Source organism: Capricornis sumatraensis, chromosome 9, assembly GCF_032405125.1.
Source record: "Capricornis sumatraensis isolate serow.1 chromosome 9, serow.2, whole genome shotgun sequence".
Classification (NCBI taxonomy): domain Eukaryota; kingdom Metazoa; phylum Chordata; class Mammalia; order Artiodactyla; family Bovidae; genus Capricornis; species Capricornis sumatraensis.
In genome coordinates, this window is record NC_091077.1 from 83,731,434 (window position 1) to 83,803,522 (window position 72,089).

Consider the following 72,089-nt stretch of genomic DNA (forward strand, 5'->3'; position numbering starts at 1 on the left):
AAATATATAAATATTTTTCATGTTAAAGCTTATTTTGGAAAGAATTGAAATTTCAGTAAAGAAAATAAGATTTAAAAGAAATGGCCAACATTTTAGCTAAAATTCAATGAACAATTATTTTGCTCAAAGGTTACAGTTCTAAAACAGGAAATCCATACATAATTTGCTATCAAGTTTGAAAGGACCCTATCAATGTATCATTTGTCTACTAAGAAGAGGTGAGGGTGTTTCTTTTCATCCTGAAAGGATCCACAGTAGTTTTTAAGGGTTGCATTTTTATGCACAGAATAGCTTGCTCCTCTGTGTAAGTGAATAGACTTGCAACACCCACGATAGGGTGACCACATTTTAAATTGCTTTAAAAGAGATAATAATTTGTATGCCACAACTTTGGCATTTCAACAGGTAGCTAAGGTTTGGCTGAATTATAAACTTTAAGTTGAGTTATTTACATTTTTCATTAACACGGATAGACATCTGAAATTGATATACAAATTTGAACTCTACCATTCATTAACAATGTATTGAGTGTGTTTATTCTGTTCTACTGCCAGGTTCCAGAGAGCTAAAAACAGATAAAGTGCTGTGCAGTAGAAAACATATATAGGAATAATTAGTAATGAAAAACTAAGGGATAGGCATAGATAACCTGAATCTTTAAAACAGAATAACTTGTAGAAATTATTTTACAAGGTGAAGAGTGGGGTAAGAGCATTCTCATAATAAGAAATTTAATTTTAAGATCCATTGTTGGAGATTACGAGTGAAATGACACAAAACAAGACACACACACACACAAGAGACAGACGATACACACACTCCGGCCAGAGGAACAGAACTGCGCAAACTATTTGCACTTTATTATTATAAAGCCCCCCTAGGCAGAATTCCAGACTGCATGAATAAGCCTTTTCAGCGCAGGTGCATACATGTTATCGTACAGCAAGAGGCAGTGAAATTCCGGCCTACTGCAGAGTCTGTCCAGAGCCCTTATCACAAGAAGGAAATGTTCCCTCGTTTGCGAGGGACCATTAGTCTCAAGGCTGTGTCCATCTCCTTGGCAGAACATCTTGTTTGTAAGCAGCACATCTCCACTTTCCCTATTGTGGCCGCATTAACCCTTCATCCATGAAGACAGAAAACAAGGTCATGTCTGCGGAGAACTACAAGCAGCTCAGTGTTGCTGGATCATAAAGTTCAAGCAGAGAAGAGTGAAGATATGTCTGGAGAGTTGAAATGGTACAGGTCAAGGTAAGTTAGCTGTGGCATACAAGGTGGTCTGAATTTCATCCTATAGAAATTAGAAATCCATTGAAGAGTTTAAGTGAGAGCTTCTGTTTTAAATGAGGGCATCTGGCAGTGGCTTCCCTAGTGACTCAGACAGGAAAGAGTCTGCCTGCAATGCAGGAGACCCAGGTTCGATCCTTGGGTCAGGAAAATTCCCTGGAGAAGGAAATGGCAAACCACTCCAGTATTCTCGCCTGGAAAATCTCATGGACAGAAGAGCCTGGTGGTCTACAGTCTATGGGGCCGCAAAGAGTCAGACACCCCTGAAGTGACTTACCAAGCACGCACCCTGGCAGCGGGATGGAGAACAGAGTTGATAGTTTAAGATTAGAAGCAGGAAAAGATAGTTAAGAGAATGTTAAAGCGGTGCAGGAGAGGGATGTTTTGAACATCAACAAGGGCAGTGATAGTAATGGAAAAGAGGTAGGAAAACTTTAAAGACATATTTAGGAGACAAAACTGCAGAGACAGGGGGGCAAACTGCCAATACTAGCAGATTGTGGGGCAGAGAGACAGAAGAATCAAGAGTAATTATTCTTGGGTTTTTCACTTGAGTGACTGCTAGATGGTGTAGTATCAACTTAATTAGATAATAATAATAATAATAAGATGACATTCAAGAGAAGAAAGGGGAAATGAGAGGGAAAGAATAGGGAATCTTTCTACTGATCACTGCACTTGCAGGCAAATTTACTCATTTTCCATTAGTAGATACTGAATGTTACTGTAGTGACATCAGAAGGTGTTCATTATCTTTGAAGAATTTTAATACAGAACGTGCATTCTCAACTACATTAGCATATTTATTATTTTGATTTTCACTGTGGAATACTATAGCATTTTATTAGAATTTCATCTATTCAGTTTTTCTTTGTAAATGAAAATAGGATAAGCTTGAACATTTGTAGAGGAAAAAAATAGTGAATAAGACTCATTTTTGAGACATTCCTTCATTCTGTCCCACGGTTAACCTTTAAGACGTAATTTTTAAAGTTTCAGGATATTTATCATGGATCCTTAAACTTATTAAAGAGTTAAAGATTTGTCAGCTGTAATTCATTTTATCTATAGAATTATGGATGAAATAGATAGCTCAACCTGCCCAGCTGGTTCATGCTCACTCTGAGATTAATGTTTATACTTCTTAGACTTGGTCATTACTTCATCAGCAAGAGGCAGTGGTAAAACCCAACCCAAACAAAATCAAGCAAAAGAAAAAAGTCATCTAACAAAAAAAGTACCTCATAATGACCTTCATTTCATCTTCAAGTAGCAAAGACTTGATGGTGTGTTACACTATGAAAAGGATTTCAAAGTCTGCCTACATGAAAATAAGAAAGACCTGTGTCCTATTAACTGATCCTGAAAACATATAGTTTGGAATGCAAGGAGATCCAACCAATCCATCCTAAAGGAGATCAGTCCTGGGTATTCTTTGGAAGGATTGATGCTAAAGCTGAAACTCCAATACTTTGGCCACCTCATGCGAAGAGTTGACTCATTGGAAAACATTCTGATGCTGGGAGAGATTGGGGGCAGGAAGAGAAGGGGACAAAAGAGGACGAGATGGCTGGATGGCATCACCGACTCGATGGACATGAGTTTGGGTAAACTCCAGGAACTGGTGATGGACAGGGAGGCCTTGCGTGCTGCGGTTCATGGGGTCGCAAAGAGTCAGACATGACTGAGTGACTGAACTGAACTGAACTGAAAACATATACACTTTTTTTGCATTTTTCCTTCATTAAAATAATATTAAAAGATTTATAAATATTATATCACATAATGCTAGAAAGATATGATGACAAAAAATTTCCAACACTAAAATAAAATACCTCTAGATTTCTCACATTTCTGGGTCTCCAAAAACTAAGAAATCCTTAATATACATTTATAACACTATACTCTGTAGAATTATACTTGCAGGACAAATGTTAGGAAGTAATTTATACCATGATTTGTTACATATATAATGCCCATGATTTTCAGTGTTTATTTTCACTAAAAGGAATTACCTATAGGCTGGCACAAAGGTAGACCTTAGGAACAAAGACCTTTTAAACTTTCAGGTTATTTTATTTCTTCATAAATTATTATGACTACAATGTATTAGATGATACCCAAGTGACCTAAAAGATGTGCTTCCCTAAGCACTTAGAGAGTACTATACTTTGGCAGTGGGAATAACTGACATTTTATGTTTAATCAATTACAACAAAGAGTGCTTTTTATATTCACTGCTGATTTTGCTAAATATTCTTAGGATACTACTTAAATCTCAAAGGAATGAATGCCACCCACCGGAAATCATTAAACTACTTAATCTAAAAGGATTTAACACCACTGAGTAATTAGAAACATGATCTATCTACACAAGTACACCTTGTCAAGGCAGTTTAGTGGAAGACTGGTTTAACTTCTTAGTATATTCCAAGTTGGTACTTGGTCACGAATATCAGAGTGATGTTTGAAATTCAGTCTAGAAACATGTAACCTCCAGTTATTTCTTATAAAGTTGTTGTTGTTCAGTTGCTAAGTTGTGTCTGATTCTGTATGACACCATGTACTGCAGCACACCAGGCTTCACTATCTCCCAGAATTGGCTCAAATTCATGTCCATGAAGTTGGTGATGCCATCCAACTATCTCATCCTCCATCACCCCCTTATACTCCTGCCTTCAATCTTTCCTAACATCAGGGTCTTTTCCAGTGAGTCAGGCTTTTGTGTAACATGGCCTAAGTATTGCAGCTTCAGCTTCAGCATCAGTTGTTTCAATGAATATTCAGAGTTGATTTCCTTTAGGATGGACTGGTTTGATATCCTTGCTATCCAAGGGACTTTCAAGTGTCTTCTCCAGCACCACTCTTTGAAAGCATCAATTTTTCAGTGCTCAGCCTTATTTATGGTCCAACTCTCACATCAATACATGACTACTGGAAAAACCATAGCTTTGACTAGAACTTTTGCCAGCAAAGTGATATCTTTGCTTTTTAATATGCTGTCAAGGTTTGTCATAGCTTTTCTACCAAGAAGCAAGCATCTTTTAATTTCATGGCAGAAGTCACCATCCACGATGATTTTGGAGCCCAAGAAAAGAAAATCTGTCACTGCTTCCACTTTCCCTTTCTATTTGCCATGAAATGATGGAACCAGATGCCATAATGTTAGTTTTTTGAATGTTGAATTTCAAGTCAGCTTTTTCACTCTTCTCTTTTACCCTCATCTAGAGGCTCTTTAGTTCCTCTTCTCTTTCTGCCATTAGAGCATATCATCTGCATATCTGAGGTTGTTGATGTTTCTCCCGGAAAGCTTGATTTTATAAAGTAGGTCATAATTTTTTTTTTCAGATTTTTTAGCCAGCTATTACTTTGTCTTTGAAATAATTTTATTCAACATTGTTGGTTTTTTCCCCCTGAACTGGTTTTAACATGTTATTCCATAGCTGTTTCAAAGCAGTTAAACTAAAATTTTCCCCAGGAATGAGTGATAACAATTTTAATACTACGATGAGAGGAGAAGGGGATGACAGAGGATGAGATGGCTGGATGGCATTGCTGACTCGATAGACATGAGTCTGAGTGAACTCCGGGAGTTGGTGATGGACAGGGAAGCCTGGCGTGCTGCGATTCATGGGGTCTCAAAGAGTCGGACACGACAGAGCGATTGAACTGAACTGAGAAGATATAATGATTCCAGGGTATCACTCAACAAGGCCAACCTCCCTCTAATTCTACTATAAGAATGAAGTTCATTTAAATGACTGTCTTCTGGGAAAAACTTGGTAGAATCATTCTAAAATACTTTTAGCATAAGAAAGAACATATACTTGTCAATTTCCTAGTTACCAAAGGGCCAGATTAAAAATATTTGTTTCAGTTGAGGGATTTTTCAAGGTTATGATATTGCCCACCAAACATCAAAGCATGAGATGCATAAGACTGTGGAAAAAATTCAGTAACTTTCATTTCTACATTCAGTAGTGAGTTCCTGGGAAATAAGTGAATGTCCTTGATACCGTACTATGGTCATTTTCTGCTGCTCGAGGCATTTTGCTGAACACTGTTTTTGCCTGTATGGGCATGCAGTCATAAACAGTGCCAGGGAATGGTGAAATATGTACATGAACTTATTTGGTCTTATTTACAGTAAGAATTCAGAAAACATAGGACTCATGATTCAGATGCAAGCTCATTGCTTTTTATGTGTTTACATAATTGAATGTGGTCGTTTTAAAAATTAGAGTGGAATAAATTTGGAGCAAAAACATTTTTGACTTGTGAGTAATGCTTGATTTTACTTGAAACTAAATTATTAGATTTGAAATACAGTGTATTATGGAATTCCAGTTCATTTTTTCTTCAGAGAAATATATTTCCATTTTAATAAGAAAATCAATGCATTTGCGTCATGGAATTTTAACATCATTAAAGTAAAAAATGTATTATGGTTCATAATCCCAGTTTTCACATATGAATCTAAAATAATTATAAAAAATATACAAATATTCAGTGAAAGGACAAGATCCTCGTGATGGAAACGTGCTATGTTATGATTCATTACTGGGAGACAACACAAAATGTAAAACATACCTCATCAATTGAGTCTTTAATACATATATTATTAGAAAAAGTTAAGAATCTTTTTGTCACATTCATTTCATAGCCATAAGTCTGATTTCAGCAGACACACAAAATGGTCTCACATGAGGTCCCAAAGTTCATGCTGAGAACAACACTTATGAAAACCTTTATTTGGCTGTTCAAATTGTTCCTGAGCCTGTTATTCACAAACTGAAGTGAATATTTTATATTAAAGAGGAATGCTAATGCTTTAAAGGACTATGTCATCTGACTATACATCCTTCATCTGTCACATAGTAGGATCTCTATAAATGCTCACCAGATCAATAGCTGATTTTATGGATGTGTCCTTAAGTATTTACTATTCATATTCTTACATTATCTTATTAGCTATGTAAAATGCCTTGGCACATTATGCATTAGATAAAAAACTAGAATTGTGAAAATTCTTTTATGTAATAAATTTGGTCATTTTTATATCTATAACTTAGCTAATATAATTTGACAAGACATAAAGAATTGGACATGGAACAACAGACTGGTTCCAAATAGGAAAAGGAGTACATCAAGGCTGTATATTGTCACCCTGCTTATTTAACTTCTATGCAGAGTACATCATGAGGATCACTGGCCTGGAAGAAACACAAGCTGGAATCAAGATTGCCAGGAGAAATATCAATAACCTCAGATATGCAGATAACACCACCCTTATGGCAGAAAGTGAAGAGGAACTAAAAAGCCTCTTGATGAAAGTCAAAGAGGAGAGTGAAAAAGTTGGCTCAAAGCTCAACATTCAGAAAATGAAGATCATGGTATCTGATCCCATCACTTCATGGCAAATAGATGGGGAAACAGTGGAAACAGTGTCAGACTTTATTTTTTGGGGCTCCAAAATCACTGCAGATGGTGACTGCAGCCATGAAATTAAAAGACGCTTACTCCTTGGAAGGAAAGTTATGACCAACCTAGGTAGCATATTCAAAAGCAGAGACATTACTTTGCCAACAAAGGTCCGTCTTGTCAAGGCTATGGTTTTTTCAGTGGTCATGTATGGATGTGAGAGTTGGACTGTGAAGAAGGCTGAGCGCCGAGGAATTGATGCTTTTGAACTGTGGTGTTGGAGAAGACTCTTGAGAGTCCCCTGGACTGCAAGGAGATCCAACCAGTCCATTCTGAAGGAGATCAGCCCTGGGTGTTCTTTGGAAGGAATGATGCTAAAGTGAAACCCTAGTACTTTAGCCACCTCATATGAAGAGTTCCTCATTGGAAAAGACTCTGATGCTGGGAGGGATTGGGGGCAGGAGGAGAAGGGGACGACAGAGGATGAGACGGCTAGATGGCATCACCGACTCGATGGACATGAGTTTGAGTGAACTCTGGGAGATGGTGATGGACAGGGAGGCCTGGAGTGCTGGGATTCATGGGGTCGCAAAGAGTCGGACACAACTGAGCGACTGAACTGAACTGAAACATATATCCCTGCCATGTACAGCTAGCCAGAGGTTTTGACAGCCATATTGTCATCCCCACATATACATTAGGAGAAACTATGTTAATGACTTGTTTTTCCACTGCTGCTGCTGCTGCTGCTAAGTTGCTTCAGTTGTCTGACTCTCTGAGACCCTAGAGATGGCAGCCACCAGGCTCCCACATCCCTGGGATTCTCCAGGCAAGAACACTGGAGTGGGTGTTTTCCAACTGATGGGCAGTAATTCCTATAAACCAAAGTAATTTATAAATAGGCTAGGTGTTTATTAGGTAACACAGTAATGGAAAATATAAGTAGGTTTAGGGTTTTTAAGACTCAAATCCTTGGTGATGAGAACTCAATACAAATACAGAGTGAAACTTATTAAACTCCTAAAATTTAAACATGAAATAAACTGACATATTATCTTGCTTGATTTGTATTTATCATCATTTTAGTAAAGACGTATAATACTTTTAGTGTTTTGACATTTTGCCACTATTACATTCCTCACAGGGTTTTGTTTCTCATATAATATGGTCATTGTAACTCAACACAATAAAATGTAGTCACTAAGGTGGGGACAAAAGATTACACAATTTTTACCATAACTGTAAGTAACAGTATCCTGAAATTTAGAAAGAGAGCTAAGAAAGTGTCAACCTCAGACTCTATGTCAGCAAGAGAGTAAATTAACCTTGTTAGCCTCAATTCCATTATGTACTGAGAAGGATTAGGAAAGATATTTCTAATATTTATACTCTAAACATCTCTGGCATAACACATTAATTATGATTACCATTATCACTATTTTCATCATTTTTTTAAACTAAAAGCTCTAAGAATTTATATACATATATATACATATATATATACACACACACACACGTACATTTTCTCTGATCTAATCTGGTATTTAGTAATATGTTGTACATGCTAAAATGTGCCACACTACAAGACCAAAAATGTTAGAACCTAGTAGGTAGGTAAACTTCCAAGTTTTTTTTCTAAAACCTTTGTACTTTTAAAAACAATTTTTACACCCTTGAAGTAACATAGAATGAAAGTTGTGTTACATGTTGGTTCTCAAACATTTCAGCAGCATACCTCTTTTCTAAAAAGTAAAAAGTAGAGGTGGAACATCATTTTAGAAGCATTATCTTTTATGTTATGCACGTGTGTGTGTTACAATAAAGGCCTAGCCAGTTACTAACTGAAAGATTGGATAATTCAGTTCCGGAAACTCAGATTCTTCATTTGTAAAATGACGTAAATAATGGTTTACTCGTGGTGTAGCTGTGAAGATTAAATGAGACAATGCTTGTGTAGGTTTTATTATTCAACATAACAGCAATAATTACAAATGAAATAGGTGATTCGCTCTGGTGAAACATACATTGTGGGTGTTAGTCACTCAGTCGAGTCTGAATCTCTGTGACCCTATGGACTGTAGCCTGCCAGGCTCCTCTGTCCATGGGATTCTCCAGCCAAGAATACTGGAGTGGGTTGCCATTTCCTCCTCCAGGGGTTCTTTCTGACCCAGAGAATGAAGCTGGGTCCACCACATTGAGGGCAGATTCTCTACCATCTGAGCCACCAGGGAAACCTAAAACATCCACTGAAGTGACCAAAGTCCTGCTCTCTTAAGCTTTATTCTTGCTCCCTTCTGGGCATCATTAATGGTTCAGAAGACACATTCTAAATACTTTCTCCTCCTCATTCCTGCATTAAATAGAGGTTTTATCTACAATCAGGAAACAGTGGTTCAGATAAATGGTAAGTATTTTCCTTATGATATGCAAGATTTTCCCCTACTGTCTCATTAAGACAAAGAATCAGGATCATTTCCTTGATTACAAAAGCCCACATTAGAGCAGCTTGAGGTTACAGCTCAACACTCAAAATGACTCCTGTCTCATCGGTAACGACTGATAATGATGGGTGGTATTTTAACTCTAAATCCTAACAAGTACTAAGGGGTGGAGGCTAACATTTGCTGTGGGACTCCATGGAGCATCAGAAAGCCCAGGATTGTCTGCTCCCATTTTTCAAGTTTAGGAAGTAACCCAAGTTTCATTACGGCAAAAAGAAATCTGGGTTTGGGATAGCTGACAAGTTCCTATTCTTCATTATCTGAAAGCATTCCTCCTTGTTATCAGAAAGACTAACAACCAGAATCATATCCAGGATTAAAGTGCTCACATGTTAATTGAGGGAATAAAACATGGGAATGTTTTATGTGACAACCTGGGCATTACACTAGGCAAATGAAAATTACTGTGTCTAGCGTTGTGGATGAAGCTGTAGGTCATCCACAAAGCTAGACATAGAGGCTGGGATGGATATAGCTTGATTCCATCAAGATGGTCCACAGGTGAGCGAGGAAACTGTCTTTCTGGAATGGCAGAGGTGACTGAGTCATATATACCTCTCATCTTCCAAATAGGCTACTCTGGACCTAATCCCATCTTTTCCAAAACTGACACATGCTACTGTCATTCCAATATCCCAGAAAATCTCAACCAATTATGGCTCCAGGCTCAAACCTTGAAATGTTCAATCTATATCCATTTTAGATGCAGCTATTTGAATATGCCTCATTTTGCTCCAGAGATGTATGAAAGATGAGCTGTCTTTCTCCTAGACCCCAACAGATAATTGAGAAGCAGGAATAAACAAATTACAAAAATACTCCCATCTGGGGAGAGAGGTGGACAAGAGAATATTGTATCACTGGTCTACGCCGTTCAGAAATCCAGTGAGACAAATATCAGCCCTACCCACTCTAAGAACAAGAAATATTTTGTGGTAAGGATCTAGTTCTGATCCCTGGAAATCACTTCTCCAGTTCAATATTTTGAATGATTTCAGCTCTAAATTTTTTATTTCTCTATTGTCTCCAGAATCTCCCCCTTCCCAACTGGCAGATAATTGCTTTACAATTTTGTGTTGGTTTCTTCCATAAAACAACGTGAATCAGCCTTAAGTATACATATGTCTGCTCCCTCTTGAACCTCCCTTACACCCTCCAAACCCATCCTACTCCTCTAGATTGTCACAGAACTTCGGGTTGAAATTTCCACCTTTTGATAACCTCTCGCTTTTACTAGGTCTGAGGATTTTTCCTAGTCTAGTTCTTGATAAGGGAAACATAGGGGCCCAAAGGTCTCTTCTCCTTTAACTGCCTCAGTCAGTCCCCTTTCTTCTATGCAGGCAGTGCTTTTGCTAGTATAACTCTGTTAAAAACTTGTGATTTCCAATAATTATTTTTGTACAGATTTTGTTCACCAAAAGCAACACTCTCAATCCCATCTACTTTGATGAGGCATTGTCAGGCCACTGGAATGGTCTTAGAAACTCTTAGAAACACTTTTTTCTAGTTGAGAAGGTCAATAAACACTATCTGAATTCTTTCAGATGTCTTTAAAAAGGGGTCTCGCAGTCATATCCCTGATTTAGTGACTGCCCCAGATCTTGTTTATCTGAAGAGTATTTTATCATTTGAAGAAGATATACATATATATATATAAAACAGTTTTTATTTTCCAACCCAGCTTCAGGCAAGTTGGGCAATATTCTTTTGTCCACTGCACACTCCAAATGAGAGTCCTTATGTAGTTTGCCTGTTCTTGTTTGGTTAGCTGTTGACGGAAGTAAGGGGGACAACTGTGCAAGAGTTTCACATGCTCCAGTAAGCTAATTCTGGCCTTGTTCACATGGTGATATCACGGTTCCAAGAGAGAAGAGAAAGGAGCAAGGTGTCAGAACTGGTACCTGGTCACTTCTTCCACATTCTAATGGAAGGAATATCATATTATTACATAATCCTCTTTTTACTTTTATGATATAAATATTTAATCATAATTGCAAGAGCTGACTCATTGGAAAAGACCCTGATGCTGGGAAAGTTTGGGGGCAGGAGGAGAAGGGGACAACAGAGGATGAGATGGCTGGATGGCATCACCACCTCAATGCACATGGGTTTGGGTGGACTCTGGGAGTTGGCAATGGACAGGGAGGCCTGGCTTGCTGCGGTTCATGGAGTCGCAAAGCGTCGGACATGACTGAGCGATTGAACTGAACCGAACTGAGGCATTAGAAATGGCAAAAGCAAAATATCACTTGCAGAAAAATAGTTAAAATTAGACCCTTCCACGATACTAATAACTGTGACTTTTAGATTACTAGAGTCAAAAGAAATTTTCAGAGCAAAAATAATTTTTAAAAAATCTCCAAAGAAATATTATTATCAGAATGGATTCAGATTTTGATATCTGAAGCACATCTTGATACTGAATGAGCTTCAGAAAACATTTTCAAGAGATAACAGCAATGTGTAGAACAGTATTATGTCAAAAAAATACACAGTCACATCTGCATATATGCATGAAGACAAATATGCATACATATATATGCATACACATGTTATACACACATGCATATACATTTCTGTTTATTTTCTATATCTCCAAAATAATTTTTAAAATCTTGGTAAAACTGGTCACCTCTGAGGAAAAATATGGGTGCATGTGGACTAAAGACGGAAGGAGCATATTTTTAACTATAAACATTTTATACTCTTTGCTCTAGTACCATGTCTAATTGCTAACTCAAAAATTAATATAAAAATAAATAACTTCCAGCAAAATAAGAAAATTATACAAAATTGTAACTCTGCTGGAGAACTGAGTCCTCACTCTGTTCTGCAGTTTGTCTGCTGGTTTAGCTGCAGTTAAAAAGACATGACCACTTTATGGGCCTCAGTTTTCTCCTCTGAGGTCCAATAATATTTTACCTAATAATTATGTCTCCTACACTAGCAAATAGGTTCTTTACCACTCCAGACACTAAACAGAGGTGTATAGAGTGAATGATTGAATGGAAATTGTCTCAATTATTACTAGAAAAAAATTCGCAGGGGTCTGACATTTTAGGCAGAGTTTGTAGCTCGTTAAGCTGTTAATATACAACTGTGCTCTCATTAGAAGTGCAGTATATCAAAGAGCTCACCCTGTTTGAACAGTCAGGAAAGTAAGGTTCTCACTTAGACAGAAGCTGTTATTTGTACGTCTCATCTCTCCCTCAGTGGCTGTGGCGATACATATTTAGTCCTGAACTTATTTGTGATTAGATTCCAGACATCATTATTCCAATTAGCATCCTTATCTCCAGAGAATAAGGGACAGGCTGACTCACATTGTTACAATTTACAACCTGAAAACTTTCAGATTCTGAAGAGAAAACCTAAACCAATTTGTCAAAAGAAAATCTGATTTGTTTGTTAGAGCTGGAAATCATTATCTTATATATTTATAACAGACATCTGTTTCTGACTCAAACTGAAAACATATAACCCACCAGAATTTGATTGTGTGAAGGTTTAAGAAACATTTACCACTTTTAACTGATTAATCAATAAAAAATATATATATTTCAAGAAATAGATCAAAAACTAATTAAATGCTCATATGCTCTGTAACAGCTTTTCTGTGGGTGACATTTGTGATAATTAGTTTTTCATTTCATATAATTATGAAAGCTACATTCAAAAGTTATAGTTTTACAGGGGAATAAACTTGAAATTGAAAAATGTCATTAATTCTAAGGTTGAAAAAGTTTTGTATAGTTGGTCTTAAACCATCTCAAGTTTTCTATATATTTCAGTAGAGGAGAAATCCATACTATAAACTTTCCCAAGCTGACATTAAAACATAAGAAGAACTAAAAATGTACGTGCACATTCATTCATTTATTCAAAAGCTCCTTAGTTAAGTACAGGCACTATATTCGGTATGTGGGATTTTAAAATAAGGATTACACATTAATTTTTATTCAGTCTTGATATATCTATATATATATATGAACTGAAATAAATATAAGCCAAATTTTTAGCTTTAAAAAATGTTCTTTTTTAAATCATGCAAATCTAAACTGCATATCTAAGATAAGTCAACAAATTTGCTTAGGGAAAAAACTATAGAACACCACTACTGTATATATTGCTCATTAGACTGGTAAAATTCAAATCCATTCCTTAGTCTCCCTATTTTCCAGCAAGTCATTCAGTAAAACCTTCATTTCAGAACTGTTTTAGACACTGGACATACAGCAGTAAGCAAAATGAACACAAGTTGCCATCTTCATCTAATTTCCTATCAAACTTCAAAACAGAGTCAAGTAATTAAATTGAAAACACAGGGCTTCCTTGGCTGGGTGAACTTGCACATTGCCCAGAACTAAGAGGAGGATAAATAAAAGGTCAGTGTGCTTTGTCTGGGCTATCAGTAAGCTGCAGGTTACAATTAAGCAATGGCTATGATCATCAGAGGCCCCCCAGGTGGCTCCTTGGTAAAGAATCTGCCTACAGAGCAGGAGACGCGGGTTTGATCACCGGGTTGAGAAGGTCCCCTGGAGAAGGAAATGACAAACCAGTTCAGTGTTCTTGCCAGGAGAATTCCATGGACAGAGGATCTGGGCAGGCTACAGTCCATGAGGTCACACAAGAGTCAGACAGCACTTAGTGACTAAAAAACATGATCACCAAAACTTCATACCATTGTCACCTCACTCATTCTCAACTCTCCAAATCACTTTATCTGAAGCAGTACTGTTCATCCCCACCACTCATCCCTGCTTTGCCCCACCTGTTGTCCTTCATTGTTCAGTTGCTCAGGCATGTCCGACGCTGAGACCCCATGGACTGCAGCACACCAGTCTCCCCTGTCCTTCACCATCTCCCAGAGCTTGCTCAAACTCATGTCCATTAAGTCGGTGATGCCATCCAATCATCCCATCCTCTGTCATCCCTTTCTCCTCCTGCCTTCAATCTTTCCCAGCATCAGTCTTTTCTAATTATTCTGTTCTTTCCATCAGGTGGCCAAAGTATTGGAGCTTCAGCTTCATCATCAGTCCTTCCAATGAACATTCAAGATTGATCTCCTTTAGGATTGCCTGGTTTGATCTCTATGCAGTCCAAGGAACTCAGGACTCTTCAAAACCACAGTTCAAAAGTGTCAATTCTTCAGTGCTCAACCTTCCTTATGGTCCAACTCTCACAACCATACATGAGGACTGGAAAAACCACAGCTTTGACTACAGGGGCCTTTGCTCCACCTAGGTCCTCTTTTAATCACAAGCCCCTGTTTACATCCTTTACTGGATATAAACTTTCACAATCCATCCTTATCTTTTTGTTGTTTTTGTTCAGTTGTTCAGTTCTGTCAGACTATCCTTATCTTGAATCCTTAGTTAATCTCCATCTCTCCCAAAGAGAAGGCAAACTCTATGAGGTCAAGGTCCTTATCTCTCTCGTTCACTGTTGCCAAGCACATTCCCTGACATATAAAAGAATCTCAGTAAACGATGAATGAAACAAACTATGAAACATTTAAGAGATATACATAATAGATTGTGTAGAGGCCTGGAGGTAGTGAGGGAACTCAGCTGACATACAGAGAATAGATAAATCTGGTTAATGTTAATGCAATGGAAAGGGAGATTATAATCTTTTGCCAAGAAAACATTTTGAACTCATAATAGTTTCTGCATAAGACCCAACCTGATTAGGCATCCTACACTTAATTTCTGTGAGATTCTGCCTTTCTTGCTCCATATAGATCTCTACATTAAATTTCTTATCTTTAGCAATCTGGATAAGTCTCTCTCTGAGTAGAATCTTCTCACCAATCTACTGGCAATATACCTTAGTTGATTCATGCATTGCTCCTTGACAGACCAATGTCACATCTGTGACACAAGTTAACTTTCAAAAATCCTCCCTTCAGAGAACTGGCATCATTTTCTTAACAGTATTAAACCAGTAAGAAATGAAATTATTCTAGTTATGTGAAAAAAGTCTATCCTAGCTTAGTAATTCAAAATCAGTTCAGGTTATGTTGATTATCTTGTGTGTGATCTGGAGACATCAGAATATTTCCTGATAGTAATGTATATCAACATCATAAAACCACAATATCCAAGATGGGCTGCAGTCATCAGCAAGAGAAAGCAATTTAATGACATATAAAAAGATTTTTGGCTGAACTGAGTTATTCTCATCTGACAGCCAGTTCCAGTTATGAGGTTTAAACTCTAAGGAATTTGAAGACTTATTATTTTAGAGATTACCTGCACTCTGAGTGGCCACAGAGTAGCTGGAGATTACTCCGTTTTAGAGATAACATGTTCTAATTTTTATATTCAGCCACTAGAAATGGAGTATTTTATCAAGTGCTCTACATTCTAGTGGAACTTCTTAGCATCTACTGTACTGAGGGCTAAACATTCCACTCACAAAACAGTGAAGCTATTTTTGGATTTACATACACTTCAGAAAAACTTGCCCTAAGTTCATTTCTTAAGAATGATTGGAGGATTTGTGAAACTTGTAACTTGCATATAATTTCACAGATTAATTTTTATAAGCAAGTAGTGTAGATAAATAAAATTGGGTAAGTATTTTCATTTCTAAAACTTACAAACCTTTCATAAGTAACTAAAAAACTCAATTGAACAGTCTTTATTTCTGGAGACCCAGCATCATGCAAAAATAAATGGTAAGCTGTTGGACATGTTGATTCTAATTGGAGCAGAAGTGGAGGCTGTAACTGGGTGAAATGAGACTTCTTTTTCAAATGTGGATTTGCCAGGAGGATCTTCTCCTTCTGGCAGGACAAGAAGCAATGTCTTGATCATCTCCCACACTGGTACTTGCACTGGTCCTTCCTAAAGTCACTATTGATGCCTCTTATCTAACTCAGACTAATTTTTCTCTTGGGTTCTGGAGTCAATCCACTCTTGTCTTCTTAGGAACATTGATTTTGTAATAATATTCTCCTCTATGAAATTTTCCTCTCAAAAACCTCATCCTTAAAGAACTTATATTTGATCTTAACAGAATTAAACCAGTAACATCTTGAATTATTTTAGAAATGTAAAATGACTTAACTATAAGTATCTTTGTATAAATAACCAGCAGTATCTTCCATCCTGTTGCTGCTGCTGCTAAATATGAACAAAACCCCTACTGGTCTAGGATATACAATAGTATACACTAGAAAATGGTTAATAACCAATTTTCCAGGGGGTTGGGGAAGCGGATGTTAGCTTATAACATTTTACAAAATTCATGATATAAATGCTGTCACTCTGGTTGATTTCAAGGTATCACTAAACATGGAATTTGAATGAAATGCACAAGAGCACACTGTTAGATTTTCTACTATATAAACATTGTAGATATAAATAATCTGAAGGGTATATATTATAGAAGAATTGTGTTCCCCCAAAATCATATATTGAAGTCTTAATCCCTAAAAAGATGGTAAGATAAGTACATGCACCTGATCTTTTAAGAGAGGCCACCATTACCTTCATTACCTCCACCAGAGTTTGGCCCAGGACTGAGCAACTGAACTGAACTGAAATAGCAGGGAGGGAACACAGCTCCACCCATCAACAGAAAATTGGATTAAAGATATACTGAGCATGGCCCCGCCCATCAGAACTGACCCAGTTTCCCCCTAAGTCTGCCTTTCCCATCAGGAAGCTTCCATAAGCCTCTTATCCTTCTCCATCAGAGGGCAGACAGACTGAAAACCACAATCACAGAAAACTAACCAATCAGATCACATAGACCACAGCCTTGTCTAATTCAATGAAACTATGAGCCATGCCCTGTCGGGGCACCCAAGACAGATGGGTCATGGTGGAGAGTTCTGACAAAATGTGGTCCACTGGAGATGAGAATGACAAACCACTTCAGTATTCCTGCCTTAAGATCCTATGAACAGTATGAAAAGGCAAAAAGATAGGACACTGAAAGATGAACTCCCCAGGCCAATAGGTGCCCAATATGCGCCAATATGCCCATTTCTCCAGATCAGTGGAGAAATAACTCCAGAAAAAATGAAGAGATGGAGCCAAAGCAAAAACAATACCCAGTTGTGGCTGTGACTGGTGATGGAAGCAAGGTCTGATGCAGTAAAGAGCAATACTGCATAGGAACATAGAATGCTAGGTCCATGAATCAAAGCAAATTGGAAGTGGTGAAACAGGAGATGGCAAGAGTGAACGTTGACATTTTAGGAATCAGCAAACTAAAATAGACTGGAAAGGGTGAATTCAACTCAGATGACCATTATATCTATGACTATGGTCAGGAATCCCTTGGAAGAAATGGAGTAGCCTTCATAGTCAACAAGAGAGTCTGAAATGCAGTACTTGGATGTAATCTCAAAAATGACAGAATGATCTTTGTTCATCTCCAAGGCAAACCATTAAATATCACGGTAATCCAAGTCTATGCCTCAACCAGTAACAGTGAAGAAGCTGAAGTTGAATGGTTCTATGAAGACCTACAAGACCTTCTGGAACTAACACCCAAAAAGATGTCCTTTTCATTATAGGGGACTGAAATGCAAAAGTGAGAAGTCAAGAAACACCTGGAATAACAGGCAAATTTGGCCTTGGAATATGGAATGAAGCAGGACAAATGCTAATAGAGTTTTGCCAAGAGAACACACTGGTCATAGCAAACACCTTCTTCCAACAACACAAGAGAAGACTCTACACATGGACATAACCAGATGGTCAACACCAAAATCAGATTGCTTATATTCTTTGCAGCCAAAGATGGAGAAGCTCTATATAGTCAGCAAAAACAAGACCAGGAGCTGACTGTGGCCCGTTTCATGAACTCCCTTATTGCCAAATTCAGACTTAAATTGAAGAAAGTAGGGAAAACCTATGGACCATTCAGGTGTGACTTAAATCAAATCTTAATGATTATACAGTAGAAGTGAGAAATAGATTTAAGGGACTAGATCTGATAGACAGAGTGCCTGATAAACTATTGGTGGAGGTTCGTGACATTGTACAGAAGACAGGGATCAAGACCATCCCCAAGAAAAAGAAGTGCAAAAAGGCAAAATGGCTGTCTGAGGAGGCCTTATGTAAGGCCTATTTGAAAAGCTATTTGAATAGCTGTAAAAGAAGAGAAGCCAAAGGCAAAGGAGAAAAGGAAATATATACTCATTTGAATGCAGAGTTCCAAAGAAGAGCAAGGAAAGATAAGAAAGTCTTCCTTAGTGATCAGTGCAAAGAAACAAAGAGGAAAGAGGAAAACAATAGAATGGAAAAGACTAGAGATGTCTTCAAGAAAATTAGAGATATCAAGGGAACATTTCATGCAAAGATGGGCTCAATAAAGGACAGAAATGGTATGGACATAACCGAAGCAGAAGATATTAAGAAGAGGTGGCAAGAATACACAGAACAGTACAAAAAGATCTTCATGACCCAGATAATCATGATGGTGTGATCACTCAGCTAGAGCCAGATATCCTGAAATGTGAAGTCAAGTGGGCCTTAGGAAGCATCACTATGAACAAAGCTAGTAGAGGTGATAGAATTCCAGCTGAGCTATTTCAAATCCTAAAAGATGATGATGTAATAGTGCTGCACTCAAAATGCTAGCAAATCTGGAAAACTCAGCAGTGACCATGGGACTGGAAAAGTTCAGTTTTCATTCCAATCCCAAAGAAAGGCAATGCTAAAGATTGCTCAAACTACTGCACAATTGCACTCATCTCACATGCTAGTGAAGTAATGCTCAAAATTCTCCAAGCCGGGCTTCAACAATACGTGAACCATGAACTTCCAGATGTTCAAGCTGGTTTTAGAAAATGCAAAGGAATCAGAGATCAAATTGCCAACATCCATTGGATCATCAAAAAGCAAGAGAGTTCCAGAAAAAAATCTATTTCTGCTTTACTGACTATGCCAAAGACTTTGACTGTGTGGATTACAATAAACTGTGGAAAATTCTGAAAGAGATGGGAATACCAGACCACCTAACCTGCCTCTTGAGAAATCTGTATGCAGGTCAGGAAGCAACAGTTAGAACTGGACATGGAACAACAGACTGTTTCCAAATAGGAAAAGGAGTACGTCAAGCCTGTATATTGTCACTCTGCTTATTTAATTTATATGCAGAGTACATCATGAAGAATGCTGGCTTGGATGAAGCACAAGCTGGAATCAAGATTGCCGGGAGAAATATCAATCACCTCAGATATGCAGATGATACCACCCTTATGGCAGAAAGCGAAGAAGAACTAAAGAGCCTCTTGTTGAAAGTGAAAGAGGAGAATGAAAAAGGTGGCTTAAAGCTCAACATTCAGAAAACAAAGATCATGGCATCTTGTCCCATCACTTCACGGTAAATAGATGGAGAAACATTGGAAAAGGTGGCAGAATTTTTTTTTTTTTTTTGGTCTCCAAATCACTGCATATGGTGACCACAGCCATGAAATTAAAAGACACTTACTCCTTGGAAGGAAAGTTATGACCAACCTAGATAGCATATTAAAAAGCAGAGACATTACTTTGCCAACAAAGGTCCGTCTAGTCAAGTCTATGGTTTTTCCAGTGGTCACGTATGGATGTGAGAGTTGGACTATAAAGAAAGCTGAGTGGTGAAGAATTGATGCTTTTGAATTGCGGTGTTGGAAAAGACTCTTGAAAGTCCTTTGGACTGCAAGGAGATCCAACCAGTCCATCCTAAAGGAGATCAGTCCTGGGTGTTCATTGGTAGGACTGATGTTGAAGCTGAAACTCTAATACGTTGGCCATCTGATGCAAAGAGCTGACTCATTTGAAAAGACTCTGATGGTGGGAAAGATTGAGGACAGGAGGAGAAGGGGATGACAGAGGATGAGATGATTGCATGGCTTCACTGACTCGATGGACATGAGTTTGAGTAAATTCCAGGAGTTAGTAATGGACAGGGAGGCCTGGCGTGCTGTGGTCCATGGGGTTGCAAAGAGTCGGACATGACTGAGTGACTGAAATGAACTGAACTGAACAGAACCTAGACAGCATATTAAAAAGCAGAGACATTACTTTGTCAACAAAGGTCCGTCTAGTCAAGGCTATGGTTTTTCCAGTAGTCATGTATGGATGTGAGATTTGGACCATAAAGAAAGCTGAGCACTAAAGAATTGAACTGTGGTGTTGGAGAAGACTGTTGAGAGTCTCTTGGACTGCAAGGAGATGAAACCAGTCAATCCTAAAGGGAATCAGTCCTGAATATTCATTGGAAGAACTGATGTCAAAGCTGAAACTCCAATACTTTTGCCACATTATGCAAAGATCTGAGTCTTTTGAAAATACCCTGATGCTGGGAAAGATTGAAGGTGGGAGGAGAAGGGGACAACAGAGGATGAGATGGTTGAATGGCATCACCAACTCAGTTGGCATGAGTTTGAGTGAACTCCGGAAGTTGGTGATGGACAGGGAGGCCTGGCATGCTGCAGTTTATGGGAGCAAAAGGTCAGACATGACTGAGCTGAAGATGGTATTAGGAGGCAGGGCCTTTGGAAGGTAATTAGCTTTAGATGAGACAATGCGGGTTGGGCTGCCATGATAGGATTAGTGTGCTTTGTAAGGAAGAAAAGAGAAGAGAACTTCTTCTGTTTACCCAGTAAAGATACAATAAGAAGACAAGCTTGGATAGGGATCTCAGTGAAGATTTCAGAACTTCAATGATCCTTGAGGCCCTCTTCAAACCCCACCCTTTCATTCTCTATAAAAAACCTCACACATCTGCATGGAATCACTAAGTCAACCAAGAATAAAGGTGTACTAGGCATCTTTTTCACAGTGCCTAGTACAGTGCCCTGGAGAGTAAATGACTCTGAAAACAATGTGTACATTGTCTCCAAAGAATTTACAGGGAAATAACTCATAAGCATGTGAATTAACCTAAACAAATCATTAGCTTTCTGAGAATCAGCATCCTCATTCATCCTAGTGAGGTCTACTTCAGGGATGAACTAGGGATACTGTTAGGAAATGGAGCAGACAGGGTTGCAGAAGCTGATCAGTATAACCATTAAACATACTTTTTGAAGCCTGTATGATTATATTTGATAAAATATGGTTGATCATTTTGCTCAGCAGATAGAAAGAGATTATTAATTGTAGCTTTCACATCTGTAGATGAATGTTTCTTCAAGATTTTTATGGAAACACCAACAAATGAAAAATTAATAAGAATATAATACTATCATGTATACTATCATGTAAGAATTGAATCGCCAGTCCATGTCTGACGCAGGATACAGCATGCTTGGGGTTGGTGCATGGGGATGACCCACTGAGATGTTATGGGGAGGGAGGTGGGAGGGGGGTTCATGTTTGGGAACCCATGGAGGAATTAAAGATTTTAAAATTAAAAAAAAAGAATATAATATGATATCCTTGGCAATCAAACTATGCTCTTGCTAAATAAAAAGAAAACTCAAAAAAAAAAAAAGCAGTATAGAAGGACCACTGCAAAATTCTGGGAAATACCAATGACTATTTTCAAGAACTCATTAACTAATTATCTAAAAGCTATTGACTCAGTTTGGAACTGTTCAGGCATTCAGAAAATTAAAAAGGTTTCATTATTCTATGAAAAGCTATTAAAGAAAATAAAGACTAAAAGTGAAAGTTTTAGATGTTTGGTAGAATAGCAGTAAATAATATAATAGATCATAATGGTTACTGGTTAAAAGCAAGTACTAGTTAAAAGTAAGTAGCAAATAGGGACCCAGATCACACTGAGATGAATCAGTGATGGAGGGGTCATTTCTGAAGGGAATACAAGACACAGCACAGGTTCCCCATGAGCGTGTGGTATTCAGTGCTGGCTGTGGAAGCACTCAGGGACTGGAAGTAGACAGTTTTGAAACAGGTAAGCTCCTAAGTGCAGCAATTTGATGAAAAGATTTTGACATCAAAGCAGCCCACTTCATACCATATTTTGACATCCTCTGCCTCAGAAAAGAATCAACATTTAGAAATTTCTGTCTTAGAGAACTCTCAGGCACTGAGAAGCATCTAGAAGGATATCAATCCAAGATTGAGTTATAAGCAAGTTTTGTAACATATGGCGAGAAAGCCAGAGTAAATACTGATAACCTTTATTTTCTAGGCAGACTTAATTGAAATATTATGAGTAGTGTAGATTTTGCTATTATAGTTTACATAAACTTGTCTCAAATCATGGTTCAATTCATCATAATTTGCTATAACAATTCTTTAAAAGTTACACCATTTTTGAATGATAACTAATTTTTTTTGTAGCACAACTGACCCACAACACAGGGGTTATGGGTGCTGACTCTCCAGCACTGAAAAATCCAGATATCACTTCTAGTCGGCCTTTCCTGTGAACGTGGTGCCTCAGGATCAGAGGTTCAACCAACTACAGATCATGTAGTACTGAGGTACTTACTAGTGGAAAAAATGCACACACAATGGACCCAAAGAGTGCACACCCATGCTGTTAAAGGGTCTATTATATGAGATTTCTTTCACTTCAGAACACATCAAATAAATATGCTTTAAAATTAATTATTTAATATTATGCTTTTAGGCAAAAACAGTTTGTACCAATTGATACTACTTTTCTAATCAGAAAAGTTCACAAGGAACAAAACTTGTGTCCCATGTTTGGATGAACCCAAATGGTTTGCTATGTATAGTTAAACTAAGCAATATTAATTAAGAGGTAGTAACTTCTGTTACATCCCTATGCTTTTATTTCGGTTTTATCTTGCCATAAAGTTTTTCTTTTTCTATGCTAAAACCCTGTTTGAAATGTACTTTGAAAGTACAGTAACCAGGAGCCCCAGTTGATTTTTAAAAACACTAAGAAAAGAGGACAGTAAAGAATAATTTCTGAAAATATTCTTTACTTCTCCTTTACCATATAGAAACATATCTTTCTCTTGGACTGAGTATATGTGACAAGCATTTTCAAAGTTCTGCATTTGATGCTTGGACCTCTTGGGACCTTGTTGACCTTGGAGGGACTATTTCTCCCAAGGTTAGTCAATTGCTAGAGATAATAAAACACCTTTCATACATAAACCAAAATATTTAAAGAGGACAAGTCACTTTATGCTATGGTATTTTTGGAAACACTGTGTGCATGCTTAAATTGTTAAATATGCATAGATACACATCTTCCTTGCTTGATGTTTTCAAAATATTTTGGTGTTTTAAATTGGGTTGGAAAGCATCATAATATAATGTCATTAAAATTAATGTTTTTTTTTTTCTAAAATCAACTCAAATAGATTGAAGATTTTAACATAAGACCTAAAACCATAAAACTCCTGAACAATAACATAGAGGGTAAGTTCTTACCATTTGTCTTGGTGAATAATTTTTTGTACTTAAAACCAAAAGCAAAGGCAACAAAAGAAAAAGGAAAAAAATCAACAAATGGGACTACATCAAACCAAAAGGCTTCTGCACAGCAAAGGAAACCACTGACAAAATGAAAAGGTAACCTAAGGAATGGGAGAAAACATATGAAAATGATACCCAATAAAGGGTTAATATTCAAAACACATTAAAAATTTCAACAACTCAGTAGATTAAAACCAAACAATATGATTTAAAAATGTGCAGAGACTGAAAAGACATTTTTCCAAAGAAGACACACAAATGACCAACAGGTATGTTAAAGGTATACATTATAACTAATCATCATGGAAATAAAAATCAAAACTACAAAGAGAAGGCACTTCACACCTGTTAGAGTGGCTATTATCAAGAATTCAGGAAAAAAGTGTTGGTGAGAATGAGAAGAAAAGGGAGCTCTTGTGCATTGCTGGTGAGACTATAAGCTGGTGCAGTCACTATGAAAATAACATAAAGGTTCCCCAGAAATTAACATTCAAACTACCATATGATTCATACAATCCATTTCTGGGCATTTGACTGAAAGAAACAAAACCACTAACCTGAAAAGATATCTCACCCCATGTTCATAGCAGCATTATTTGCAATAGCCAAAATGAAAACAATCAAACTGTCCACTGATGGATAAATGAATAAAGAAAAAACTGCCACAGACACACAAATCTTATTCAGCCATAAAAAAGAATGAAATCCTGCCATATAAGACAGCATGGATGGATTCTGTGGGTATTATGTCAAGTGAAATAAGTCAGAGAAAGACAAATATTGTATGATCTCACTTATATGTGGAATCTAAAAAATCCTCATAGATATGAAGAACAGATTGGTGGATGTACAGCAAGGTGACAATAGTTAATAACACTCTATTTTGAAAGTTGCTAACAGAGTGGATCTTAAAAGTTCTCATCTTAGGGGGCAAAAAACTATGAGTTAATGGTTGTTAACGAGACTTATTATGGTAGTCATTTTGCTATACATATACATATAGAGTATATCAGTATATTTTATGCATAAAACGAATACAATGTTATATGCTGATGGTATCTCAAACTGAATGTGGGGTGGGGGAAGTTAAGGTACCTATTTCTGAACACTGACCTGAGTTCTACGTTTTATATTAAACCTTCATGAATATATTTTTGAAATACAAAATACATAAAGATAAAAAATACATAAAATAAAGATATTACTTCAAGAGATAACAAATCGCTATTAGTAGATTTGTAGGTGGGTAACGTAGGCATAATTTTGTAACTGTTGAGAAGTGGATTATCCTTTAAATTCATGAAAATTGTTTTTCTTCCTTCTCTCTTTGCTTCTTTCCTTTCCTTCTTACTTGCCTTTGAGCCTTCCTCTCTTCCTCCATCTCTGGTCTCATCTCCTTTCCTTCCTCTCTCAGTCCTTCCATTCATTCTCTTTTGTTATTTCCTTTTCTCCTTTCTTTCTCTTATCTTCCCTTCCCTCCCTCACTCCCCATCTCTTTCTATCCCTTCTTCAGTCAGATAATGTCCCCATTAAGCATTTCTTTGGTGATGCATGCTGGTCATGAGGATCTTGGAGGCGAATAAGACAGACACAGTCTCTATCCTAGTGAAGCTCACAGGCTTGTGGCAGGGAATGGAGGAAAGCATCAAAAAATAATCAAAATACAGTTGTTCAATTACTAAAACAGAGGAAGGTATTTAGGAACTTGTAATATAGGATCTGATCTAGACCAGGGTTCAGAAAATTCTTTTCCTGAAGCCAGATCTTTAACACACAGAGATATGATCATAAACAGCTAAATTAATTGTATTGATTCTGTCTGAGATTACATTTTTATATCAGGTCATTTAATATGACTTTAAAGTAGTCACTTCTGTAGAACATTGGACATGTTTATTTTAAGGTATATTCGAATATTTGATTTATATTAAAATTGAGGCTTTAAAAAACAAAACTAATTTTACTTTTCAGAAAGTATGATTATTTTATATCTATTTTTTCTTCTGAAAACACCTGAAAAATATCAATGAGGAAATAATACTTGACTTAAAAACATCCAGCTTACACAAAAGGAATCTTTTTAGAAATATATCCTGTTGCATAATTCAAAAATACTTTAAAAGTTGGTTTTGGAACATCAAAATTGTCATACATAAAATAACCTCATTATGTTGTTGAATGAGTCACAGATGTTATTACAACTGGAAAAACTGAAGAACAAGTGATTTTTCTCAGTACAGCAAGTCATATTTTCATCATATAGTTAGCCTGTTATCTCAATGTAATCAATCCCACAGGGCATTTAAATTGGTAGGTCCAGCTGAAATGGAATTGTTTGAAATGAATGTATTTGAAGAAATTATATTTCATAGTTTGAGTAATTTTGAAATGAAAGAAAACTCAAGTTTAGTCTCATAGAAGAAAATCAGGATGTGACTTGAACCTACTGGATAGAGAACTACAGTATATTATTGGCTGCGTATCCTTGCATTAAAAAAAAAATCTGTTTTTTTGTTTGGGTCTTAATTATGTATTAAAAACTTGATTATTTAATTTTACTGTTTGAACTGGGGAAGAGTAAACAATGTTGAAGGTGAAAGGAGTGGCTATTTAATGACAATACAGGGAATATGAAAATTCATCTGCAATTGTTTTCTCCCTATATAGATGCAAAGAGGACACAAATGAATATTTATTTTAGTATCAGAGATAACAGTTGTAGACAAGTCTATTGGTTTTCTACTACTATGTAACAGATGACCACAGACTTACTGGTTACAATAAACACCAATTTACGATTTCAGTTTCCTAAGGTTTGCAGTCTGAGCACAGACTTTCTTGGTCTACTACTCAGGCTTTCACCAGGCTGAAATCAAGTTGTCAGCCAGGCCTGTGATCTCTTCTAAAGTTTCAGGTTCTCTTTCAGGCTCACAGCTGTTGGCAGAATGCAGTTCCTTGAAGCTACAGGACTGAGGCCCTCAGCTCCTACCCAAGTTGTGACTGTTCCCTGTCTCCACAACTTGGCAGTTTACTTCTTCAAGATCAAGGGGAAAAGGACACTTATTTTAAATCTTTTCTGTTGTTGACCTCTAGAGATATTTTTTGTAGGGTATTCTTAGGGTCATGCCCAACTCTGTGCAACCCCCAGACGGCAGCCCACCAGGCTCCCCCGTCCCTGGGATTCTCAAGGCAAGAACATTGGAGTGGGTTGCCATTTCCTTTCCAGGGCATGAAAGTGAGAAGTGAAAGTGAAGTTGCTCAGTCGTGTCCGACTCTTAGCGACCCCATGACTGTAGCCTGCCAGGCTCCTCCATCCATGGGATTTTCCAGGCAAGAATACTGGAGTGGGATGCCATTGCCTTATTCTTAGCTGGGAAACCCCATGGACAGAGGAGCCTGGTGGGCTAGAGTCCATGGGGTCATAAGAGTTGGACTGAGTAACTATACAGCAACAGCTGATTAGGAGAGGACCACCAGGATAACCTCTTTTTTGATTAACGTAAGGTCAATTGTTTAAGGACATTAATTATTTCTGCAAAATTCTTTCCCCATAGCAATACTTCATCAAAGTCACACTGGGCCCACCCACACTTAAGTGAAGTGGCATATGCAGGGCATGTACACTGGGGGTCAATATCCAGGAGGCCAGTAGAGAGCTCTGCCTACCACAAGAGCCTTCCCCAAGATGACTGCAACCTGTATTATTTTCAACTTACGACACACAGAAGGAATATAGCCAGGAGAGAATCCACACTGTTTCAAAGTAACTACACAACAGGTAACATGTCTCTAAAAAAAAAAAAATAATACAAAAAATAAAATTCTTAATAAATTTTATAACTACAGAAATATAAATTAATCACTTTTCATACACCTTTAAAAAGTTCAAAATGCACTGAAACATTATGCATATATTTTTGGTATAAAATATAAATTAGATTTTATGAGAAGGTATATCTGTGCTGTATCACATGCTTATTTTAAGTTAGCCACATTATTAGTGAATTGAATTTCTGAATTAGATTTGGCAATAAGGCTGCTCCTACATTTTGCCTTCATTGTGGCATATTAGGAAAACTCTTTCACACTGGTAAGCTTTCAGAATAGGAAGGAAGGGAGAAAACTGACATGTACAACGCCCTCAAATTAGGCTGTTCCCAAAGTCATTTATCACTTCATCTTAGGCAGCTTACCTCCCATTTGCTAGAAATCATTGTATGCAATTTTGCACCTTTCATTTGAAATATTCTGATGTCTGCATTTTTTATTTGAATACAATTTTACATTTAAAACATGTTACTGCCTTGGATCTCAATGTAGAACATATTTTTATAAAATGTACATTCAATAAAAATAAACACTAAAAATCTCACAACGATTGAAATTATACAGAGAGAAATTAACAAGCCAATAATATATACAATCTTCAGAAATTCAGCCAATAATACATATATAATCTTGAGAATTAGAAATGTTCCCTGGCATCCATACACAAATAGAGCATTAGAGCTCCCTGTTCATGTGTTGTATTGCACAGAATATATAACTTCTTAGCTGTTTACTTCCTAAAGACATCAAAATAAGCAAAGCATTAAAAAAAAAGTGGAGTCTTTCTTTAAGAATACATAATAGTAATTTTAGAAAAAAAAAGTTTTCCTAGCATCTATTCATCTTCTTTTACAGTAATTTATGTAGTTGTAGTGACTCCTAATATCCCTAGGAGACTTGTACCAGATCAAGTCCTATTTAGGGGGTCTTCCATAGGACCCCTTTGATAGTATTTATTGAAATGCATATGAATTTATTTTAGGCCCTGATGCTGTCTCAGTTCAGACATTGGAATCAGACAAAATTAAAAGTGATCCTTGTGGCTCATTGTCGAGCCAGTGACCTTGGCCTATAATTTAATCTCTCTGAAGCCAATTTCTTCAGCTCTAAAGTCAGACATATAGAAATAATCAATGAAAAATGGTTAACATAATGTCTGAGACAAATTATGATCTGAGGAAGTAGCAGTTAATACTGCTATTATTAGAATATGGCCATCCTATATGTTCTGATAATCAAAGTGAATTTTTGGCTCCAATTTTTGCTCTTGCTTTGTGAAGCATTGGAAAAGAATGTAACAGTGATTTAAGCAAAACAGTGCAAGAATTCAATGCTCTTGTGTAATGCATAACTGGTTAAACAAATAAAAGGACTGTGTTTGTTTGACCATCTGCATATCAGCCCCATACTGACCATATTCTATATTGTTTCTGTGATTTGGGAAAATGGGCATCATTCAATGCTTTGTGTTAGAACTGGAAGAAAAATTACATTATGTCAACATAACCCATTCCCAATTTCAGACCTTTTTATTTTGGTACTATCTGTCTTTTCCTCTTAAGTTTGAGGAAAAATAATAAAAATCCTAAACAAAAATTGTGGTGCATGTAGTTGAGGAGTTGATACAATTTATGTCATTACTTCAAAAAAAGAAAAAAATCCCTGTGTCCAGGAAAGAGATTATATCGATTTTGCCAGATTTTAACTCCTGGGGATGTTGTTGACATTCTCAGTCTGCCATAGTTCATCAGAACATGGTGTGTCTTTAGCAAAGACAGATGTCTGCCCGACCTTCTGCACTAAATGCTGATCTCTGCTTTGCGTAACTCCTGCCAAGCACTGGATGTTCACACAGAAGTCAATGATCACTGTCATTTTTGTGCCAAAATTTCCCTTATGCAAAAACACTCATAACTAGAGTTTCTGAAATGAATATACTATGTTCTGGTCATCACCACAGCTAACTATTTTATATTTACTCAGTGAAACAATTAAAAAAAAAATACTATTCCTTTATACCTTGAGACTGTTCATGTCAACCAAAAGAAACAAAATACATTACTGAGATAATGCTAGGAGAGTGGACTAGTTGAATTGTTGACTTGGTCACTATGTTTTCATTGAAAGTCTACTTTGTTTACAGATGTTTTCAAGGAAACTGGGAAACAAATAGGGCTTATCTTTGAAAAACTTAAAATTCTATTCAGAAATTTGTAATCTAGAGTCTACAGAAAACACTAATTTAAAATCAGTACCCTTCATCCAAATTATCCATTTTTGTTTAAATTGCATTCTGTTCCTTCAGTCTTCAGGCTTTATTTTTAGGCCTTTCCAGTTGTATGACCCTAGTCAGTTCACTAATCCACTTCAGCTTCAGTTTCCTTGTTTGGAAAACAAATATTAAAGTAGTTGTTACGTCAATTTTTCTGAGGGAAAATATGATGACTAAAAATTATTACTATCTGATAGAGACAAAAAGCTAAGCACTAGGAATCAGAATAATAATTATGGTTGTCTGAATAATAATCACAACAATAAAAAGTTACAATAATAGTTTTTGTTTGTTCATGATTGAGTTTAACTGCAATGCTAACACTTCAGAACAAATATCACATGTAATTATAGCCACAGGATAACAGAATATTGCTGTTTGCTTGAACATATGAGATCAAACATTGCAATACTACTAGCTTCACAAAGGAGGATACTGATGTCCGGAAAGGCCATGCAACTTGCTTGTTAGGAGTGGGGAGCCTAGCTCTTTTTCTGCATTATTCTGTGTTACAGTTATAACTTAACAATGACTGAACACTTATTAGGTCTAAGGAATGCACTAAAAATACCAATATTATTACATTTATTAATAATTTTCATAGCAATCTTATGATGACTATATGTTAACTGCTATTATCTCTATTTCTATCCATGGAGAGCTTCTCTGCTGTGGGTAGTGAATCCTAGATATGAACATATTTGACCAAACTCTAGTACCCAAATATATGACCACTTTGCCACGTGGATGAATTTGTACATATGTCTGTATGTATGTGTGTGTGTTTAATTATACAAATGAGATGGATGAGTTAAAAACACATATGTGGTGATTTTTATAGATTTTCATTGCTGTTTTTTTTACCCCTCTTCCTTAGGTTTAAAGAGTATACATTTTAATTTTTTAAAATCTTACAATGTTCATTTGTAGTAATGGTTCAGAATATGAGAAATTAGATGATTTAGGGGAAGCAATTCAGAAAATGTTCAGATGACCTTCAAGTTAATATCTTCAAAACAAGAAGAAAAAGAAAATTGACCTAAATAAATAAATCTGGGATAGTGTCCAGGAGGAAGAATTCCATATTCTTCAATTAAGAATAAGAGGAAGAAAAATTAAGCAGAGCAAAACAAAACAAAACCCAAGAAATGGTATAGATACACAATTGAAAAAGGGTGGTTTCTTCTGTACAACAGGTTAAATACATTTTAAAAATCGTGTTTTAACAAAAGGCAAATATGGCATAGCATTATTTTGACAAGGATGTAATATATGAGTTTAGTATTAAATGGTCTATAGTCTATAGTCTACATTTGTGCCTGCATGTGTGCTCAGGCATGTCTGACTCTCTCCAACCGCAAGGACTGTAACTCACCAGGCTCCTCTGGGATTTTCCATGGGATTTTCTAGGCAAGAATACTGGAGTGGGTTGTCATTTCCTTTTCCACATATTCTACATTAGTCAATCACTAATACTGAAGGCTGGAAGAAAATCCTCTGTGGAGGTTAGGAATTTCTGAATATTTTACAAACAGCACCGAGTGCCATTATTCTAGAAGGTTTTTTCAAGGCAACGTTCTATAGCACAAAGCACTGAAGAGAAAGGTAGCTAGTACCTCCCTCCAGTATAATATTCATGTTCTTTAAACTGAGATTTCCTCTGCTGTAACACAATCGACTGTATATGCAAATGTCACTTGACCTTTTGTCTATAACTCTGGCTTCCAGGTGACCCAGTGGTAAAGAATATGTATGTCAACACAGGAGCTGTGGGCTCAGTCCCTGGGTCAGGAAGACCTTCTTGAAAAGGAAATGGCAACCGACTATAGTATTCTTGCCTGGAAAGTCCCATGGACAGAGGAGCCTAGTAGAGGGCTACAGTCTATAGGGTTGCAAAATAATAGGACACATTTAGAAACTAAACACAACTGGGAATTTGCACTTGAAAAATGGACATCGAATGCACTCATGCTCAATGTTCCATGCTGTGTTGAGAGAAAAAAATTCTTCTGTCCCTCGATCTAGGAATCTCGTGTCTTCTACCAACCTTCAAGACACTGAGACATTTTAGCTTGCAAGTAGAGTAAGATGTCAGACTTCTAACCATTCTTGACATTCAAGTTTCTTAAATAATGTCAATTGACTGTGGAATAGGCTCCTTTGGGCCTGTCCAACTGAATGAAACATTTATTTTCTCCACAAAACAAGCTTTGGAGATGGATTTCTCATTTATTCTTAACGTTCTTTACATTTTCCCCTTTGGGGGGATATTTATTTAAATATATTTCTTAAAGGCCTTCACTTTGGGGAATTCCCTGGTGGTCCAGTGGTTAGGACACCACAGGTTCACTGCTGAGGGCACTGGTTCAATCCCTGGTCTGGGAACTAAGATCCCTCAAACCACACAGAGTGGCCAAGAAATAAAATAAACTAAAGGTCCTTGCTTTCATTCTCCTTCCATTATGTCACTTCAGTTATATTCCCTGAGTTCTGCCTTTTGAACAAAATAGTATTCAGATACTTACTAGGCTACATCAGTTTAGTTCAGTCATTCAGCTGTGTCCAATTCTTTGTGACCCCATGGACTGTAGCACATAGGGGATTTCACCTATGTGCTACATAGGAGAAACTATCAGTGTGTGTATGGAATCCTTCACACTGTTTATATATATAAGTATTTTTGAAAGTCCCACATCCACAGTATAATAATTTCCACTTTTTGTGACATTAACACTTTTTCAGTTCAGTTCAGTTCAGTTCAGTCACTCATTCGTGTCCAACTCCTTGCGACCTCATGAATTGCAGAACGCCAGGCCTCCTTGTCCATCACAAACTCCTGGAGTTCACTCAGACTTGCGTCCATCGAGTCAGTGATGCCATCCAGCCATCTCATCCTCGGTCGTCCCCTTCTCCTCCTGCCCTCAATCCCTCCCAGCATCAAAGTCTTTTCCAATGAGTCAACTCTTCACATGAAGTGGCCAAAGTACGGGAGTTTCAGCTTCAGCATCATTCCTTCCAAAGAAATCCCAGGGTTGATCTCCTTCAGAATGGACTGGCTGGATCTCCTTGCAGTCTCTCAAGAGTCTTCTCCAACATCACAGTTCAAAAGCATCAATTCTTCGGCGCTCAGCCTTCTTCACAGTCCAACTCTCACATCCATACATGACCACTGGAAAAAACACAGCCTTGACTAGATGGACCTTAGTCGGCAAAGTAATGTCTCTGCTTTTGAATATGCTATCTAGGTTGGTCATAACTTTTCTTCCAAGGAGTAAGCGTCTTTTAATTTCATGGCTGCAGTCACCATCTGCAGTGATTTTGGAGCCCACAGAAATAAAGTCTGACACTGTTTCCACTGTTTCTCCATCTATTTCCCATGGAGTGATGGGACCGGATGCCATGATCTTCGTTTTCTGACTGTTGAGCTTTAAGCCAACTTTTTCACTCTCCTCTTTCACTTTCATCAAGAGGCTTTTTAGTTCCTCTTCACTTTCTGCCATAAGGGTGGTATCATCTGCATATCTGAGGTGATTGATATTTCTCCTGGCAATCTTGATTCTAGCTTGTGTTTCTTCCAGTCCAGCGTTTCTCATGATGTACTCTGCATAGAAGTTAAATAAGCAGGGTGACAATATACAGCCTTGACGTACTCCTTTTCCTATTTGGAACCAGTCTGTTGTTCCATGTCCAGGTCTAACTGTTGCTTCCTGATCTGCATACAGATTTCTCAAGAGGCAGGTTAGGTGGTCTGGTATTCCCATCTCTTTCAGAATTTTCCACAGTTTATTGTGATCCACACAGTCAAAGTCTTTGGCATAGTCAATAAAGCAGAAATAGATATTTTTCTGCAACTTTCTTGCTTTTTCCATGATCCAGCAGATGTTGGCGATTTGATCTCTGGTTCCTCTGCCTTTTTGAAAACCAGCTTGAACATCAGGGAGTTCACAGTTCACATATTGCTGAAGCCTGGCTTGGAGAATTTTAGTTCCCAGATATAGACAAAAAACTTGAAAGAAAGTGATTTATTCATACTCATTCAGGAAATTTGAAGGAGAATCTTTGTTAAAATTCCAGCTGTGTATCAGTCTAGGTCAGTAGCTGCTAGATTTGGTATATCTGAAGTGTGTGAAAGTCAAGAAAGGACAAAACTGCTAAAAATTTTACCTTGTCACTTCATTTCAGAATCTATTTGTCTTTCACAATCATGAACAACTGATTTTTTTTCCCTAGAAATTGCAGAAAACTTATATTGTATGGATGCTAAAACTTTATTAGCTCATAAAATTTCATCTGGTGAAATTATAAATTATAAGTGGCTGAAAGTGAATGCTATTCTACATGACGGGCTAAAATGTCATCAGTAAACATTAATGGAACATTACTTGTAACATGCTGTATGCCAGGCACTATACAGTAAATTAAAAGAAAAATAATTAAGCCAGTGTGTTTCTCAGTCAACTACATGAGAGGAACAAGGATTAGCCAAGCCAGTCACAGACTATTAACATGAAAACATTCAGCCTGGAGTGACTTTTAGGCATTCTACTCTAGGAGGATCTTTACTTACAAGATGAAATGAAACACATATGTCTCTATCTTTAAGTAGCCAAGATACATCTGTGTCTTCTGAGCTATCAAATTACTTATCATATTTCTTCTGTCTCTCTAAAAAAATGTGCTTTTATCATTTAGTACTGACTTAAAAAATATATGCTGAATAACCACAGTGGTGGCAATTTTTATGAGAGTATATAGTAAAGGGCCTGATGCCCACAGAGGTGCCTTGTCGAGGGATCCAGGATGTCATTAAGTTCTATCTGTTCTCTCATTAGGAATTAAGATTGCATGGAAAGGTAAGAGTTAGTAGGAGAAAACAGCAGGTGCACAAATTCAAATGTCACTATCATTTGACAGATTCTAGTCAACTGGAAGGGACCTTGAGATCAGGTATTCAAATTACAGTAGTGAGCAGGACACTGGATGATATCTGAGATGCAGCTGATATGAAAAAATTGCAAGAGAAAAATAAACACAAAATAACAAAAGCTAATTAGAATCTTCTGAAAATGTGATGACATACCTTCACCCATTAAAAAAAACAAATAGTCATAATGGAAGCTGCTATTCTTACATGAGAGATCCTATATTTCCTAATGATTTAGGAGTGAAGATTTGAGTTCCTGCCAAAATATGAGAGATTTCCAAATAGGAGCGTTTACTCCTTATGAAGTCTATTTTCCTTTTCTGAGTTAAAAACAAGTATTTTTATCATTTGCTCTTTAAATCTTGCAAAGTAAAAATTATTTATTTATTTTTATATTTCCTGATTACCGTGCATACTCTGGAATTCTGTATCCTTCAAAGACTGTAAATTATTCTCCTGGCTCCGTAAAAGCCTTTAGGATTTGATTAACAACTGTCACCTTTTATGTCCATAATTCTTCTTTAGGTTACTGAAGTTCTCTTGAAAAGAATATATCTCAATATATCTCTAAGTAGCTCTCAAATTTAGGACTTGGAATTCCAAATTTACCAGAGAGAAATCATCTTTCAGAAGCTTACCAAACCAAAGATCCTTTAAAAATATTTTCTTAACATTTGGGGGAAGCTATCTATACCACTTTACTTTGAGTAGTCTGGTTTTCCATGGCTCAAGAGGGAAAAACAGATGTAAATATGGCTATAGAAAGGCAGAGAGAAGTGGAGGTTAATGCCTTTTTCCCGATGTGTATATACAGAAGGTAATAAAAGACAAGTCCAGGAATCACTGATGCCTGCCAATTTGTAGCTAATTTTTGAGCAAAGGGGTTTTAAAACCCACGTTCCCATCCATCACAGCTTCCTCTCTTGACATTTTTCTATAAACTGCTCTTGTGTAGTTCCCTTTAAGGAAGTCACTGCCCTCTTTTCCCTAGTCCAGGGAAAGTGGGCTAAAGAGTATTTCATTTGCTGAAGGTGACTTGAATTGTTTCTTATCGAAATGCTCCTTTAGGATCAAGTGAAAGCACTCAAAATCTTACTTGTAGACTTGACTCATCTGAGGTTGCTGTATTGAGGACTGCTGAGCAAAATTTTCTGTTGCTTTAATTAAGCCCATTTTGTTCCACAGTTAGGAGAAATGGGATTTCTTTTCTGTGGGGCTGATGAGGTGTATTCCTTTTCTTGTCATGTTTCTGTGTTGATAATAAGCTTCAGAGTTGGAAATCTTTTCCATGTGTTTCTAGTTTGGGATCTTAGCAAATTGTCCCTCTGGTCTGGTAGGAAGCTGTTATACATTATTGAAAGATCTTTTGTATGAGTTAGAATTACTTCACCAAACTTAAATTACGGTATTCAGAATTCATCCTTGCCATATGGAGCAGTGTTATAAAATATATTGATCTATGTCACTGGATATATATCATTTCAGAAACTGATCAGCCCTTCTGTTGTGTTTAAAACATTGAGAGGAGCATCCCTTATTCTCTTACATGTTACGAGTCATAATTTTAGAATTTATTTTCCACTATATCTTAATATAAACATTTTATATGCATGCTTCCTTTACACATACATACACATATATGTGAGTATATAGAAAAAAACTCCAGAAAACATGTAAAAATATAATGAATGCATTCATTGATCGAAAACATACACTAAATGCAAAGCACTTCTATATCCAAACTTCAGAATAAGTCAAGATACTCAAAAGACTGAAAACTTATAGTATTTCTCTTTTTTTAACCCCCACAGAATTAAGGAACACCTGCTGCGTTCAGAGTGCCTTTCCTTCTTTATAAAAAGCTTTATAAAAGGCCAAGACACAAAGATAAGAACTGTTTGATTCTATATAAACGGTTGTCCTGTGGGGATCAAAGTCTTCTCCAGACCCAAAGCCCCAGGCATCTGTCCACATTACAGAACTCCTACGAGTTGGCTGTAGAGAAGCAATACTTCTGAAGGCTGCAAGAGTCTCCTTGAAGTAGAGGAAATGTTTCTCTTCTGAATCATCTCCTTAGAATGTTTGGTTCTCATTTTTTTTTTTTCAGTCTCCCAAATTTTAGTGCTTTCTGCCACTTTAAGCACATGTTTGCTCATGTGCAAACTACTTGTCCAGGCCCTACTAAAACTAGGATTAACGCATTGAAAGTGAAAGTTGCTCAGTCCTGTCCATGTCCATGGAATTCTCCAGGCCAGAATACTGGAGTGGGTAGCCTTTCCCTTCTCCAGGGGACCTTCCCAACCCAGGGATTGAACCCAGGTCTCCCGCATTGTGGGCAGATACTTTACCAGCTGAGCCACAAGGGAAGCCCATTAACACATTAAGGACATGAAAATCTTTGTCTCTAGTAGGGCTTAGAAACTATATCTATTTAAATTGCTATCATTTCAAATGCTCTGGGAACCATACATCTTGATGTAACTACTAGAATTCTATTTTAGCATGGTTAGATTAAAATAAAGTATCTCTATAAGGCAGGGGGTGGGGGGGGAACTGCAAGAAGACATGAATGAATTTCTTCAGTGATTCAGGGAAAAAAAAATCAAACAGAACTGAAAAGTTATGAACTGATTCTTTCAGGAAAACTAATAAAATGGTGAAATCATTGGAAAATACATTTAAGAAACCAAAAATCACAACATAAAATTCGAAATATCAAAGGTAATACAGTAAGAGATGTAAAGATTTTACTAAAAAAAACCAGAGATCATTGCTATTTAGTTACTAAGTTGTTTGCAACACTTTTATAACCCCATGGGCTATAGATCACCAGGCCCTCTGTCGATGGAATTTTCCAAGCAAGAATACTGGAGTGGGTTGCCATTTTCTTCTCCAGGGGATCTTCCTTGATCAAGGATTGAGCCTGTGTCTCTTGCATTGGCAGGAAGATTCTTTACCACTGAGCCACCAGGTTACATTTGACTGCTGGGACTGATAAGCCTTGTTAGTTTGCTTTATATTTACACTAGATCAAACATCACAAGTCTGAAACGAATGGGAGGAAGGAGAATCAAAGCTGTTGCACAGTTACCAGAGAGGTAAGTATAGACTCACACACAGGCAACATCCCTGCCAAGGGAAGATGATGCCAAACTAGTGCTCTGCTTTATGAGATACACCAGGTAGGAAAGGAAGCTACTCTCTTCGGTATACATTTTGGTAGGGGGAGCTGGACAACTAGCAGGATATTCCAATGCAATGAAATCAACATGACATTGGCGGTAGGCGGGGAGGAGGAGAAGGAGTTGGAAACAGGGAGGTACTAGAATGAATCTGCTCATGGCTGCCTTGTGGTGGCACTGGAGCCAGGGAAGAGGAGAGATGAGACTTGAAGAGGTAAGCAGAGCCTAGAGAGTGAAGCAGCGTCACAAAAAATGGTCACCTCTATTTTTCTTTTTCTCTTGCAGCCATCTTTCTGGGGCTCACTGATCTTTTATAGCATGATATGGGCTATGACAATGCTTACCCCAGTTACTCAGTGGTAACCTAAGATTTTAACCAGTACAATCTCACTCCATAATCCACACTCCATAATCCACACTTGTAATCACTACACTCTGATGTTGCTTTCAAATGATGTGTGAGACTATTGAGTCAATATCTAGGATAATTTGTGGAGTTGACACCCACTAATCAGCAGTTTTAATCCTTTCAGTGTATATTTGAGTGAATAGTTTAATACGGCTGAACAATAGCACCTAGAAGAAGGAGGCTGGACCACATTAGTGTCAAATATGTTTGCTGCATGAATAAATAACTATATCTTCCAAAATAAAATATAATTCATAGCTAGCAAGCAAAAATATCATCAATACTAGGATATAATTTGATTTTTTACACAGATATTAAAGAACTCTTAAGAAAATTGAAGATAGCAACTCATATATGTGGAATATGAATAAAACTGATACAGATCACCTACCTTATTTACAAAGCAGGAATAGAAACACAGACTTGGAAAAAAAACATATGGACACTAAATAGGAAGGGTCCCATGAGAGAACGAATTAGGAGGTTGGGATTGACATATACACACTAATGACATTATGGATAAAATAGATAACTAATGAGAACCTACTGTATAGCATAAGGAACTCAGTGCTCTGTGGTGACATAGTAGTAGTAGTTAATTGCTCAACTGTGTCTGACTCTTTACAACTCTATGGACTGGAGCTCACCAGGTTCTTTTGTCCATGGGATTCTCCAGGCAACAATACTGGAGTGGATTGCCATTTCCTCCTCCAGAGGATCTTCCAGACCCAGGGACTGAACCCGGGTCTCCTGCATTGCAGGCAGATTCTTTACCATTTGAGCTACAGAGAAGTCCTGTGGTGACATAAATGGGAAGGAAATCCAAAAATGGGGGAATATATGTATATGTATAGCCGACTCACTTTGCTATACAGTAGAAACTGACACAGCATTGTAAATCAGCTATACTCCTATAAAAATTTTTAAAAGAAGAAAATGAAGATAGCAAAGAGCAAAGCTCTATTTTTCTCATCTCTTGTTCATACAATTATTATTATTATTATTATTTTTACTTAATTTTGCCCAATACTTTAAACAAGAAGTTTAAGTTCTTTCTCTATTGGCTAGTTAGTGCTCAGTACCTAAACTATTACAAATGCTTACTTTACTCAATACCTTTAGATATTATTTTAGATACATAATGATCAGAATTCCTGGATTTAATCCTAGCTCTACTATTGAGAACTGGGTATTTATCAGACTAAGGGCAGAGCAGTGCACTCATGGGAAAATTCACTAGAAGGCAAGATGGTATATATATGAGCTGTAGACATTTTGGGGAGACATATTTCAATGGTTCTTTCTTATTCTGCATGTCTCATAAGCAGAGACTAACTGTCCTTATGTTCCACAGTATCTTTTCAAGTGTGCTTGTTTGTAATGAACAATATTAGAATTTAGAGTGCCTCCCTCTGGACAAGAGTAAAAGAAAAGGAAGTCAGCAAAATAAAATCAAAGTCCCTCTCCAGAGTTAAGTCCCAGCAGGTTATCTTATCATTCTTCATAAAACAGCAGATTTCCTAGGTCAAGGTTTCCTCAGTGGTAACACAGTTGGGTGTGCAGGGTACCCACCTGGATCCCTGTATGTTGCCCATGTGGGACTTAGGGGCAAAGGAATCAACATTAACATGAAAGTCACACTATTTGCCATGTAATACATAAAAGTCTTTTGTCTCTGACCCAGAAAACTTGTGTCTTGCCAGCATCAGTGAAGCTGTAGAAAATTAACTCATTTGTTTGTAAGCAGGGTAAAATCTTAGGGCTTTCACAGTTATTTCCTGGTCCCTCTAAAATTATTAGACTACTTCTCTATATCCTAATTGTAAAATCAAAAGGAACTTGGAATAGTCCTCCTTAGGATTGCTGAGAGGATTAAAATGAAGTGAAGTAAGTGAAAGTCGCTCAGTCGTGTACGACTCTTTGCAACCCCGTGGACTGTACAGTCCATGGAATTCTCCAGGCAAGAATACTGGAGTGGGTAGCCATTCTCTTCTCCAGGGGATCTTCCCAACCCAGGGATTAAACCCAGGTCTCCCACATTGCAGGCAGATTCTTTACCAGCTGAACCACAAGGGAAGCTGAGATGATAAATTTAAATGGCCTAGTCGAGTGTACACCACATGCTGCTGCTGCTGCTAAGTCGCTTCAGTCGTGTCCGACTCTGTGCGACCTTAGAAACGGCAGCCCACCAGGCTCCACCATCCCTGGGATTCTCCAGGCAAGAACACTGCAGTGGGCTGCCATTTCCTTCTCCAGCATACCACATAGTAACACTCAACAAAGATTAGCTAGTATTACCTAATACTTAAACGTGTGTGCTGTGTGCTCAGTCGTGTCCGACTCTTTGGAAGTCCATGGACTATAATGCTCTAGGTTTTTCTGTCCATGGGATTTTCCAAGCAAGAATACTGGAGTGCACTGCCATTTCCTCCCCTAGGAATACTTAAACATCATGAGCTGATAGTGCTTAAAGTAATTAGGGATGTGTAACTGACAACAGCCTATTCCAGTCAAAATGAAAAATAAAATTCCCTTCCTTGTTCACTATGTTTTCCTCCGTGGGCACTTTCCCTATACTGTCTTGGATTTTCCTGTTTATTTCACTTCAGCTTAATAAACATTTATTTGAACAGCATTGGGAATACTCAGTTATAGAGTTTATGACACTGAGTAGAGCAGATAGCAAACTGTTCACCCTCATGTGACCTCCCTTAAATCAATTTTTAATAATTATGTTTAAAAAGTCAAAGCCAAACAAAACACTCATTCACCCTTGGTAAGTGCAAGAGCCAAGTACACCTTGAACTATACATACATATTCAATAACTGATTTGAAATCAGAATGTCCTCATACCTCTCTAGCCTATAGGTCCAATCAGGTCACACTAATATAAATTCCCAAATATTGCTGGCCTGTTCTCTGCATAATGTGAGGAAATCAATGTCTACTTCAACATCTCTCCCAGTTGTTTCTGGGAGTCTGTAGACTATGTCTAAGGGGAATCAGAAGGACATCTGCGTCAGTTCTGTGTTCTTTTGCAGAAGTGCTCTGCTGGGCGTGCCAGGGGCTGGTGATGGGCACTGCTGTCCCTTCAGTGGCAGTACCTCTTCCCCCATGGCAGATACTCTGACCCCTGAGCTGACAAAGCTATGCAGATGCCTGGGGCAGAGTGGGGTTGTTTTCAAGTTGTATATGTTGGACATGGTATGCTAAAGCTGGTGCAGCCACAGGACAAAATGAGAACAAGCCTCCAAGGAAAAAGTTGATTATAGTCCCAGGTCCCAGAGAATGGAGTCAATGCATGCTACTTAGGGCCACGGGGGATGGCACTAGCATAGGACAGGAGGCAGCAGGGAAAGAGCAGGAGGCGCTCAGCCCACAGCCTGTATTGAGGGCTCCTTAGGAAGAGTAAGGCAAGGCAGGGTTAACAGTTTAGCACAGGTTAATTTGAATAATTTCAGATAACTTGGGTTAGATGGTCTTTAGTTGCCTGGAAACTGGCCCTGGGCTGATGAAGACAAGAACATCACCTCCCAGGGTGCACATGCCAGAGAAAGGAGATATGGTGCTAGCTGGGTTAGTTTGCATATCAAAGGTATGTTCCCCACTGGGTCCTTTGCTATATCTAAGAATTGTCTAGCCAGCAGGGACAGTCTCTGCTCAGCAAGAAAAGTAAGTTTTGTTTTATGATGTCAAAACGTCAAAGCATAGAGAAAAAAAAAAGTTATATGATATATAGGGAGAAAGGGAACATTTCTCAATTCTGGATTATATATGTCAGCATCTGGGCTCAGAATCGCCACTGTTTGTGTCAAAACTCTGTCTGTTCTGAAAACTGGTTTAACTTCTGCCTTACTCCTTCCCTCTGTGATAGTCCAGACTTGGTCCCTGGGAATCTGGCTGAGAGAAGGCTTTCTATTATCATTTTCTATTTATCATTTTCCTTCTTCTGTGACCTATTACCAACATCACAAAAATGTTGAAAGCTCTATTCCCAACATCTATGTTGTCTACCACAAATACAGATATTTCGAGCACAGCACTTTCTCAGATTAACTTCTTATGGCTATTAATTGGTTGTTAAATTTCAGGTAGAGAGGATCACCCTCCTTGTATTTTTCTAACCCATCACTTACAAACTCATCAATTTTTTTTCAGAGCCCCATGAATTGTCAAGTATTCTAATTAATACTTGAATAATTCATAAGTGATTATTTTAACTCAATATTTGACATCTAATCAGTTCCCAGTCTTATTATTTGGGTGTCAAAATACATTGCTCTTGACCTTTGGGCTTAGCATATACTGATAGATCCTGAACACTGCGCACAATTCTTCTCTGGTCAAGGCACCTCCTTAGCCTCAAACAAAGGTGTAGCTCTCAACATACAGACTGCTTAGTTCCCACAGTCTCTCTCTTCTCTTGTTTCCCCAGTCTTCTATAAGGACATCAACTGGCTCCAGAAACACCACCTCTGGAAAGACCCAGAACACAAATTAACTCCCCTGATTACCCTACCTCTTCATCCCTCATCCCTCACTCTATCCAGTGGCCTTAATTTTATGGTCAACTCTCAGAATACAAAGAGTTTAATTTACGTCTCTTTCTTGTCAAGCTTTCTAAGCCTAGTTTTAATGATTCCGAGATAGTTTTCTGGCAATTCTTTCACTAGAAAGAAGAAAAACTACAACTCTAATTTTTGGCAGGGAAGCCTCTGTTAGAGTACTTGAAACACAAGCACACCCTGAATACCAGTTGAGCCTCAGTCTCAACTCTGACTAAATATTTATCAACATTGACCATTCTATGGTCATTCGGCATTTGAAGGAAATTAGAAAGGTGGATTTTAAAAACAAAATTAAAATGGTCTGTTTATGATACTTGAACATGAAAATAACTTACTGTGAAAAATATTTACCTAGTAAAACATCTTAATAAAAAAGAGGTAAGATTAAGCTCATGTTTGGGAAGTTAATGAAAATCACCTGTTTTTAGAAGTATACTGTATGAGAATTTTCTCTCTAGATAATAAAAAACTTGGTGATATACATTATTTAAGAGACTTTAAAATTTTTTTAACAGGTAACAACTTTTAATGCTAAGTAGAATACTTTCAAATAATAGCTTGGGAGATTTTGTTTGTTTAAATGAACTCTAAGTACTTCCTGAAGATTTATTTTCTGAAGTTGTACAAAATATTGATTATATTCTTTTCCTCCTTGCATCTCACAGTATTTTATTCTATTTTAATTTTTATATGCTTTTAGACTTGACTAACATTAGAGAATAAAGGATTATTAGATGGTAGTGCCTTTGTAATAACACTATTAACTTGGGAATAATTCTGGGATGACAATGACTTATGCTGTCAGACTCAATTATCTCTCTGACCCCCTGGGCTACATTCCCTTTCAGCAAAGGATCTGTGTTGACCTTTATTATGTCTATTATGGATACAAAGAATGAATTTCTCAAAGCACAAGATCAGAATTATTTGGTAAGAATACAGGGAGAATGGCTAACATTTCAAGGTACATTTATGCATACTCTAAATAAACATTTAAGCATAAAATAGCAGTCACTACATCTCTTTAATAATGAGGAGATGTTTAAAAATCATTACCATAATGTAAAAGAAGTTGCTCCAGTATTTATTGAACTTATATTTCATGTTAAATAAATGAAGTTCAGTTCAGTCGCTCAGTTGTGTCTAACTCTGTGACCCCATGAATTGCAGCATGCCAGGCCTCCCTGTCTATCACCAATTCCCAGAGTTCACTCAAACTCATGTCATTCGAGTGGGTGTAGATAAGTAATAAACATTCTTGATGATGATGTATTATTTCTAAACTGGCCATATGATACAGAATATTTTTTCAGACAGTTTTCAGATAGTTTCATTGATTTAAAAAGATGAATTTTAAATGTGATGAAATGTTTTACAACAAATTGAGTTATAGTTTTAAGATACTTAAAAAGACTAATGTTTTTTTGATTTGATGCATTTATTTCTTAGGTAGTGTGGCCGTTATATAGCTCAAGTAAAACAACAGTATGTAGTATATTCTTCAATGACTTAAAAATGCTGACAAATGGAGCAACATCAGAAAATTTATTGTGTTATAAACAATTGTGTATGTGAAGCATCAAATATATGCTTGAGATGATACAGAAATAATTTAATTACTTGTATATAAATCTTCCTTTGAATCCTTACCTAGTTCACAATTTGCTATTAGCAAATTATATTAATAAATTCAATTCATTCAGATTTGTCAAACTCTTCTTGATTCTGTTTCCTATGTGTATCATCATAAGCATTCCTGACATTGAACAAAGTGAAATTCAAACTCAGCAATTTCTTTCAAAAATATTTTTCTAACAAAATATGACAGTGATATGTAATCATCTGCCTAAATATTTTAATTTTATAGTAAAAAATATATGATATCTATTATCTTTCTAAGTATTAATGTGATGACAAGTGAGAGCATGCTATTAATAAACTACTTTTATGATGCATAATATTTATTGTGCCTATTGTACTTTAGACTATCTTTTAATTTTTAAATTGAAATTCAGGTCAACACCATTAAACTCAAAGTAACATTTGATTTTTTTCCTTTAATGTAGTATGATCTATTAAATTTTATTTGCATTAAAATAAATGAACTATTCAACTTGACTAAGCACATCACATTCAGTACTGGGAGCCATAAATCAAAAGGGTTTCTGGTAATCTAAAACACTTCAAGAAAGGAAAATACTGGAAGGATGAAAGTCTGGAACCTCTGTTATACTAAGACTCATAATCAGGGCTGCTTATCAAGGAAAAGAAATCTTCAGGGCTATCATATGGAAGAGGAATTATATCTCTTCTAAATAGCACCATTAGATAAAATATATTGGGTTGACCAAAAGTTTGTTTGTTCACCTTTTTCCGCTACATTGTATGGAAAAACTTGAACAAGCTTTTTGGCCAACCCAACAAAATAAACCAAAGCATACTGCTAAGAAACAGCATAGCAAAATTTATTCTTGGTCCAATTTAAAGATAAATTGAATTTTTTTGAGAATGTAAGCATCGGATTTGTGAGGAAGTTGAGAGTAAACATATGAAAAAAGTGTAAAAGCCTTGAAAGTCCATTCTACAACTTACAATCTGCTGTAACAATGATCAGAAAACCTATGCACAATTATATGCACAATTTAATCACCACTGAAGGTATTAATACTTAATTTAAACCATCTTGTATGTTAATAATGGATAGCCACAACATTACCATGTTTTTAACATTGAGAAACGTACAGCTTAACTAATTCAAATCTTTCATGTAAAACACAAGGAATGTAAAGCAAAGATATATGACACTGCAACTTGCTAAGGAGATTTGTGTGGTCAGAATGACACTGTACAGCTCATGTTCATAAACAATGGCATGCTAGTAGAGTGATTAAGAGCACTAGAATTGGTATGAAAGAAGACCCATGATACCACATTAAATTTTGAGATCTCAAATAAATTATGTAATTTTTCTAAACCTTAGTTTCTACTTCTGTAAATTTGGAATTGGAGAAAAGAAAGTACTTATGAAGCTTTCTATGAATATATGGAGGGATATATAACAAGAAACATATAGTATAGTATAGTAGAGAAAAATATTAAAAGGATTATTTCTTAATTCCCAATTAACTGCATTACCTTTTGGAGCTTTATGAAATATTTCTGTGTTACTCTTTCTGCTTCTCTAGTATTTCCCTACATTGATATAAAATGGACTTAGACGGTAAAGACCAGGTGGCTTAGGTGGTAAAGACTCTGCCTGCAATGCAGGAGACCTCGGTTTGATCCCTGTGTTGGGCAGATTCCCTGGAAAAGGGAAGGGCTACTCACTCCAGGATACTTGCCTGGAGAATACTGGCATAAAATACTAGTATAAAATATTGGTACACAAAGCATGTAATCAAAATAGGTGGAAGAAACATCAACAATCTCAAATATGCAGATGATAACACAGTAAAGCCTGAGAGCAAAGAGAAACTAAAGAGCCTCTAGATGAAGGTGAAGGAGGAGAGTGAAAAAGCCAGCCTAAAACCATATATTGAAAAAAAATAAAAAGATAAGATCACGGCATTTGGCCCAACTACTTCATGGCAAATAGAAGGGGAGAAGGTGGAAACAGTGTCAAATTTCCTCTTCTTGGGCTCTAAAATCACTGTGGATGCTGAGTGCAGCCATGAAATCAGAAGGCGATCACTTTCTGTCAGCAATGTGATGACAAACCAAGACAGTGTGTTAAACAGCAGAGACATTACTCTGCTGACAAAGATCTTTATAGTCAAGGCCATGGTCTTCCCAGCGGTCACTTACAGTTGTGAGAACTGGACCGTAAAGAAGGCAGAGTGTCAAAGAATTGATGCCTTTGAACTGTGCTTCTGGAAGAGATTCCTGAGAGTCCCTTGGACAGGTAGGAGTTCAAACCAGTCAATCTTAAGGTAATCAACGTTAATACTCAATGGAAGGACTGATGCTGCAGTTGAAGCTACAGTATTTCAGTCATATAATGTGAACAGCCGACTCATTGAAAAAGTCCTTGATGCTGGGAATAATCGAGGGCAGAAGGATAAGAGGGCATCAGAGGATGAGATGGTTGGATGGCATCACTGATGCAATGGACATGAACTTGGGCAAACTTTGGGAGATGGTGAGGGACAGGGAGGCCTGGCGTGCTGCAGTCCATGGGCAAAGAGTTGGACATGACTGTGCAACTGAACAACTACTCAAAGCATAGCTTTTTTTCTCTAATGTTTGTACAACTTCATTGAATTTTTATTGTTTTTAGGCTTGCTGAAACTTTAGACAAAGTTTAAGCTTAACATTTAATGTAATTTACTAATGTTATTTAATAACTTTAATACTAATTTATTTTTAGAATTCTTTTGTAAGTTTCAGGAAACTATTTTCTTGCTTTTTGTTCTGTATCTCAATTATTTCTAATAATAAATATTACTGGAGTTTGAATGTATGTATCATAAATACTATAAAAGAATAAAATAATAATATATTTTGGAGACGTCTAATCATACCAAAAGTTATTTTCAATAAAACAGCATGCTTGGGAGTATACTATTTATGATTTCTCTAAAAAAATCAGCAAATGCTATAAAATAACAGAAAAAATTTGATATTGAACTAACTGAAATTATATTTCAGATAGACTTTGGCATCATAGACTAATTCTGTGTGACTTGAATTCTTGGTGGTAAAACCCACATATTCTTTTTCAGTAAACTACAAATGTCATAGCAAAGCTAAGGCTTGAATTTGGACCATCTGTGAATAATAATTCACTTAAAAATATTTAATGATTCAAACATGCCTGCATATCAATGCAGTACATGATTTAGTCTAATATTACATCAATATTTTTGACTTCTCTGGAATCATTAACCTTTCAAAGCAAAGGTATTTCTAATAGCTCTTCCCAGAAGAATACTTAAAGTTCCTCCATGATTTGAATTTATTATGAAATGGCTATGTGCTGGTGCTTGGACAAGTAATGATATTTCATGCATACAGAAGAATCAAGCATTGGGCTTCCCTAAAACAACCAAGTTCACTGCTAACTCCTGAAGCATGCCTGACAATACCCTCTATTCTATTCTTTTTACTATAACTATTCCTCTCAGAACTTTATCCATTATGGTGGTGGTTTAGTCACTTAAGTCATGTCTGACTCTCGCGACCCCATGAACTGTAGCCTGCCAGGCTCCTCTGTCCATGGGATTCTCCAGGCAAGAATACTGGAGTGGGTTGCCATTTCCTTCTCCAGGGGATCTTCCTGACCTAGGAATCAAACCCAGGTCTCCTGCACTGCAGGCAGATCCTTTACCAATTGAGCTACATTATACTTTTCTTTAATAAAGAAAAATAATATTGAACTCTCCAAAGTTATTTATAATCTTGAAATGATATTTGCCTTGTCACTTAAAAAGAGCCTTTGAATGTTATTTAATATTGTCAGTGTGCCAACATCAGGAACTTGATATTTATTTAATTCATTTGACTTGCCTTTACTCTTGCTAATGAAATAAGCAGCTTTGTGAAAATGAAAGTCATTTTAAGAACTACTTTCAGAAAAGGAATGCTTATATTTTCAATTACACTAAAGAGGTGCATTCACATACACAGTGATTTAAAGTAGCAAAAGAGCTACTGATTTAGCAGTGCATCTTCTAAAGATTTAATAGCATTTTTAACCAAGGAATATACAAATATCCACCATGATTTTCCACGCTAGTGAAAGGTAAATATCTTATTGATAAGAAAATATATGAAATTGTCTTGGATGAAAATGACTGTTGCTGCTGCTGCTAAGTCGCTTCAGTCGTGTTTGACTCTGTGTGACCCCAGAGACGGCAGCCCACCACGCTCCACCGTCCCTGGGATTCTCCAGGCAAGAACACTGGAGTGGGTTGCCATTTCCTTCTCCAACGCATGCAAAGTGAAAGTTGCTCAGTCGTGTCCGACTCTTCACGACCACATGGACTGCAGCCTACCAGGCTGCTCCTCCCATGGGATTTTCAGGCAAGAGTACTGGAGTGGGGTGCCATTGCCTTCTCCTGAAAAATGACTGTAGTCAAAATAAAATAACAAGCACCTCAGTTAAACAGCTATTCCTCTACACAAAGTGAAGTAAAATTTCAAAGGATCTTTTCTTCTAATTATTTTTTTAAGAGCCTCCATACCATTTTCCATGTTGGTTGCACCAATTTATATTCCCACCAACAGTGTATGTTCTTAGCAATACTATTTTGAATAGGTCTCCTCAAGTAAGGGCAAAAAAAGTAAAATGCACACATTCATACACACGTGTGTATGCACACACACATTGAAATATTACTCAGCTATAAACAATAAAATTCTGCTGTTTGCATCAATATGGATGGACTTAGAGAAGTCAAATACTATTATGATATCACTTTTATATGGAATCTAAAAAGTAGTACAAATGAATGTATATATAAAACATATACAGTCTCACATATATAGAAAACAAACTGGTAGCTACTAAAGGGAGAAGGAAGAAATAGAGGGGCAAATTCAGGGTATGGGATTAAGAGATACAAACTACCATCTATAAAACAGATAAGCAACAAGGACATCTTGCATAATACAGTTATAATAATTTTTAATGAATTATAACTGTGAACTTTCAGATGTTCAAGCTGGTTTTAGAAAAGGCAGAGGAACCAGAGATCAAATTGCCAACATCTGCTGGATCATCGAAAAAGCAAGAGAGTTCCAGAAAAAAATCTATTTTTGCTTTATTGACTATGCCAAAGCCTTTGACTGTGTGGATCACAATCAACTGTGGACAATTCTGAAAGAGACGGGAATACCAGACCACCTGACCTGCCTCTTGAGAAACCTATATGCAGGTCAGGAAGGAACAGTTAGAACTGGACATGGAACAACAGACTGGTTCCAAATAGGAAAAGGAGTACGTCAAGGCTGTATATTGTCACCCTGCTTATTTAACTTATATGCAGAGCACATCATGAGAAACGCTGGGCTGGAAGAAGCACAAGCTGGAATCAAAACTGCTGGGAGAAATATCAATAATCCCAGATATGCAGATGACACCACCCTTATGGCAGAAAGTGAAGAGGAACTAAAAGGCCTCTTGATGAAAGTGAAAGAGGAGAGTGAAAATGTTGGCTTAAAGTTTAACACTCAGAAAACTAAGATGAGCTTTCATTAATAATCATTGAATAGATTGATTATTTCAATAAGGGTTAGAGAAGTTGATTTTTCTATCATTCTTTTTATCTTTAATACCTGGAGTTCTTCTATATTATTTTTATACTTTCCTTCATCAATTAATTTATCTCCTTGAAATAAAGTACTTCAAGGAAGGTAGGACAATTAATCCTTTGCCTAAAATACAAAATAGGTAAAGAGAACGTATAGATGGCTTCATTTGATTGCTAATTTGATATGTACCCTAGGAGATAATTAAATGCATATATTTATGTTTAAATATGTATATAAACACATACTTGTTTTCACCTAAAGGATTGGTTTTTCAAAATATGCTCTGTGAATCACCCCTAGGAATCCATGAGACTTAATTGCCATTTTATGTAATGTGAGAGATCACTGGTTTTGTCATATGAAACCCGTCTCCTTTTCTGCATTGTTTTTAGATTCTGCACCTGCTATTAACTGTGTATCTCTCCTGTACCTCAAGTTCAAACATCCCAAACATGAATGTCTAGGGAGATCAGTCATTATCCTCAGCCTTTTTATACTGAACCACTCATCCAGGTTGAATAGGTATATGAACCAACATGACAATTCCCATTTAACAAATTACTTATAAGTAGACTGTGCAGACAATAGCGTAAATCAAAGTTAAAATATCTTGCTGAGTGAATGAAGTCAGACCAAAAAGAAAAGAAATACTTTTGTATAAATTCCTAGAAAATACAAACTAGTCCAGTGATATTAAGCAGACCAGTGATTGCCTCGAGGTGACAAAAGAAGACAGGAATCTTAATGGGGATGAATATGTTTACTATCTTGATTGCTCATTAACTTAATGGTTTTACAGTTTTATTCACATGTTTAAACTTCCCATATGGGATACTTTAAATACGTGAAATTTGAAGCATGTTATTTAATCCCTATAGTTTTTTTTTTTTTAATAGGTTATGAAAGTGGAGACTAATCTGAAGAAAAAACTGACACTCCAGTGTCTTATAAGGATGTAAACACTATTAGAATGACTTAAAAAAGGAGAAGGAGTTGACGTATAGGGTGCTACTTTAGGAAATCAGTCTAAGATTAGGCATCCCAATGGGACAATTTTAGAAGCCTAAAAGTAATACAAGAACATTTGCCTACCAAACCAATTAATTTTTTAAATTAATGTAATTTTATTTTATAAAAATAAAACATTCCAAATGATTTCATATTATAATCAAGTCCAGTCAATGACAAAGAGAAGACTAAAGCACAGAAACAGTATAAAGAGACACACAAGGGAATCTAGATGGACAATAACAGCTATACTTGGAAAGAGAAATATGGAGAAACAGAAAAAAAAAAGTAATCCAGGCTTGGAAGAAAGGCCAAACAGGAAACTATCAACTCTGGTTCATGCCACCATATTTCTCATCTGGTCAAAAAGTGGTAATTCCTGAACTATCAGTGAGCTTCATGGGAGTTTGAAGCAGTCCTTTCTGTAATAAGATTCTCTTAGTTTATTTTCACTTACCTATTTTTATTTACTTTTAGCATAATTCTAAAACAATTGCATGTATATGAAGGATGGACTTGGTTTTCTGAAATACATCTCAAAGAGAAATATTTTAAACAAATATACCATGTTGTCAAGTGATATACACAGGTCAGTGTGCCAGCTTACAAGAACCCAATGTCATTATCTGGCTATGTTACAAGGGAAAAGTTGGCTCATTCACTAATCTTCCTTTCTTTTTTATTAATAAGAAAATTGATCTCTTATCTGAACAATTTAAATATGTTTACCAATAATTTTAAAATCTACTTGTTCTATTTAAGGTTAACTTAAATTTAATATTATTATAGTACATTACCATTAACAGTAAATGAAGATCTAAAAACACTAGTGATGAACCAGGAATTTACAGAAATGATTCTGTGATTGAAGATTGTTTCTAGGACTGTATACTTACAGCTTCTTACAAGGGAATGACTATATAGAGAGTTAAGTTATTTTCATTTATGTAATTCTTAAACTGTTGCATGAAGCAGTAGAAAATTCAGGGGTAACATTTGTATGATGAAATGATTAAATTCATCATGGAAGCATAAAAATAATAATGTTTAGTGTATGTAAATAACTGGATGTAGATACGATCAGTCACATACCTACACATACAAAAAGCACAAATCATGATGTCCAGAGATGACAGACGCTCAGCCAAGATGGCAGGTTAGATCATAAATGGTTTGCAGTTATGGAGAAGCAGTAGCAAGGAGATCGTGAATTGACATGACTTCAATGTGGAATAGAAAGCCTCATCTAAGGTTTCAATTTTGTTTGAATCTAGCACAGACTCTGAAGATAGCTATTTATGAGTCATTAGATGTAACAGTTATGGGGAGAGTTTGCCATGGAATTTGGCATATTCTGTAAAGCAGACACAGAAGTTTGATAGTATGGAAGTGAACGGAATATAAAGTAAGAACTAACCTTAAGGCAAATTAATGGTCTTTAGAATGTTCTTATTTCAATGATATACCATTATTTATATGGCACTTCCATGATGTTACTGAACAGTGAATATTCACTGATAATTTTTTAAAAGACTTCTACAGTAATTATATTATCTGAATTTACTCTTTCATGTTTCAGATGAGGACTCTGGAGCTTAGGTGGGTGTACTCAGACTAATGTCACATAACTAATTAGTAGTAGATTCAGGCTTAAAATAGGGATTTGTGTTTATACCAGCAACCATGTTCCAATCTTTTGGCAGTAAGAAAAGTGTAAATAAATAAAACTCCTGATGAAGTTACACCTTTGGCCTTCATGCAAGGTACATTTATTTCCAAATGGCAGTATAATTGAGGTGTCATATATATGCTGAGGAGGGCATGGCAATCCACTCCAGTATTCTTGCCTGGAGAATGCCATGGACAGAGGAGCCTGGAGGGCTACAGTCCAAGGGGTCACAAAGAGTCAGACACAACTGAGCGACTAAGCACACATATATGCTAGGGATGTGGGGCAGAATTTTGTTGCTAGAAAACTACTAAATCCTAAAAACTATTAAAGCCTTTTATGGTTTTCTGCAGGGGCATTATATGCACAGGATTCAACGCCAGTTAGAAATACTCATTCTTAATTCCAAGGTGATTCCAGTCCGGTACTGCTAGGGGAAAAAAAGGCTAATACCATGTTTATTATCCACTTTCCAGGTGGTACTAGTGGTAAAGAAGCCTCCTGTCGATACAGGAGATGCAAGAGATGCAAGTTTGATCATTGGGTCAGAAAGAGCCCCTGAAAGAGAAAATGGCAACCCGCTCCAGTATTCTTGCCGAGAAAACCCTTGGACAGAGAAGCCTGGTGGGCTATAGTCCATGGGGTCACAGAGTTTGATGTGACTGAGCATGTGTGCATGCAACACATGTCTAACATATTTTGCAATATTTATTTTTTCCCCTAAAGTCATATCCAAATCATGAAACCAATACATTTTTAGGCCAGATTATTCAGAAACCAAGACAATTTTACTTCAATTGTTAATAGAAGAAAATACCAGCACATCTTAAGATATAATCTGACACTTGCTCACTATTCCACTGTATCTAAAGCTGAAGTAAAGTGAAGAGAAAGTCACTCAGTCATGTCTGACTCTTTGCAACCCTATGGACTATACAGTCCATGGAATTTTCCAGGCCAAATACTGGAGTGGTTAAACTTTCACTTCTCCAGGGGATCTTCCCAACCCAAGGATCGAACTCAGATCTCCCACATTGCAGGTGGATTCTTTACCAGCTGAGCCACAAGGGAAGCCCAAGAATACTGGAGTGGGTAGCCTGTCCCTTTTCCAATGGATCTTCCCAACCCAGGAATCGAACTGGGGTCTCCTCCATTGCAGGTGCACTCTTTATCAACCGAGCTATCAGGGAAGCCCATATAAAGCTAAGATGTTATGTATCTTTGTGAGGTAAGATATATTTTAAAACAGCTTAAATGTAAGGTCTAAAGTAGTGGCAATGAGTTCTAACAAGTAATTATATGGCTCTCTGTCCTTATCTTTAATTCATCCTGACAATCATTCTTCCTAGAATTAATTTATAGCATTCATCTAAAGTTTCTTCCACTTGATGTCAAGCTTTCTTGAGAACTGAAACAATTTTCTTCTTATAGAAGGTCGTACTGAAATGTATCCCACTTTAGCTTACATTCAATTTTTCCATTATTTGACCTGGACCTGAATGTACTTAATGAATCCTGAGTAGACAAATTCTTACATATGACTATCTTGATTAACTTGATCTTTCAGCAAAGTATAGCACAAATTGAAACCACACTCTAATATGTAGTATACTTGAAAATTGAGTTGGTTATTCAATTACTGTTTACTGGAAAAAAATAAAAACAGTAGGTTTTCTAGGCTAAAATGTGACTTAAAGCTTAAATCATAGTCTCTCTTAGTCTTGCTTTTGTCAAATTCATATCTACATCTTAGGACATGGTTTGTGCCCCTGTTCTTACATTACTTTTACTTTTTTATTAGCTTATGAGTGTTTACATTATATATATTTTCTAATTGTTTCTCCAGTTTGTCTCAAGATCACTCACATCCTCATTGTGTGTGTGTGTGTGTGTGTGTGTGCCTGCACTTGCATACTCATGTGAGAGTACTGGTGAGGGAAGCCCATTTGACAATGAAAACTGGTTTAGATATAGAAAGATTGGCTATAATAGTCTACGTCAGTGATTGGCATCAGTCACTGATTATATAAAGTATCTCACAAAGTGGCTATTCATCTGTTTTTCCCTTAGGATCTACCCGACCCATTGCTGTAGACACTTGCGGGTCAACACATCCTAACTGTCACTTTAATCTCACTGTTCAATAGTGAAACCGCATCTACCCTGTAGCATATAACTGTGAGTTCAAAACTAGCCTCTCCCATCCTGCTTTACCGTTAGACTTTGATATTCATTAATAATAGGAGCAACCCTGCCATCACTGCCAGCCTCTGGAGGTCATCTTCTACTGAGCATCTCAGGGATGTTGGGACCACCATACCCCTAGTACATTTCTCACTTCCTACATTTCTTCTTCTCTCAGTGAAGGCAGTGTCCTCTGGCAACTCCTAAGAAACAGTGTGAAACAATAGGCTCCATTCTAACGTCTCCATATCCCGAAGCCTCCTGATGAGGAAGTTAAAATATGTGAGAAAGAAAAGAAAATAATATTGAGTAACCCAGGTCTCCCACATTACAGGCAGACGCTTTAAACTCTGCACCACCAGGGAAGCCCAATAAGAACAATAAGTTGAATTAAAATATGTTACATATAGGTATAGTTGAACAGCTACCTCAGATTGGATGATCAGATAAATTCTCTCAGATGAACTTAATCTGAGCATTGAATGAAATAAAGAAGGCAATATTTTTAAAATTAATGAAAAAAGTTTTAAGAAAATTCCTAATCTGTAGATTCAGCTCATGTGTCTTTCCTTACATTCAAATTTTATATTTTCAATGCCTTCTGGAGTTTTTCACAATGATTTCAAATATAACTAACAAAAATATGAATCAATAATACCTCCTCCCCTACCAATAATCTTACTTGCTATATGTTCCTAGATAATTACCACAAACGCTGGCTTAAAACAATCAAAATGTATTCTGTCATGGTTCCAGAGGTTAGAGCTCCAAAATCAAATTGTCGTCAGGTTTGGCTCCTGCGGGAAGCTCTGAGAAAGAACTCATTCCATGCTCCTTTCCATATTTTGGCAGTTGCCACCAATCCTTGGCATTCCGTGTGCACGCGACCTGCTTTCCTGTGCGTGTCTCTGTGTGTCCTATCGTTTTGAAGGCTATTTGTCATTGGATTTAGGGGCCACTCCAATATACTATGGGGCTTATCTTGATATCTGGAAAGACTCTACTTTCAAATATCACATTCACAGATTTCAGAGGTCAGGACTTGAATATGCCTTTTGGGGTAACACAGTTCAACCCACCACACTTGCCATCCTGTATCCCCAGTATTAGTCATAGAATATCTTAGTCCATTGCTCTCCACATTTAGTCAACAAACATTCTCAAGTGTTTTTTTTTTTAATATTTATCGAATATATCTAATTCCAACTGCACCTTATATCACTTTAACTTGGATCTTTATTATTTTTAAAGCCTTCCAAAACAGCATTTCAAAACATCTCTCTGCCACTAATATCATCTTCTCTCCCTCATCCAGTCTTTCTAAATTCATTCTACAGCCAGACTGTTTTAGACTCCAAAAAAGTCTAACTTAGTTGAATCATGTTAATCTCCTGTTAAAAAACATTAAAGTCTTCCCTTTGCCATCATTTTAAAAAAAATGCACGTGTGTATAAGCAAAAAAAAAAAAAAACACAAAAGATCATAAAAATAATTTTTAAAGTCATAATTAAATTTTGCCTTTGAGTTTAGTAAGACCTTCATTCACTATGTCTTAATGCACACTGCAGTTTGGGTGGCTACTGACTATCTGAATCCCATTTTTCTCACTTGCTAAATGGAACTAAATTAATTGGTTAAGCAGAATTATAAAACTGTAATGAAGAACAGGGGCTTACTCCAATTCCTGGCACACTGTGAAAGCCTAGGATACAGAACTACCATCCACTACATCTCCAGGGCCTTCTCCAAACCTAGTATACAGGGAGGTTAATATCTGAGGTCTCAGGTGACTTCTGTGACTTTGTAATAAAGGGTAAGATAAACTTTCTCAGAGTAGGAGCTGTATCATAAACTGATACTAATTATGAGGGTTTTACATGCTTTCATTGAAGTGCTCTGCAATTTTGATTTTTAAATGGACTTTGGGATCCTTAGAACACTTAAATAGTTATTCATGAACAAAACAAACATTTCATGCCAATCTCTTCTTTCTCTTTGCCTGGTGTGCTCATTCAGTGGAATGTTGCCCATTTTCAACTTTGCACAATCTACTCCCAAGCTTCTTGACCTTTTCACTTGACTTGCGAAGCTGCTTAACTTCCCATCTTTAGTGGGTTAATTTCTTAACACTCTTTAATCCTATTGGACACAGGTATCAGCTCTACCAGGAAGCTGAGACTGACTTCTTAGTCTTAATTAGAGTTTCTCCTTTGTGCATACTCCTGTCACAGCATTTATCAATGTCAACAGCAGTTGTCCTCCATTTCTGTCTGCTTCAACCATTTCTGTCTGCTTCGATCTGCTATCAGCTCTTGAAAGCAAGGACCACATCTCATCCTGTGTCTCTCCACCAGTACCTAGCCTAGGGCTCGGTGTTCTTACAGTAGGTGAAAAGATGAGACTGTTTCTTGAGAGTAGTGATTTATCTATCCCTTGAATGAATATACATTTATATTACTAGAACTAAGTCCCAAGGAAGCCCTGACATCATATATTGAGTTTACTGTTGTATTCTCAAGTTTAAAGCAGAGATGGACAAACAGTTAACACTCAGTAAATACTTGACTGTTGAATGATAAGAAAAACATTTCATTTAAATTAGCAAAAAAGGAAAGGTTTTTAACAGAACATTTCACTCTTACTCTAAACTGTAAACATGTGTATTCCAAATACAGAAAGAAAACTGTGGAGCTCTGTTGGAGAATAATGTCTGTTACTTGGCATAATGTAAAGACACTCTCTGGGCATCCAGGAGATCTGGCTCCTGTCTCTCAGAGTGGTGACATACCTCTGCACTTGGGACTGAGTCTTTCATTTTCTTTAGGTCTCAGCTTCTTCCTTTGAGAAGCGAAGGTTTTGGATTATTATCTACCTCTAAGGCCTCTTCTAGGCTGAAATTCTTTCATTTTTAAATATCAAGCCTTATCTAGATAAATCTATGATTCTATAGCATTTTTCATGAAGATATAAGTGAGGAGAATTGACCTATATAGCCCTTGTATTAAAAATAGATCCCACTTTGTTTTGACAATTTGCAATACTGTGTCCTAATTAGAGAAGTTTTTATTTGCAATGATGGAATTTTGCCCATTTCCCTGTTATCTGTTCAAAAATATACAGCATTCTTACAGTTAAGTATTAAAACTAAATATGCCAAAAATTATGTTATTATTACAAAATATTAATGTTTCATCACTGGGAAAGATATGGAGGTAATCAGTTAAATCCTTATGCTTTACAGATTGAAGAATGGAGACACAAAGGCTATATATGGCTGTCCCAAGTGACCATGGGGTTATTTCAGGGCAGCAAAGTATGAGAAATTCAGTCCTCCTAATTCTTTAAGAGGTGCTCTTTCTTCTACCTGAGGTTTTACTACCTTTGAAGTGCTGCTGCTGCTGCTGCTGCTGCTGCGAAGTCGCTTCAATTGTGTCTGACTCCGTGAGACCCCATAGACAGCAACCCACCATGCTCCTCTGTCCCTGGGATTCTCCAGGCAAGAATACTGGAGTGGGTTGCCATTGCCTTCTCCCAATGCTGTTCTGAACATGGCCAAATCCAACGGTCAGTTCTCACTTCTCATCTTACTTGTCCAAGGTACCAGCACTTGATCGTCTATCACACCTTCTCTTCTTTGAAATGTCTGTTCCACTTGCACCAAGGACACCATATTCTAATGGTTTTATATCTCTTTTATCTATTCTACCCAGAATCCTTTGCCATCTTCTGCTTGTACTCCAAACTCTGATTACTGTTGTCCCAAAGTCTGGAGGTGGAGGGGAACACATGACAAGGAATGAGAGCAGTTTTCTAAAGCCGAAAATCACCCTCAACTGATAGTCAGCAGCCAAAGGGAGACTTCAAATCTACTGTAGCAAGAAACTGAATTCTGCCAATGATCTTACAAGGCTTGCAAGCAGATTCTTCTACAGAGTCATGAGAGAGGAATTCAGCTAAGTTGATACTTTGTGAAAGTTCAGTTCAGTCGCTCAGTCGTGTCCAACTCTTTGCGACCCCGTGAACCACAGCACGCCAGGCCTGCCTGTCCATCACCAACTCCCGGAGTCCACCCTCACCCATTCTGAAGGTTAATTTTGTGTATTAACTTTACTGGACTAGGGGATGCCCAGGTAGCTGGTGAAACATTTCTGGGTATGCCTGTGAAGGTGTTTCTGGCAGAGATTCATATTTGAATTGATTAGCTGAGGGAAGCAGACCTTTCTCACCTACATGGATGGGCACCATTCAATCCACTGAGGGCCTCCATGGAACAGAAGGCAGAGGAAGGGCCAGTTCCTTTTCTCTGAGGTGAGACGTCCATCTTCTCTTGCCCTCAGACATCAGTGCTCTTTGGCCTTCAAACTATTATCAGACCTACACCATCAGTTCCCTGTGTTCTCAGGCCTTTGAAGTTGAACTGAGTTATACCATAGACTTTCCTGGTTCTCTGGCTCCAGACAGCAAACAGATTTCTCAGCCTCCATGATCATGTGAGCCAATTCCCATAAGAAAAATCTCCTTTATATGTGTGTGTGTGTAATCATACACACCTCATTTCAGCTTTGAGAACCAATGCAGAAAACTCAGGCACACCATCCTTGGACTTCTCATCTGGAGAACTATGAGCTAATAAATAGTTACTTTAAGTCACTACGTTTGTGGTAATTTGTTAAGCTGCAATAGTAAACTAATACAGCACTCAATAAATGTGCTGAATAAATAACATTACATTTTATCAGTATAAGTCTTTCAAATAATTGCTATTGTGCCAGGAATACTGATTTTATATTATATAAATAACATCTCTCTTTGTTTCAGATCAAATGTGTAGTATCATAGTTTCACAACATTAAAAAAAATGGCTACTTGGTAAAATTAGAGATCCACTCAGTACTATGTATCTTGGATTTTCAGGATTACATTATGGTTATATTTAAAGTCTTTGTTAGTTAGTGATATGTTTAAATCTTGAAATTTAATCTATAAAGATGGGTTTAGATTTTAGCCTTTTTACAGTTCTGAGGTCAAATGTATTCCCCCCACCACTCCCCTTCACACCACTGGATACTAATGACAGCTGTTCCATTTTTACTTTGGGTGATCACAATTTGAAAATGATTGAGCATGGCAAATTAGAGAGCATATGCATAATAGGTTTTCACCTAGCACTTACGTTTCAAATTCCCATCAATTCTGCACAGTCTCACTAAAAGGCAAGTGTTACATTTTAATCACACTTTCTGACAAGCTTTTCTCTTTTCTATTGAAAAATAGATTAGATCTTCTTCCCATCTGCATACCCTATAATAAAGACTAAGTGATATCTTACTGCTTGATATTAATTTGATATGAAAACCATCACTCTTTTGTGTTTTTAATTTTCATAAAAAATTTTGGCTTATAACATAGTTTTAGAAATGTTTCACATTAGCAGGTAAATTAAAAAAATCAATTAGAGAATAGACTTAAATATTCATATCATATGTAAAAGTCAAGATAAAATATGATAGTAGGTAGCTGAATTTTTTTCATTATTTTCTAGAGAGTGAAAAATATATTGTCATTTGTTTAGTTGCTCTTCTGGTTGTCATCAGTTCGTAGACAAAAATATAATGATGCTAGGAATTTAAAAATAAAAAGGTTCATGCTGGAGACACCATGCTGAGACAGAGGCAGTGTGGATTTTATTTCTTAAATAAATTGATAGCGATGTTTTACTCCATTAACATTTCTTATAAACTGTTGTTCAGTTTTCCCTTGACTACATACGAGAACAATGTAAATGGCTATCTCTGGATAAACTACTCAGTAGGTAACTATGAACCATGCATCCCCCTTTTTCATATTAAAAATGTACTAAACCTGAAGAACATGAAACTAAAAGGAGCCAGCAATTTTTTCCTTAGTGTTGATTAAAAAATAAAAGTAACAGAAAACTTAATTCTAAAAATACTGTTTGCTCAATTGCACTGAAACCTTATGTGATTTTGCCTATGAGTAAATGTTATAAAAAGTAGAAAAATGGAAGGTCATAGATTTTGCTCTCAACTAGAGTAACCAGTTCAGTTCAGTTGCTCAGTCATACTCAACTCTTTGTGACCCCCCCACCCCAGACTGTAGCACACCAGGCTTTCCTGTCCATCACCAACTCCCAGAGCTTGCTCAAACTCATGTCCATCAAGTAGGTGGTGCCATTCAACCATCTCATCCACTGTTGTCTCCTTTTTCTCCTGCCTTCAATCTTTCCCAGCATCAGGGTCTTTTCAAATAAGTCAGTTCTTCACATCAGGTGGCCAAAGTATTGGAATTTCAGCTTCAGTATCAGTACTTCCAATGAATATTCAGGACTGATTTCCTTTAGGATGGACTGGTTGGATCTCCTTGCTTCCAGGGACTCTTCAAGAGTCTTCTCCAACATGAATTCTTTACCAACTGATCTATCATGGAAGCCCAACTAAAGCAATAATTTATGTTAAAACATGTATTATGGGGATGGACTTGCTCTATGCCTGACTTCAATATATTTTTCCCTCCTTCATTTTCCCTGGAAAAATACTTTCTTCTCTTCCAATGTGTTCTTTCTCCATGCCTTTTAGCAAATTAACTCAAATCCTTTGATTAGAATGGGAAAGGAAATACCATCTTTACTCTTGCTGGGCAAGCAATGAAACAAATGAGCTATCTCAATTATCAGACTAAACATATGACAAAGTTTAAACATTTTGCTTATGACTTATTAACATTCAAAGAAAGTGTGAAAGCCATGCTATAACCAGTTAAAAAGTTTAAAAATGGAAAGAAGCTAAATTTGGGGAAATTGAGGCACTGTGTCACTTTCTTGATCAACAGATAAAGACTGGAAAAATGATATTGAGTTTTATGGCATTCTGAAAGCCTATGACTTGTCTAATCAGTTTATCCTTCTGACATTTTAATATGTTGAAAAAGTGAACTTCTTTAACTCATTTTTTTTTTTACAGCTTAAAGACATTCTTCAAGGCATCTTTGTTATTGTGTCCCTGTAACATTAAAAGTGAAATAAAAATAAATGAAAATGAAGTCAAAAGGCATCATTCTGCAAAAGAACAAACTCTGAGATATCTTTGTATCTATACTAAAGACTTCTGAATGTACCTAGAGCCAATAAAGAAGAAAAGTATCTCCTGAAGTTCAAGGCTCCAGAATCATGCTCAGACGGTCTGGCTGAATTTATACGAAGCAGAAACTGCACAGAGTTATAGGAATCATTACATGGTAAACTCTATTAGTCCTTTAGCTGAAACAAGCCACGAGACAGAAATGTAATGTGGACCAGGGAGGGGTAGAGGTTGAATGAGTAGATTTATTCTTTGTGGAAAGCAGCATGGTGGCATTTGAGAAACTAGAAAGGCTGAATAGATATGTGGACGGGTCATAATGCTTTTTTTCTTGGGAAAGTGAAAAACTGCTCATAGTCTCCTTTCAGGCAAAACTTAAGATCAGAAATTTCTTGTGTGTTCTCCCAAAGGCTTTTGAAAGTACCTCTTATTTCAGAAGCTCAATTTATAGTAGATAAATAATCTCACATTTTAAAGTTTTTGATTAATGAAATTTTCCTATTTGAGGAAAACAGTGGGCTTTCCATGGGAAGTAATACACGCCTTACATCATCTCATTAAAAAAGAAAACAAAGCAATAATAGCAGCAACAACAAGCTTTTAAATTGTTTCCCAGAATGCCAAGCTACAGTGCATGGGGGAAATAGGAGATAGGACTTTGAAGAGATGTGTTTTGAGGATACCACCAAACAACAAAAGATTCTTGGATAACACTTATTTTACCTAATTAATTTACTCAAACTTTCTGCTAAAACACTTTTTCTTCTGAAGAATTTTTTCCAGTTGATGCTCTTTTCTCAACCACGACTCCTGGCAGAAATTTCCATCATTGAAATTTGATCTTACTCATATTCTCTTTTAGCACTTACTTCTCAGAAGTGTAATTATTTTTCACATGACCATATCTCTTACAAGATTGTGTATGTATTTGAGAGGAAGTGACTTTATTTTATTTATATCTCTGTCCTCATTGCCTGTGTTATGCTAGTCACATTGCAGGTATTTAGTAGTTAAGCAGTAAATGAATGATTACCAGTACAAAAAAGCATCTGTCATCCCAACTTTGAGTAAGACTTATCAGTTTATGTGTAAAAGCTTAGTCTCACAGGACATTCTAATTTATTTTTTAACCAAAAATATAGGCAGTTTGAGAGAAAATTTTAATAACTTCCAGAAACCTTGGATGCTTATCAAAATTCCATGAAATCTTTAGAGATTCACTTATCACTTAATTGATAAATTAAAAATCTTCCCCAATCTGTTCTTCATTGTTTAACACACATAGAAATAGCTGTGTAAATCCTAAAAGGTGAATTTATCATCGACTTCTGAAATGCCTATTTCTGATTACATGCTTTAATTTTGCCATGTGGTTTACTTAAAGAATTAACAAGAATATTTTTAGAATGGCTAGAAAAGGCCCATCATATTTAAATTGTATTAATGTTAATTATAATGAACTCTTTATATTTTAGAAAATATAATTTTAGGGTCTATCAACTGATTGAAATTTAATTATCTTTCATAAAATGACTGGCATGCATTCATGTGAGAAAGAATATTAATGTTTATCAAACTAAAACCCTAAGAATTTAAAACTAAGCTATTAATCTGTGTAAATTTATAGCCAGGGTTACCTGAAAGGTCAATTATGCATTTATGTGCCTTGGCGCTTATTCCTGGAATCAATGTGATTCTTTACCCTGAAGAAATTTTGTTTATCATGAAAGGAAAAGCAAAATAAAAATATTCTTCAGGAAATCAGAGTAGCCACTACATTGTAACTGATGATTGCATTTCTGCACATCAGGATCAGGCAGCCATATTTGTAGATCCTGGTTTTGCACCGCCTGGAAAATCCCATGGGTGGAGGAGCCTGGTGGGCTACAGTCCATAGGGTCACTAGGAGTCGGACACAACTGAGCAACTTCACTTTCACTTTTCACTTTCATGCATTGCAGAAGGAAAAGGCAACCCACTCCAGTGTTCTTGCCTGGAGAATCCCAGGGACAGGGGAGCCTGGTAGGCTGCTGTCTATGGGGTCACACAGAGTCAGACACAACTGAAGCGACTTAGCAGCAGCAGCAGTTAACCCTCTGTGATTCAGTATCTTGATCCACAAAGTTAAAGACAAAATGCTAGTTGAACTGTTGTGGATACTAAAGGATCAGAACATAATGCTGGATGTAATTACTACTTTACCAGCTAGCTCCCTCCCCCATCCCCTCTCTTCTACTTTGTCAATTCTGCTTTCAATTTTCTTCTTACTTTTCATGTTTTCTTTCTGAATACTTCCTTGGGTTTGATGATGATCCTATTATGCATTGCCACTCCCCTCCAAAAATAAACTGAAGTTAAATGCTTATTCCAAATAAGATACAAAACTGAAATGAAAAACAAAAGGCCTGATTTTCTGTTTCTTTGTTCATCTCCCTAATTGCAAGATTTCTGTCTCTTTCCCTCCTCCTTCCCTTTTACAAGTAACTTTAATTAGGAAACAAGATGAATGTATGAAGTAACAAATTTAAAATTTGGGAAGACACTAAAGAATAAACTGCATATTGGTAAATGGATAAAGGATTCAAAGATTTAACAAAATCTTTGAACTAAATATTTAAGGAAATCAAGAACTATCTTAAAATTTTAACATTTATATTGCAGGAAAAATGGCCAAAACCAATACCAAAGAAATAGGTGGACTCAAGGTAAAAAATGAATTCATATAGTGAAGAATACAACAAGGAATAAAGCTTTTATTTGGGAAAAGCAGTATCACAAAACAGAACTTTAGCCTTGTCATTTAGGCCTTGTCATGCTAATCTGGAAGTACTTCCACAGTGTTTCATTTCCTCCTTATCCAAATACTGCCATGTCCAATTCAGAGACCAATTTATTCTCAATCTGTCACTCCCTATCTGTGCTTCTGGTCCATGGTTAGATCCAACATTAGAGAGGCCATATTTAAGCATAAGAAACAAACAGTGTATATTTCAAAATTACATGAAAGAAGGATCCTTAGAAATTGCAGCTTTCTTCTATATTACAGTATTTATATTGGCATATCTTCCCAACTGGATAAACCCACAGGAAGGCAAGATTATAGAAAAGTTCCAGAACCACTGTGTCAACTGAATGTTATTAGACTTTTGGGATGGCTACTCTCAGGAAACTCCAGTAAGATTCAGTTCAGTCACTCAGTAGCGTCCAGCTCTTTGTGACCCCATGAATCACAGCATGCCAGGCCTCCCTGTCCATCACCATCTCCCAGAGCTCACTCAGACTCACGTCCATCGAGTCCGTGATGCCATCCAGCCATCTCATCCTCAGTCGTCCCCTTCTCATCCTGCCCGCAATCCTTCCCAGCATCAGAGTCTTTTCCAATGAGCCAACTCTTTGCATGAGGTGGCCAAAGTACTGGAGCTTCAGCTTTAGCATCATTCCTTCCAAAGAAATCCCAGGGCTGATCTCCTTCCGAATGGACTGGTTGGATCTCTTTGCAGTCCAAGGGACTCTCAAGAGTCTTCTCCAACACCACAGTTCAAAAGCATCAATTCTTTGGTGCTCAGCCTTCTTCACAGTCCAACTCTCACATCCATACATGACCACAGGAAAAACCATAGCCTTGACTAGACTGACCTTAGTCGGCAAAGTAATGTCTCTACTTTTCAATATACTATCTAGGTTGGTGATAACTTTTCTTCCAAGGAGTAAGCATCTTTTAATTTCATGGCTGCAGTCACCATTTGCACTGATTTTGGAGCCCAAAAAAATAAGGTCTGACACTGTTTCCACTGTTTCCCAATCTATTTGCCATGAAGTGATGGGACCAGATGCCATGATCTTCGTTTTCTGAATGTTGAGCTTTAAGCCAACTTTTTCACTCTCCTCTTTCACTTTCATCAAGAGGCTTTTGAGTTCCTCTTCACTTTCTGCCATAAGGGTGGTGTCATCTGCATATCTGAGGTGATTGATATTTCTCCCAGCAGTCTTGATTCCAGCTTGGGTTTCTTCCAGTCCAGCGTTTCTCATGATGTACTCTGCATATAAGTTAAATAAGCAAGGTGACAATATACAGCCTTGACGTACTCCTTTTCCTATTTGGAACCAGTCTGTTGTTCCATGTCCAGTTCTAACTGTTGCTTCCTGACCTGTATACAGATTTCTCAAGAGGCAGGTCAGGTGGCCTGCTATTCCCATCTCTTTCAGAATTTTCCACAGTTTATTGTGATCCACACAGTCAAAGTCTTTGGCATAGTCAATAAAGCAGAAATAGATGTTTTTCTGGAACTCTCTTGCTTTTTCGATGATCCAGCAGATGTTGGCAATTTGATCTCTGGTTCCTCTGCCTTTTCGAAAACTAGCTTGAACATCAGGGAGTTCACGGTTCACGTATTGCTGAAGTCTGGCTTGGAGAATTTTGAGCATTACTTTACTAGCATGTGAGATGAGTGCAATTGTGCGGTAGTTTGAGCATTCTTTGGCATTTCCTTTCTTTGGAATTGGAATGAAAATTGACCTTTTCCAGTCCTGTGGCCACTGCTGAGTTTTCCAAATTTCCTGGCATATTGAGAGCATCACTTTCACAGCATCATCTTTCAGGATTTGAAACAGCTCAACTGGAATTCCATCACCTCCTCTAGCTTTGTTCATAGTGATGCTTTCCAAGGCCCACTTGACTTCACATTCCAAGATGTCTGGCTCTAGATTAGTGATCACATAATCATGATTATCTGGGTCGTGAAGATCTTTTTTGTACAGTTCTTCCATGTATTCTTGCCACCTCTTCTTAATATCTTCTGCTTCTCTTAGGTCCAGACCATTTCTGTCCTTTATCGAGCCCATCTTTGCATGAAATGTTCCCTTGGTATCTCTAATTTTCTTGAAGAGATCTCTAGTCTTTCCCATTCTGTTGTTTTCCTCTATTTCTTTGCATTGATCGCTGAAGAAGGCTTTCTTATCTCTTCTTGCTATTCTTTGGAACTCTGCATTCAGATGCTTATAGCTTTCCTTTTCTCCTTTGCTTTTTGCCTTTCTTCTTTTCACAGCTATTTGTAAGGCCTCCCCAGACAGCCATTTGGCTTTTTTGCATTTCTTTTCCATGGGGATGGTCTTGATCCCTGTCTCCTGTAGAATGCCACAAACCTCATTCCATAGTTCATCAGGCACTCTATCTATCAGATCTAGGCCCTTAAATCTATTTCTCACTTCCACTGTATAATCATAAGGGATTTGATTTAGGTCATACCTGAATAATCTAGTGGTTTTCCCTGCTTTCTTCAATTTAAGTCTGAATTTGGTAATAAGAAGTTCATGATCTGAGCCACAGTCAGCTCCCAGTCTTGTTTTTGTTGACTGTATAGAGCTTCTCCATCTTTGGCTGCAAAGAATATAATCAATCTGATTTCAGTTTGACCATCTGGTGATGTCCATATGTAGAGTCTTCTCTTGTGTTGTTGGAAGAGGGTGTTTGCTATGACCAGTGCATTTTCTTGGCAAAACTCTATTAGTCTTTGCCCTGCTTCATTCCACATTCCAAGGCCAGGTTTGCCTGTTCCTCCAGGTGTTTCTTGACTTCCTACTTTTGCATTCCAGTCTCCTATAATGAAAAGGACATCTTTTTTGGGTGTTAGTTCTAAAAGATCTTGTATGTCTTCATAAAACTGTTCAACTTCAGTTTCTTCAGCATTACTGGTTGGGGCATAAACTTGGATAACTGTGATATTCAATGGTTTGCCTTGGAGACAAACAGAGATCATTCTGTCGTTTTTGAGATTGCATCCAAGTACTGCATTTTGGACTCTTTTTTTGACCATGATGGCTACTCCATTTCTTCTGAGGGATTCCTGCCTGCAGTAGTAGATATAATGATCATCTGAGTTAAATTCACCCATTCCAGTCCATTTTAGTTCGCTGATTCCTAGAATGTCGACGTTCACCCTTGCCATCTCTTGTCTGACCACTTCCAATTTGCCCTGATTCATGGACCTGACATTCCAGATTCCTATGCAATATTGCTCTTTACAGCATCAGATCTTGCTTCTATCATCAGTAACATCCACAACTGGGTATTGTTTTTGCTTTGGCTCCATCCTTTCATTCTTTCTGGATTTATTTCTCCACTATCTCCAGTCAGTGGAGAAGTAACTCCAGTGAGATTAGAACACTAATTATATTCATTTTAACTAATCAGAATTCCATCTTGGAAAAGTGCTTTGCCAATCTCCAGTATCTAAAGTCATATGATAAAATCTTTCCAGTGACACAGGATATTAACTTCTCCTATATTTACTATAATGGTTAGTTGCTGACACTCTATTTACCCTTATACTTTTTTGAGAAAATTTTTTTATTGTGTATCTCATTATTAGCCTTATGATAAAAGTGGAAAACAGTAAGACAGAACAATAACTCAAATATTATGAAATGATACACTTGTGTAAATATATTGTTTAAGAGAATTAAAGGCAGTGGGGAGAACAGCGAGTGCTTTGAAGAGAGGGTGTAGTTAGCCTTTCAACTAAATACAGCACTTCATACACTGACTTTGTCAGAGTCAGCACATCAGAGCAGAATCAGACACTTTAACCTGTTCTGTTATTTTTACCGCTTTTAGACCTCTACAATTGTTCACTTGGCCAAATATAAAAGGTGAAAAATAATAGACCATTGACCCTCCAAACCTTTAACTATAAATTTGAAGTATAAGCAAAGGTCAATAGCAGTTTCTTTAGGCTTACAGAAATTCTTGAAAAGTTCAAAAGATGTCAGGATGGAAAATATGTGAGTTCCTATTTCACTGAATTTACTGTGGTTCAGTAAAACTTGCATTTCTGGGGTTCCTGAAAGAAGGCTGGAGTCCCTCTCATAAAAAAAAAAATTTGGGATTAAAATTTGAACACCATCATAATGTAAAACTGAATATTTATGGGAGGAAAAAAAGCTGCAAAATTTGAGTACTATACGTTTATGATCCTGTTTTATATTGACATTTGTGTGAGATATTATCCCCATTCTCAAATGAGAAAAGAGAAATGGGGTACATTTTGTCCAAAATACAGAGCTACGAAAACATGACAGAGTCTGAAATCAAGATGGGAAATGAGGATAGGAGGCTGTGAAAGAGACATTCATCAAGGTCATTCAAAGCTGAGAGTGTTCTCAATGGATAAGCACACAAGTTCCACCAGAGAAAAATTTTCATGAACAAGGCAATGGAAAAATGCAAGTCTTTGAGACAGACGATTTTGTCTAAGTATATTTTAAAATTTGACACCCACAACTTTTGAAAGCAAAAATTATATATGTTTCTTTGTGAGGGGCAATAGCTGTAAGATGCCAACCCATGCTTTATGTCCAACAGATGGGAGGCACATGGGAACCCAGAACCTCTCAGGCATTTGCACCATAGCCCCTGGCCTACTGTACCAGGTCATCCAACATAGGTGCCTGCAAGGAGAATCCCCTGCTTCCAGGGTGGCACCCCACTCCTAACTGTTCTCCCCAAGGCACCTGCCAGTTCTGGTCTCCAGACTAGGAGAACCTGCTATAGACCCTGATAGCTCAGCAGAGGCAGTTGTGGCAGGAGCACGGCTGTGGGGCAGCAGCAAGGCCCTTCACACACGCCCATGACCTGAAGCACCACCATTTATGCTCCACACCAGCCTCTGCTGCTGCTTCAGTGTCTGAAGACAGCACTTCTAGTTAAACAACCATAGGGCTCCCAGATCCCAGAGCACTTGAAGGAGATTTATGTATAATCCAAGATACATGGTAACTGATTCATTCTTACATTCAGCAGATAGCAATTCTTCAACCTCTGCCGCTGTTCTACAATTTTTAGCAAATATTGTTGTCAGTAGGCTTTCCTCCCCATGTCCAACCACATTCTATTTCATGAAAATTTAAAGTGAAATCCTTAATATCTATCCTTCATAAAGACTGGAAAAACTCACTAAACATGAATACTCCCAATCTTTCCATATATGATGATGTATACTGATAAAACAATTCTTTTTGTCTTTTTTTTTTTTTTAGTTTTTGTGCATCTGTATTTAGTCTTAAGATTTCAAAGCTTTTAATTTTAGTCAATGAAGTTTTTCAAACTTTTAGTAGTTCACATGATTTCTTTCTTTTCAATAATATATTTTATATCATATATGAAACAAATCACCAGTCCAGGTTCAGTGCATCATACTGGATGCTTGGGGCTGGTGCACTGGGACAACCCAGAGGGATGGTACAGGGAGGGAGGAGGGAGGAACGTTCAGGATGGGGAACACGTGTATACCTGCGGCGGATTCATGTTGATGAATGGCAAAACCAATACAATATTGTAAAGTAATTAACCTCCAATTAAAATAAATCAATGTATATTAAAAAATATCTTATAATATATAGTGACTTACCTTTCAAAGTAGTAATATTCTATCATGATCATTTAATATATGCTTAACTCCTGATGAGTCAGGCTCATTTTGCTAAAAACTTACAAATAATGCCACTTTTAAGAATTCATTTTCTCTAACCTCAAAATAGTACTAGCATTCACTTTACATTGCAGGAAACTCAACCTGCTCTGAAAAGAAAAAAATATTAACCAAGTTCAGTAGCTTCAGCTACTGCTCTGCTGTAGCAAGTCTTCCTGTACTACAAAATTGAGAACTCTATAGAATCACAAAAGACCTCAACTAGTCAGAGTGATATGGAAAAAGAAGAACAAAATAAGAGGAACCACATATCTTAATTTCAAACTACATTACAAGTTATAGTAAGCAAACAGTATGATATTGGCATAAAAACAGATACATAAATCAACAGAACAGAAATAGAGAGTCCAGGAAAAAAACATATGAAAAATCAATTAAATTATAACAAAGGAGTTGTGAATATAAAATAGGAAAGGGACAGTCTCTTTAATAAATAATGCTGGGAAAACAGGATGCCACATGCAAACTGGATCACTAGGTTATATCACATTAAAATGGAGTAAAGACTAAAATGTAAGACCTAAAACCATAAAACTTTCTGAAGAAAGCATAGATAGTAAGATCTTTGACACTGGACTCAGTGATAATTTTTTAGATTTGACACCAAAAGCAAAAAGTATACGTGTGAGACTATATCAAACTAAAAGCTTCTGCATAGCAAAGGAAAAAAATCAACAAAATGAAAAGGCAACCTACAGAAAGAGATAAAGTATTTGCAAATCATATATGTGAAGTTTCTAAAATTTATAAAGAACTCATATAACTGAATATAAAAAAAAAACAATCTGATTAATGAATGAGTAGAGAAACAATAGATATTTTTCCAAAGAAGAAATCCAAATGACCAAATGGGACACAAAAAAGTGCTCAACATCACTAACCATCAGGGAAATTCAAGTCAAAGCCACAATGACACCTTGCCTCACACCTGGTGAAATGACTGTCATCAAAAACACAAGAGACAGCATGTGTTGATGATGATGTGAGAAATAGGTAGGAGTGTAAACTGGTAACAGCTACTATGGAAATCGGTATGGAAGTTTCTTAAAAAATTAAAAATGGAACTACCATATGATCCAGAAATTTTACTTCTGAGCATATATCCAAAGGAAATGAAAACAGGACATAGAAAAGATGTCTGCACTCCCATGTTCGTTGTATTACTTACACGTATCAAGATATGGAAACAGCATAAGTGCCATCGATGGAAGAATGAATAATGAAGATGTCCCACATGCTTGCATGTGCGCGCACACACACACAAACATACAGAAATATTATTCAGCTATGAGAAAGAAAGAAATCGTGACATTTGAGCCAGTGTAGGTGGACCTGGACGGTATTATGCTAAATGATATAGCCAGTCAGAGAAAGGCACATGCTGCCTGGGGTCACTTACATGTGGAATCTAAGACAAAGTCAAACTCATTGAAACAAAGAGTAGAAAAGTGGTTATAAGAGCTGAGGGGGGAGTGGCGAGAAATAGGACAAATGTTGGTAAAACTGTATAAACTTTCAGTTATAAGATGAATAGGGTCTGTGGATCTAACGTAAAACATGGTGATTATAGTTAATATCATTTATTATAAATTAGAACACTGTTAAGAGTGGAAGAACTTAAATGTCCTC